The sequence below is a fragment of the Pleurodeles waltl genome, chromosome 7 (assembly GCF_031143425.1).
Source record: "Pleurodeles waltl isolate 20211129_DDA chromosome 7, aPleWal1.hap1.20221129, whole genome shotgun sequence".
In the NCBI taxonomy this organism is placed as follows: domain Eukaryota; kingdom Metazoa; phylum Chordata; class Amphibia; order Caudata; family Salamandridae; genus Pleurodeles; species Pleurodeles waltl.
Genome location: NC_090446.1, coordinates 61677024 through 61749112, shown reverse-complemented (window position 1 = coordinate 61749112; position 72089 = coordinate 61677024). Strand labels below are relative to the sequence as shown.

General features: G+C 45.9%; 1 long non-coding RNA gene across 3 annotated transcripts; it reads right to left on the bottom strand.

Moving 5' to 3' along the window:
- Window positions 1-39961: 39961 nt before the first annotated feature.
- Window positions 39962-71480, bottom strand: LOC138303634 (uncharacterized). 3 transcript variants are annotated; one of them, XR_011205433.1, is made up of 3 exons: window positions 71354-71480; window positions 56220-56326; window positions 39962-42280 (listed from the first exon to the last, which is right to left on the bottom strand). It is a non-coding gene; the product is annotated as an uncharacterized lncRNA (long non-coding RNA). The 3 variants fall into 3 exon arrangements; XR_011205434.1 differs by having other exon boundaries at window positions 71361-71480; XR_011205432.1 differs by lacking the exon at window positions 71354-71480 and adding an exon at window positions 70881-71294.
- Between the last annotated feature and the right edge of the window lie 609 nt (window positions 71481-72089).

Sequence of the window (72089 nt, the reverse complement as noted above, 5' to 3'; positions counted from 1 at the left end):
AGGTTGAATTGTTCCGTCGTCAAGTAGCAACTGCAATGGCAGGACTTGGATGATTGGCTTCATAATGGAAACAGAAGTACAAAAGGGAAAAAGCTAACGTGCCAATTTAAGAGCTCGTAGCACCTCCTTGTGCACATTAGCATATTTTTTTTTAACGCTAATGTGGCCCAACGATGCTAAAAATCTGCGCCAAATTTACAAAGTGGCACAATGCATGTATTGAGGTTATCAAAGATATCATGAGTGTTGCAATATGTGGGGTAATTAGCAGCGCATGGCGAGGGTGTGCGTTATACTGTTTAAGGGCGAATGAGGGGGTGTGTGTGTCTGTCTGATCCTCAATGTGACAGTGGGTGTGAATGACTCTGGCTGTGAGTATGGGTGTGAGAGTGACTGTGAAAGTGTGTGTCTGCCTGTTTGAGTGGTTGTGTGATTATATATGTATTTTATTTTGACATTCACCAAAATCTGCCAATACGCTCCTCGATTTACACTGGGAGCAATGTTGAGCCTTGCAGTTGGATCTGCGGATTTCGAAAAATGTCAATAAATTAAGTGGGCAATTACTGCCCACTGCTTAGGGCCTCATTACGACCGCCAGGGTCACAGTGGCGGTCTGACTGCCACATTATGATTGTAGCGGTTGTGCCACGATTGGACCGCCAGCGGTTGCCCCACGGTCGGACCGTCAGCACCGCCAGTTTCCCTCCACTGGCAGGATTTGCGGTACTGGCAGTCCTATTCTGCTAGGGCAGCGCTGCATGTAGCGCCACCCTGGGGATTACGACCCACCTCTCTGCCAGCTTTGTAACTGCCATATAAAAGCTGGCAGAGACAGGGTGCAGGGGACCCATAGGAGCCCCTGCACTGCCCATGCACTTGGCATTGGCAGTGCCAGGGCCCCCAAGGACAGTCTCATCGCGCTTGCATTGCAGACAGTGAAAAGCGCGATGGGTGATATTTTACAGCTGCTGGGTCTTTCTCATTGAGATGCTACAGTGCTCTTTGACATGCGGGGGTGGTGCATGTGCAGCAGGACCATATTTCTTATAGTGTTGCTTCTTACAACAAAAGAATAAGTCACATAGTTTTTCAGCTTCATTCTCTGACATTTTTTTTCCATAAAAACGGTTTGCAGAAACCAACCTGTTTTGGTCCTTCCTGGACCTTGGTCACGGATAATTACAGCAATCCTCTTTTCATGTTTAAAAAGCCCCAACAGTTGAAAACTGTACGTTCTTATGGAATAAATTAGACAGAGAACCGTGCAACTCATTCTTTCAATGTAAGGAGCAATGTTATGAGTTATATATATATATATATATATATATATATATATATATATATATATATATACATACATATATATTTACATACACATACATATATATTCAACCTCATTTCTTTACAAGTTGTGGTTGATTTTACAAACCTTTTTCCTTTGCAGCGTGTTAGTATGCAGTACATTGTACTGCCTCCGTTCTTTCTCACTCTCCTGGGAACCTCCCATAAAATGGTCCAAATTGAAAAAAACATTTGCAAATTTTGCCAAAGTATGTGGATCCAACCTAACTCCTGAGAAAACAAATCTCTTGTAATGCATTGCTTGGAATGAGAAATTTCTGGAGAGAATGCCGAAGAAGAAGAAGATTTGAAAGAGTTTGACGTGTAAAAATAAAAAGTAGGATTTGCATTTCCAAACTTAAGTTAATACAGTGTTAGAGAGGTAGCACTTTAGTATGAAAGAGCAGAGATGTGGGGAGAGTGTTGAAGAGTATATAACTATCTTGAACTACCTTGAAGAAATTAGCCTCAACTTCTAAATTGAGTTTGAAGTAATGAATAAGGGATTGCTTCATACTTTGTTGTCGCTCTAATAAAATGAGACAAGAACTATGGCTGAAGAATGTTACCACGTTGATTTAAGTGACTTCCATTGCTAAATGTGTGGAGCATTCTTTAGATTGGGTGGAACAACTAGAAAGAAACAACAAAATTGGTGTCTGTAAGGTAAATCTGTCTTCAGACAAAGACAGCAAAAGCAGAACATCTCAAATTACACTGGTGAAACTTAAAAGGGTGTGTTATAGATGTAGTTCTCTTGGACATGTTGCATTTGTAAAAAAAAAATGCCCAGCTTTGAATGTAGCTTGGAAACTGTATTCCAAGAAAGGACATTTTGCTAAATGTTGTCACTCACTGAAAAGTTTGAGTAAATTTAATGGAATTTCTTCTGAGCCCATTAAAGCTGTAGGATATTGCATCTTGTCTCTATCTACTGATGGAGAAAAGAAATAAAAAACACCCTAAAGCTATCATTTTCATTGATGGGTTATTTATGGAAGCTCCTGTGGACTTGGGTGCATGGTTCTGTTTGATGTCCAATGAGGTGTTTGACAAATAAAGTCAGATAAAGTGGTTTTAAAAGATCCTGATGTCATACCTGGTATATATGGTGGACAGACTATAGCTTTGTTTGGTTTTTTTTTAGAGCAGCAAGATATGTGGGAAAGTGTATGTTCCTGTTAAAGGGCACTCTGTTTTGAGTTGGCCTCATCAGGGACATCTGGGAATTTTTATTAAAGAATTTTCTGAAGTGTTTGATAAAAATGTAGGGTGTCTGAAGGGTTATATACATCAGATAAAACTGAAAGAGGGTTCAGTACTCACATTGCATGATGTCAGATCTGTGCCTATGTCAATGAGGAATTAGGTGGAGATGGAATTGAAGAGGTTGTGCGGAGAGTGAATAATAGAATGAGTCGAAAGTTAAGACTGGGTGGCTCCTATTGTCATTGCTTGTAAACAATCAGGTGATATTAGACTATGGGCCTCATTACAAGTGAGGCAGAGGGATTACTCCATCACAAATCTGACGGCAGATGAGATATCTGTCACGTTTATGATGGAGTAATCCCCTTCACCAAACTCATAATGAGGCCCTTAGAGTGGATCTAAGAACTTTAAATAGATGTGTGGTGACTGATCATTTTCCGTTTCCGTATATAACTGGTGCATGATTCTTCACCACCCTCCATTACACAGCTGCGTAACACCAGATCAAACTATATCCTGTTTAAAGGATCTTACTCTATTCATATCTCATTGTTGGACAATTTGATTTGTGGGTATGCCATTAGGCCTTATGTCTGTGGGGGTTGTGTGTCAGAGGGTCATGTATGAATTGTTTGGAATTAAGGAGGGGGTGAAGTGGTTCTGAGATTATATTTTGATATTTGGAGAAAATATACAGGTGCATGACTCAGGGATGAGACAAGAGTTGGATGTGCTTAAGAGGAGTGGATTAACCCTTAAACTCAGTAAGTGCATCCAACATTTGTCTCACCCTTGAGTCATGCACCTGAATATTTTCTCAGGTGAGGAGATAGTGTGTTCGGTAGGAACAGCAATGAGGAAGACCTAAATAGAAATGTTTTACCACAGATAACTAGCACCAAACAGGAGTTGTACCTTTCTTCACTATAAGCAAATGAACAGTGAGTTCCATAAGTAACATTAAATTCAGTGTGATGAGATTAATTCAACATCTAGATCCTCCTTGTTCGTACTTTGTGGCTTCTAATAATAGTCCAAGGCCCTGCGTGTCATCACTCAGGATCATGAATAAATAAATACTACAAATTATATGTGACACAAAATGCAGAACAATTCCATTACATCATGGGGAAAATACGGATCTCTGCACTGTAAAGCACTCAAAAATGAAACACCAAAAAACAAACTAAAAAACAAAATGATAGACAAAGGCTTTAAGGTGCCCAGGAATGAATTCCTTTTCACCCGTAGAAGGGATGGAGTTCAAAATCCTGCAGGAAAAGGAAATCAAGAGATGCAGCCAACAACACCGTAACCCAGAAGGCCCATCCAGTCTTTTGTAAGGTAGTAAGTCTCAAAGCGTTGGGATGCACAGGGTGTTACCTCTGATGCAGGAAATAGAGTGAGGCTTCCATGATACAGGACTCAGTTGAGCTCTGCTTCTGCGCAGCAGGGTTGCCAGGATAGGTCACCCAGAAGACAACACAGGATCCAGTCTTGATCCGATCATCAAGCATAGTAAGCGTGCACGTAGGGGTGTGGCCAGATTTTATAGTCATCACCCAAGAAGCCCCCCACTGGGGCATCTTCGAAATGTAGTCCAGCAGCATACTGATAAGCAAAGAGACAAGGCTAGCAAAAAGTGCCATCAGTGCAGCCAACAACATGTGGATCCCCGAGGAAGCCAATGGACCTTCCCACGAGGGGCACCCCCAGACCTGAGGTCAGAACATGAAAGGGGCAAAGACACAGCAGCGGAGGAAGCTGGGGCAGGTACTGACAGTCTCTCACTCTTCTCTATGACAAGTTAGGCTTATCCAGGTTCAGAGTGTTATGAGTCAGACAACTCTGCCACACAAAGCCCAATTCAAATGGGTGCTATATAGAAACATGAACCCCTAGCCCAGCCCCTGGAAATAGTAGACATATACGGTTGTTGGTATTTAATAATGAAAGGTTGTTTACTATTGGTAGGTGAACTTTATTAATCAGAATATTGGTAATTATTTTGGTAATCTCAACAGTCATTTTTGAGAATAAGACGAAAAATAGAAACACAGAGAGCATTTTACATCACATGTCCGACATAGTGCTAATAAATTAGTCTAATCCATACCTCATACCTAAGTATTTAGCTGCTATCAGCCTCCTGCTAATTATATTAGTTGAACAATTATCAAATAATACTTTCCACAACTATTTTATGCCAAGCCATGCAAGTATTCTCAGATACCGTGGATAGCTGAGTGGCCTGCAGTTTGATCATGGCACTCTAGCATATTCGCTCAAGCATGCAATCAGTCTTCATGTATGCCCCTCTCAATTTTCCAGATCTCTGAAAAAAATTCTTCTCCTCTGATGATTCTCTATAAGAGGGGAGAGGACAGTTGTGCAGCCTCTTGCATTTGCACTGAAATCCACAAACAATGTCACAGTCCGAGATACATTAAAAAATCAAGCAACTTTAGACAATGCTGCTTCCTTCCAAGGAAATAGCCTTGCACTGTGATTCACTTTCCAAACAGCAGAACAGAAGATGCCTTTCCACTGTGATTTTGTTTGTTAAATGACGAATGTCATCCTGCTACTAAGATAATATGGCAGTTTCACACAAACTCTTAGTTAGCATTGAGAGAGTGTAGTTTAAAACGTTACCTAATTAGACGTTAAATGTTCATATTACTGACGATTGAATTAACAATATTATTCATAGAATCGTGACTAATACATAAATAAATATATGCATAAACTAATAATGATAACTGTTTGAATTACAAATTTGAATTAATTAGCACATACGAAGCTTCCATTATTAGGATTCATAAGTCTTAAGTTAGCGTGAGTTGGAAAACTGACTGTGTAACTCTCATATTAAGGCATATTTTTCTGTTTCTTCAGAGTGCTGATTTGTAAAGGCCATGACCCAACATTTGTTCCTTCTTCTTCGCTAAATGTATCTTTAACTAGCTCTGTCTCATCCGCATGTAGTTGCTTTTGCTATAAAAACGTAGGTTTGTAACAAGAATGCAGATACTTTCAAGGACATTGAAACGCGGTAAAGAGAACTCTTGACCCGAAGATCGTGCAGAAAATGAAGTAACCCCGGACATGCCACCTACGAAAACGTCAATTATGAAGACCAATCAACGTTTAAAGAATTATCGTATTATGACAAGTGCATTACTTAATGTATAATTTTATAGGTTACAGATAGTGGGGTCAAGTGGTCATCCAACAGAAATTTGGGGGTATGGATTATGAAAAAGGGATAAAAACCCATTACACAGACGCTTAGGAAATCTAGGTAGGGAATGATATTGATTGCATCCAGAAACTCTGTCACTCTATTTGGTGATTTGAGACTTAGACAAAACCATCCTCACCCATAGACCATCCCCATACGCTTTCTTCCTTATGAGGGAAGTGCCCCTGCTCTTATATTAGATAGTTTGACGACGAACTAACTGATGTCCTGAAGACGAGGACTGATCCTGTATGCTGACCTGTCCTGAGGAGGGTAATTATTAGTTACTATTGAAATGCATTCATTTGCTTTTTCTTTCTAGGTACCAACTGCTGTGTATTCAACTAGAAACCTTAGCTAGATGTTTTTTCCAAATTTATGTTCTAAATTGTTTTGCATGAAGCCCAACATGCCGATGCTAATTAGTGGGTAGATGAGGCATTCATTTTGACTGACAATAAACTGACGAGACTGACGTAGTGCTATGCTGAACTAAATACCTATGAAGTTTTCCGTGTTATAATTGTTAATCTTCGTGCTAATATTCTATGTTTGAGATCTTTGCATTGTTATTTCATTGTGATTATGTTCATTGCCTTTTGAGTTTCGAGATTATTATGTTTGCAATTAGATTGTAATCAATAGGGAATAAATTCACAAAACTTCTATAAGGTGTGGTTATTCATGACTGAAAGGTCATGGTTGCGCCGAAAGTTTAACCAATGTCTAAAGTGAATTACGTTGTGGTAATATATGTTGACAATATTATTGATGTATTGCTTGACATATTGATCAGTTACCTCGTCTTACGGTGTCTCACCACTGGGTCCAAAGATTCATCGGCCTAAAACGAGTCCTAATGTGTATAAATTAACATAGAGGGACGCGTTATCAGTTCTGGTAGCCCTTGGGGGCCCTAAGACGGAGTTTAGTTGTTTAATCTGTTTTTCTGTAAAAATGCAATTTGGAGATATGATGGGTTGCTAAGTTCGCCATGGCTTTCCCGGGATCTCGGAGCCTGCCTATATGAGTTGGGAATGTTCTCGGCGCCATAGTATGTATGGTTATGGATCTTTTGCGCTTGCTTTAGCTTATGCATTTTGCAGGTGTTTGAAAATTTTGTGTGTATTATGCCAAATCATATGTTGTTTAGCAGGAGTGGGCGTACTCCACAGTATGAGAGTAGGGAAGTCGGCGTACTTCATGTGAATGTGGCGCTTGTTGCTCAAAATTATCCACGTGGTTGGTTATTGCGTACGGATCTATTGAGGTCTGAAACTCCGGAGTATGATGATAAATGTGGTTTATGTTGTAATCTGTGCGGTTTCATAGGTCAATCGGCGTGGTTGACAAGTCAAGTTTGAGTCATTGTATATGTGAGAACCTTCGATGGAGATTTGACAAATTCTAAAGTGCACTAGAAGGAGTCATTGACAAGTCGAGAGTAGAATTTGCGGGTCGAATTCTGCTTGCGTATGCGGGAACTGATAAGGAAAGAGTAGCGGCCGAGGCTTCAAGTGAAATCTTTGTAAAGTTCTGAAGCAAATGTGTTACCCTTCCTGTAGTAAACCGACAGATTTGTATTGTCATTTTAAGATGCTCGCAATAATTTGCATTAGTTTGTGTGAATTATAAAGATTGGTGAGGAGCGGACGAGCTGCAAGACTTTGTCAGCTGGTGTGTGTGTGTAAGTGTGACGTCAGTGGTGCCGCGCTGAGATAGGTCGGATGTCGAGAGGGGTCGCGCACGGATTGGCTGCCGTCCGTGAGAGACAATAGGTTGAGAAAGGGCAGGTGAAGAGTGTCCTGGGAACCAAGCCATTTCTACGAAAAAAGAGAATCGCAAAAATGAATTTTATCAAAGCATTCAAAAGCGCTCTAAAGGGAGATGTGTATATTGTAGCAACCGATGGGGAACCTACACCACCTGAGGGTACTCCAGCTTATACAGTAATGGAAGAAAAAGGTGTCGCGCCTTGCTTATGGATGAAACAGTGGCGCAAATTAACTGAGAAAGAGGGATGTTTAACGTTTCCAGAACATGGGACGTTTAATCCAAAAGTACTAGAAAATTTGAGGTGGATGTTAAGTACCCAACAACCACCCCCAAGACCGGCACAATATGAGGCTTTAGCGATTTGGGACCTAATGGCTCTTAAACATAGGCAGGAAAGGTTTCAGAGAAGACTGAAAAGGGTTATGCAGAGGCTAGATGGGACAATGAGAGCAAAATGTGGAGAAGAGGAATTGTAGATGGGTTGAAGTTATTCCCAGCAATAACTCAGGGAGAGGAGACACAGGGAAAGAAAGCTTCTTGCAAAACTGACAAAGATGCAGGCAATTCCAAAGAGAATAAAAGCTCCTGGGAAGAAGACGATGATTCAGACGACGAAGAGTTTATGGACAGATTGTTACATGATCGCCCACCACCGTATGCGGTGAGCGATAGCGCTCCAAGTACTAGCTTGGATCCTGGGAACCAGACACAAGAGAAGGGAGTTACTAATACAGTACAGACTAGTGATACAGCTTTGACACAAAACGGTGTCAGTGTACCCACTGCACCCGAGACACCGATACAGTTGCAGCCTCCTCCACAGATAAAGAGAATCTATCCTGATGTTCCTGTGCTTGAGACTACTACAAACTTGATAGTGCCGCCAGAACCGATATACACGAAGTCGAAGTTAGTACAAATTGAATTGACTCCAAAATTAATATCACAACCCCCACAGTTAATACCAGGGTACAATCCTGTAGCAGGACTGCCACTAGAACCTGTTCCGGGAACGTTGGAACAGACCTATGGTGTTGCTGCTCCAAGAAGTCTAGGTCCAGGTCAGACACCTGCTGCTATATCGTTGCCAATTACGGTTGATCCCCCAGTGCCGCTATATGCACAGGATAAAACACAGATGTGTGATCAAGGGGTTATGACACAGGAGGCGATAAGAGGAGGGCCTATGAGAATACCGCAGATAATGGCCCCGGGAGAACAAGTAAATGAACAAACGAGACCCTTGATGGACTTCAGTCCAATAGGGGCACCTCTTGAAGCAATGAGACAAGCAGGATTGGGAGTTTTAACTCCCCAAACCATGAGCGCAAATACCTCACTCACACCAATGACACATGCAGGGAATATTTCACTGCAAGGTTTTACTGTACAGCAGTTAAATGAATAGTTAGAGAAAACTTACACATCACCTAAGAGTACAATGACTACTACAGTTGAACCTGAAAAAGAGAAACAAGATGAATGCTTGAATCTTGTACGATTAGGAGCAGAAGCTGCTGAGTTAGTAGAAGGAACAATGGGAGTAAATAGATTGGAATCATATACAGAAGCAGAATTAAGATACCTGTGTCCTAAGATTACTAAAGAGGTAGGCAAAATACATCAGAGATTAGCAAATTTCGCAGACAAATATAATATCGATATTGGAAATACTAAACATTTGAAAAGAAGTTACAGACTAGATTTTGATTCTAAGGATTTTGAGCACATGAGGTCTGCAGGAATGAAGACACATTTGAAAGAACTGTTGCAGAGTGCACAGATTTGGGGTGCGTTAGAAAAGTGGGAAGGTCGATGGGCAAAGAAGAGAGATAAAGGAAATGGAAAGAGTCCTGTGTCTAATGAAATTAATACCTCACCTAACCTGGATTCAGTAAATATCTTACCTATGCGGACGCGTGGGACATTGGAAACAGGATTGTCCAAATATGGTGCAGGATGGTGCAGTTCAGCAGAGTATTAACTTTGGTCCATTACCAAATTCACGAGGTTTAAAAATAAGACATCAGAACCCAAATTTTCAGAATAATTCAGTACAAATGCAAGGGATACCGCCTGTGCAGCAGATGCAAATGCCGCGGTTCCAGTCAGTACAAATGCAACCAGTACAACAGCAGATTCCTATGGTGCCTAGACAGCAAATGCAATTACCAATGGCTCCAATGGGACAGCAACAGGTGATGCTTCCTCAGCAGGTCACAGGTCAAGTAACGAGTCAAAATAACACTGTGCAACAATTCCCTTTGCGAGGTGAAAGTGGTATGATTGAAGAATGGCCAGATGATAGTTCAGATAGTGATGAGTGCAGGCTTGCAGCATCCTTAGAGGTGGATCAAAGAGGCCCATATGACGAGGGTAAAGTAATGGGCTATAAGGTTTCATTTTTGGTTGACACAGGAGCAACACAATCTACAGTTCGAAGTGCAGAAGTCCAGAGATTACCTCTGTCAGGGCGCACTATACGAGTAGTTGGGGTAGCAAACCAATACCTGACCAATCCAATTACTGATCCGGTACAGGTTGAAATCGGCAACTTCCAAGGCCTGCATAGGTTTGTTGTATGCGATTCAAGTCCAGTATCCTTACTAGGAAGGGACTTACTATGCAAGATAAAATGCTCAATCACCTGTTCAAATGATGGAATAGAGGTGCAGACAAACAGTGATGATGAGGGAGATGAGAGTCAGTTTACAGTGGATGAAGCAGAAATCAATGAGGATTACCCTTTGATTACCTTATTCCCAATGCATATTCTGATTGATATACCTATCGATCTACGAGGGACTGTAACAGAGAAAGTGTGGGATTTGAAGGGAAAAGAAGTAGGGTTGATCAAAGGAGTGGAACCAGTCAAAGTACAGATAAAGCCAAATGCGGTGTTTCCACAAATACCGCAATATCACATGACCCAGGATGTCCTCATTGAAGTATCACAAATAATTGCAGACTTTTTAAGGCAGGGAGTCTTAAAAGAAGTCCTGAGCAGTCTGTGCAATTCTCCCATAATGGGTTTAAAGAAGCCCTGTGGAAAAGTCCGAATTGTACAGGATTTAGGAAAAATAAATGAGATTGTGATAAAATGTTGTCCAGCAGTGCCTAATCCAGCAGTGATAATGTTTCAAGTTCCTTGTGACGCTGAATGGTTTACTGTGGTAGACCTGTCGCAGGCATTCTTTTCAGTACCCCTTCATGAAGACAGCCAATTTTTGTTCAGTTTCAAATTCCTGGATAAGGTGTACAGTTGGTGCAGAATTCCCCAAGGGTTTTCGGAGTCACCATCCATCTTTAACCAAATTTTGAAAAAGGATTTGGAACCTCTTGAACTGCCTTTTAATTCAACTCTTGTGCAGTACATTGATGACTTACTGATCGCATCCAAAACCAGAGACAGTTGTAAATATGATACCATTGCATTGCTGAATCATCTGGGAAAGAATGGACATAAAGGTGGTCATTCTGACCTCGGCGGTAAAAGGCGCCTACCGCCGGTCAGAAATCCTCCATAATCCCGCCGCGGTCGCGGAAACCCGCCACGGTCATTCTGACCCGCAGAAGGCAAACCTCCGAAAATCCGACCGCCACAACAGACCGCCAGACCAGCGGTCGGCGGAAAAGTGGAGGTGACAAAACCTCCACCGTCACGCCAACAGAAATACGCCCATGCCATTACGACCCACGAATCCACGCGGCGGTCATTCAAACGCGGTATTCCATTGGCGGGACACACCGCCGCGGTCAGAATACACACAAACGAACAAAACTCAGCCACATTGGACGATTTGAATCCCACACACCTGATACACATACACACACCACTCCCACACACACAATACAATATAAAACACCCACCCACATCACCCACAAACCCCTACGCTAAAAAATTCGTAAAGAAGGCAAGAGCGAGACACCAGCATCCAAAAAATAACAGCCACAGCCACTCAACACCATCACCCACACACTACCCACACACAAAACAACACACACCACCACACTCAACTCACTTAAATACACATACTCCACCCCACACATCATACACACCACCCCATGGCACCCCAAAGACAAACCCGCTTCACAGACGAAGAACTCAGGGTCATGGTGGAGGAAATCGTTCGGGTAGAGCCCCAGCTCTTCGGCACACAGGTCCAATACACCAGCATTGCCCGGAGGACGGAGCTATGGCAGAGGATTGTCGACAGGGTGAACGCAGTGGGACAGCACCCCAGAAATCGGGAAGACATCAGGAAGCGATGGAACGACCTACGGGGGAAGGTGCGTTCCATGGTATCCAGGCACAACATCGCCGTGCAGAAGACTGGCGGAGGACCCCCACCTCAACCCCCACAATTCACATCATGGGAGGAGGAAGTCTTGAACATCCTGCATCCTGACGGCCTCGCAGGAGTCGGCGGAGGAATGGATACTGGTAAGTTGAAGCTTCAATACTGCTTCCCCCCCACCTGCATGCCAAATCATACCCCAACCCTCACCCCCATCCTCGAACCCCACCCTCACCCCCATCCTCGAACCCCACCCTCACCCCCACCCCCACCACCATCCTCACCCCCACCCCCAGCACACCTATTCCCCGCCAATGTCTCACCATCACAACCCACACATCCCAAAACCTAGGCCTGCATGCGTCCACTAAGCATGGACACCCATCACCAAAGCATGCCCAATGCATATACACATCCCCCCCACAAGCCACCCTCACCAAAGCCCCCACACACGAATGCCAGCACTTGGGGACACGAGAACCCACAGATACACCCATATGCCACACATTGAAACTATAACCATACCTCTATACCCCTGCAGGACCCGACCGTCAACACACCGCGGTGGAGGGGCCAGAATTCTCCACACCCCCCACCCAAGAGGCCGTCAGCGATGACAGCAGCTCTGTCGACCTGGACACCGATGACCAGCCCGGACCATCGCGGACCTCTGGACAGTCGGTTCCCCTCACACAGGCCCAGGCCACTACAGACCCAAACCCCTCTGGGAACACCAGCACAGCTCCCACCCAGCGGGCCCATGCCTCTGTCTCCAGGGCGCGTCAATCTGCGGTGTGTCTACCACTACAGGGCACCCAGGATAACCCACCACCCCAACAACAACAGGGACCTGGGGGCAGTGGTAGTGGGCACACCGGCCAGGGGGCAGAGGCCCAGGGAAACAGGGGAACTCGGAGGGCAGCTGTGCGACAGGGGGGGAGGAGAGGCCCAGGGAACCCACTCTCCACGAGGTCCTCACCACCATCATGGGAGCATACAACCGCTCCCAGGAGACGATGGCGACGGTACTGGCCCGGTTCCAGGAGATCCAGGTACTGCAGGAGGAACACTATCGGGGGTACAGGGAGGACATCAGAGCCATCAACACCACCCTGGTTACCATGGTAGGGCTGCTGCAGGACCTCGTCAACAACAGGGCGGACACTGAACAACACCCAAGGGCCCCTGCCACTAGCCTGGACCAAGAACAGCCAACCACCTCCGCCGGCGCTAGTGGACAGGAGGCCCCCGCACAGCAGCAGCCCACCAGACCCCCACCTCCTGCAGGAGAAGAACCACCCCGCAAGAGGGCCCTGAGATCTCGCAAGAAGACAGAGTAGGATGTCAAGACCCCCGCCAGCAATGGATACCACCTGATGTCATCCCACTGTCCCACATTGTCACCCTGTCCATCCTTGAACTGCCCATGCTCCATCTCTCCACAGGCCTCTGGACAATGCACCTGTGTGACTGTTACTCTGGACTCTGCCATGGACATTCCTTCACCATAGCCCCCACCCACTTGAAACCACCCATCCCATTTTGAGCACTTAAACACCTATTTTGCACCAAAATATCTGGAGTCTGGCTGTGATTTCAATATATTGTAATTGACATGACAGTGCAAATATGTCCTTGTACATGGTGAAGTCAACAAACAGCTGCCACAAAGCTGTAGTCCATGGGGAAACGAAGCACAGGACTCGTAGTGGGGACCCCAGATCTGAAATAGGGAGGGAAAAGCCAAAACTCAGTCATCATACACTGGGGCAAATAGACAGGCAGCAGAGATGCTGGAGAGTAGTTCACATTTACTAAATTATCTTTGAAATGTTACCTGTGTCCTATTGGAAGTACTGTTCAATGATTCTGTCCCTGTTGTCTGTTTCAGCCCCGTCGTCTTCCTCCTCGTCACTCTCCTCAGGTTCCACCGCTGCCACAACACCACCGTCTCGACCATCCTCCTGCAGGAAAGGCACCTGGCGGCGCAAAGCCAGGTTGTGAAGCATGCAGCAGGCCACGATGATGTGACACACCTTCTTAGGTGAGTACATTAGGGATCCACCTGTCATATGCAGGCACCGAAACCTGGCCTTTAGGAGGCCAAAGGTGCGTTCGATCACCCTCCTAGTACGCCCATGGGCCTCATTGTACCGTTCCTCTGCCCTGGTCCGGGGATTCCTTACTGGGGTCAGTAGCCACGACAGGTTGGGGTACCCAGAGTCCCCCACTAGCCATACACGGTGTCTCTGTAGCTGTTCCATCACGTAAGGGATGCTGCTATTCCTGAGGATGTAGGCGTCATGCACTGACCCTGGGAATTTGGCATTTACATGCGAGATGTACTGGTCAGCCAAACACACCACCTGGATGTTCATTGAATGGTAATTTTTTCTGTTCCTGTACACCTGCTCCCTGTCTCTTGGGGGAACCAAAGCCACATGGGTCCCATCAATGGCACCAATTACGTTGGGAATATGTCCAAGGGCGTAGAAATCACCCTTCACTGTAGCCAATTCGCCCACCTCAGGGAAAATGATGTAGCTCCTCACGGATTTCATCAGGGCAGACAACACTCTGGATAACACCTTCGAAAACATGGGCTGAGACATCCCAGAAGCAATTCCCACGGTTGTCTGAAATGACCCACTTGCCAAGAAATGGAGTACTGACATGACCTGCACCAGAGGGGGAATCCCTGTGGGTTGGCGGATGGGGGACATCAGGTCGGGCTCCAGCTGGGCACACAGTTCATGGATAGTGGCACGGTTAAGACGGTAGGTCAGGATAATGTGGCGTTCTTCCATTGTCGACAGGTCCACCAGCGGTCGGTACACGGGAGGATTCATCCGTCTCCTCGCCCAACCCAGCGGACGGTGCCTAGGAAGGACAACATGGAGCACACAGTCAAGCAACCCACAGGTACGTACTCACAGCTAGCACAGTATACGATTCTCTATGCAGTGAATGGCGTGTCTGAGTGGCTATGCAAGGCCTAGGCCTGTGTGACGCAGTTGAAATTGAGCCATGTGGGCCCTGGAAATGGCGGCTGCCTGACCTGTGAAGTGTGACAATGGGATGTGAGGTCAATGCGCTGGCGTGGCACACCGCGGCGGGCGGCGGGCGAAGACCGCGGCGCAAAGCCGCATTGGTTAACATTGAAGCCTATGGGTTTCAGGAGCCAATGGCGAAGGGCGCCAGCGGTGGCGGGACGCACCGCCGCGGTACGCACCGCCGCGGTACGCACCGCCGCGGACGTCACCGCCATTTTCTATCTACTTATCCACTTGCGACTTGAACTTTCACAGGAGAGGACCTATACTGCAAGTGTTGCTGTGACCTCGGTCTGGAAGGGACAATGGCTGCTGCGCCTGGGGAAAGGGCCCCTGCCTTCACTGGAGAGGAGTTGGAGAAACTTGTGGATGGGGTCCTCCCCCAGTATGCGCTACTCTACGGTCCTCCAGACCAACAAGTGAGTTTAATTCAATACGGATTTGGGGCCACTGGCTGGCTTGGGGGCCTAGCGGGGGGCCTGGCGGGGATGGGGGGCATGTTGGGCCTGGCGGGGGGCCTGGCGGGGATGGGGGGCATGTTGGGCCTGGCGGGGGGCATGGCGGGGGGCCTGGCGGGGATGGGGGGCATGTTGGGCCTGGCGGGGGGCCTGGTGGGGTTGGGGGGCATGTTGGGCCTGGCGGGGGGCATGGCGGGGGGCCTGGCGGGGATGGGGTGCGTTGGGCCACTGGAAAGGAAAATGCTGAGAAACTTGAACGTGGTATTTCTCCCTCCCTGTACGTGTCACATAGGTCCGCGCCCATGAGAAGATCGGGATTTGGCGTGCCATCGCCAAGGAAGTCCGGACCCTGGGGGTCCACCATCGACGGGGCACCCACTGCCGCAAGAGGTGGGAGGACATCCGCCGCGGGACCAAGAAGACCGCTGAGTCTCTGCTGGGGATGGCCTCCCAACGTAGGCGGGGTGCCTGCCGTCAACTGAGCCCCCTGATGTTCCGGATCCTGGCGGTGGCCTACCCTGAATTGGATGGGCGCGTGAGGGCAGCACAGCAGACACAAGGGGGTGAGTACAAGCATTATCTACTCTGTTGTCGCGCAGTGGAGGTGTCTGGGTGGGGGAGGAGGGCTGGGGGTCCCCCTAGGCCAGGGCGATATCTGTAGGCTGGGCACCCCCGTAAGCCCCTGTGTCCCCAGCCACCACCCTCAGTAGTTTGTCAGTACAGCCATCCCTGGGCCGTGTCATCCATGGGTGCAGTTGTCAACTCTAGGCGTGTAGGGCATGTTCCACGGAATGCGTAGCGGACCCCAAGTGCGCAACTTAGTGCAGGGGGCATCTGTGTCTGTCATGTCCGCTAACTGTACCGGAGATCCATGTACTCAATATCCCTTTATTTCTCTCTCCCCCCCCCTTTTTGTTTGTCTTTCTGTGCTTGTGTGCATCAGCATCATCAGGCGGAGGAGAAGTGGCATCGGGGCAGGAGGGAGCTGCATCTCACATGGCCCAGGAGGGCCATGCCACAGAGTCAGACTGGACCAGTGAGACGGAGGGCGAGGGGAGCTCCACGACGGGGACGACTGGACCCTGCAGCGACACGGACACGTCCTCGGAAGGGGGCTCCCTTGCGGGGGTGGCACCATCCGTGCCCCCCGCCATTACAGGTACAGCCGCCACCCAGCGCACCATCTCCGCCCTCCCAGCAGCCCCTCAGCGTTCGCCCCGTGCCCGCTCTGCCAGGAAGCCGGGCATCTCCTTCGCCCCAGGCACCTCAGGCCCTGCCCCTGTTACCCCCGCTGCCCTCAGTGAGGAGGTCATTGACCTCCTCCGAACGCTCATTGTTGGGCAGACTACCCTTTTGAATGCCATCCAGGGGGTGGAGAGGGAGGTTCATCGCAGCAATGCGTACCTGGAGGGCATTCATTCGGGTCAGGCTGCCCATCAGCGATCGTTCCAGGCTCTGGCCTCAGCACTGACGGCAGCCATTGTCCCTGTCTCCTGCCTGCCTCTACTAACTCCCTCCTCCCAGTCTCCTGTTCCTCTGCCTGTCCCACCCACACCATCAGACCAGCCTGCACACACCTCAACACCCAAGAGAAGCTCATCCAAACATAAGCACCACAGATCACGCAGACATTCACACACGCAACATTCCGATGCAGACATGCCAACAGTCACTACCACCTCTGTGACCCCCACCTCCTCGTCTCCCTCCTCCCTCCCTGTGACGTCTACACTCACACCTCCATTCACCTCACCATCAGCCAGTGTTTCCATCACCAGCACACCCTCCACTCCAGTCCGCACACGTGCAGTCACCACCCCCACTGCCATTTACACGTCCCCTGTGTCCTCTCCCACTGTGTCTGTCACCCCCTCTTCCACACCACACAAACGCAGCCACCCACCCACCCAACAGCCATCCACCTCACGACAGCCTATCCCTCCTGCACCTGCACCCAAAGACAGCAAATGTGACTCACCTACAACCACATCCTCTCCCTCCACTCCCATTCCCACTGTACCTACCACTCTCCATTGTCCCAAGAAGCTCTTCCTCGCCACTACTAACTTCTTTCCTGACCCTGAGCCCCCCCCTCCTTCTCGTCGGGGTAAGAAGAGCACCTCAGCCACCACCAGCCCTGCAGCCCCCTTGACAAGGGTGCAGGGGTATTGGAGCCCGCCAGCCCGCATGTCTGGATCTTCGCCCAGCAGCAAGGGGACAGCCAGCCCACCCCCTGGGAAGAGGAGCAGAAGGCGGAAGGGGCGCCGCAGGAGCCCGCCTTCTACATCCCCCCCGGACACCACCCAGAGACAGTCACCAGCCACAGCTCCAAAGGGAGGAAAGGGCCACAGGCCCACGACTAAGGAGGGCAAGGGCAGCAAGTCGGAGAGGTCAGGCAGCAGGCCTGCTGCCCAGGAGGAGCCCACAACCCCCATAGCCGCTGCCCCGGGAGGAACCGGCACAGCTGCCCCGGGAGAGCCCACCACCCCCATAGCCGCTGCCCAGGGAGGACCCAGCCCAGCTGGCCAGGAGGGCCCCACCACCCACAGCCCAGGTGGGCAGTGAAGGAGCACCATCCCCGCTGCGCAGGAGGGCACCACCAGGCAATTAGCAGTTGGCCATAGACCGGCCGCCGTCTCAAGAACCGCTGAACTGGGCCCTTCAAGGCAAGGACCGCTGAACTGGGCCCCGCCGTCTCAAGAACCGCTGAACTGGGCCCTTCAAGGCAAGGAGCGCTGAACTGGGCCCCGCCGTCTCAAGAACCGCTGAACTGGGCCCTTCAGGGCAAGGACCGCTGAACTGGGCCCCGCCGTCTCAAGAACCGCTGAACTGGGCCCTTCAAGGCAAGGACCGCTGAACTGGGCCCCGCCGTCTCAAGAACCGCTGAACTGGGCCCTTCAAGGCAAGGAGCGCTGAACTGGGCCCCGCCGTCTCAAGAACCGCTGAACTGGGCCCTTCAGGGCAAGGACCGCTGAACTGGGCCCCGCCGTCTCAAGAACCGCTGAACTGGGCCCCGCCGTCTCACGCACCGCTCCGCTGGGCCCCGCCGTCTCAAGAACCGCTGAACTGGGCCCCGCCGTCTCAAGAACCGCTGAACTGGGCCCTTCAGGGCAAGGACCGCTGAACTGGGCCCCGCCGTCTCAAGCACCGCTCCGCTGGGCCCCGCCGTCTCAAGAACCGCTGAACTGGGCCCCGCCGTCTCAAGAACCGCTGAACTGGGCCCTTCAGGGCAAGGACCGCTGACCTGGGCCCCGCCGTCTCAAGAACCGCTGAACTGGGCCCCGGCGTCTCACGCACCGCTCCGCTGGGCCCCGCCGTCTCAAGAACCGCTGAACTGGGCCCTTCAGGGCAAGGACCGCTGAACTGGGCCCCGCCGACTCAAGCACCGCTCCCCTGGGCCCCGCCGTCTCAAGAACCTCTGAACTGTGCCCCGCCGTCTCAAGAACCGCTGAACTGGGCCCTTCAGGGCAAGGACCGCTGACCTGGGCCCCGCCGTCTCAAGAACCGCTGAACTGGGCCCCGCCGTCTCACGCACCGCTCCTCCGGGCCCCGCCGTCTCAAGAACGGCTGAACTGGGCCCTTCAGGGCAAGGACCGCTGAACTGGGCCCCGCCGTCTCAAGCACCGCTCCGCTGGGCCCCGCCGTCTCAAGAACCGCTGAACTGGGCCCCGCCGTCTCAAGAACCGCTGAACTGGGCCCTTTAGGGCAAGGACCGCTGAACTGGGCCCCGCCGTCTCAAGCACCGCTCCGCTGGGCCCCGCCGTCTCAAGAACCGCTCCGCTGGGCCCCGCCGTCTCACGCACCGCTCCGCTGGGCCCTGCCGTCTCAAGAACCGCTGAACTGGGCCCCGCCGTCTCAGGAACCGCTGAACTGGGCCCTTCAAGGCAAGAACCGCTGGCCCTTTGGCAGACGTGGCAGGGCAGGATCTATCTCGGGAAGGGCTGCAGGATTTCCTCTGGCCAACTTGCCTCCTCCAGTGGCAGTGGGGTCTGTTATGGACTGTATGGACTGTGGCTTTGCTCTCCCCAGGATGTCCCAGTGGGCAGGCCACCCACTGTATGGACTGTATGGACTGTGGCTTTGCTCTCCCCAGGATGGCCCAGTGGGCAGGCCACCCACTGTATGGACTGTATGGACTGTGGCTTTGCTCTCCCCAGGATGGCCCAGTGGGCAGGCCACCCACTGTATGGACTGTATGGACTGTGGCTTTGCTCTCCCCAGGATGGCCCAGTGGGCAGGCCACCCACTGTATGGACTGTATGGACTGTGGCTTTGCTCTCCCCAGGATGGCCCAGTGGGCAGGCCACCCACTGTATGGACTGTATGGACTGTGGCTTTGCTCTCCCCAGGATGGCCCAGTGGGCAGGCCACCCACTGTATGGACTGTTTGGACTGTGGCTTTGCTCTCCCCAGGATGGCCCAGTGGGCAGGCCACCCACTGTATGGACTGTATGGACTGTGGCTTTGCTCTCCCCAGGATGGCCCAGTGGGCAGGCCACCCACTGTATGGACTGTATGGACTGTGGCTTTGCTCTCCCCAGGATGGCCCAGTGGGCAGGCCACCCACTGTATGGACTGTATGGACTGTGGCTTTGCTCTCCCCAGGATGGCCCAGTGGGCAGGCCACCCACTGTATGGACTGTTTGGACTGTGGCTTTGCTCTCCCCAGGATGGGCCAGTGGTCATGGAGTCCCCTCGTGGATCTGGCGTCGTGTACTCAAGTGGCTGAGGTGCCCCCCCTTCCCTTCCCCCTGAGGTGCCTGTCCTATTTTCTTTCTGATGCCCCTGCAGTGTTCTCTCCGTGGAGTTCTTGTCGTGGGACTGGGCCTTGCCCCTTTGCACAGGACCCCTGTGATCCACGGACAGTGGTTGGACTACATTTAGTAGCTGTATATATTTTGTACATAGTTTATTTATTTATTGGGATTACTGGTGTACATATTTCAATATATCTGCCCGTTTATGATCTCTTCTTTTGGTCTTTGCATTATTTCGGAGGGGGGTGGTTTGTGGGTTGTGACAGTGATCTGTGGGAATGCATTGATGTGTGTGTTGTAGTGGGTGTGGGTGGGTGGGTGTGTGCCGGTAATCTTTTCCCTCCCCTGTGTCGTAGGTGCAGTACTCACCGATGTCTTCCGCGCCGCCGGGCGTGCTCCTGGTATATGAGCAGGAATAGGAGTGCGGGGATGACCTGCAACTCTGGTTCCATACTGCCGGAATCTCGCGTGGAGTGCGTAGAGGTGAGCGTTTTCCCGTTCGTAGTCTGTTTCCGCTGTGTTCTTATCGGCGGTGCTCCCGCCCCGGAAAAGGTGGCAGATTGGTGGGTCGTAATAGGGTGGGCGGTACATTGTCTGCCGCCTGGCTGTTGGCGGGAACCGCCGCGCTGTTTGTTTGTACCGCCGTGGCGGGCGGAGTGTTAAGTTGGCGGGCTGTGTTGGCGGTTCCCGCCAGGGTCAGAATTGCATATTTTAGACCGCCGGCCTGTTGGCGGCTTGGCCGCCGCTTTATCACCGACCGCCAGGGTCAGAATGAGGGCCAAAGTGTCACCCAGAAAATTACAATACTGTCAAAAAGTGGTAAAATACCTAGGTCATTTGATTGAGAAAGGATCCCGAAGAATATCAAAGGAAAGAATAACAGCTGTTTTGCAGATGAACCCTCCCACAACAAAGAGAGACGTTAGAATGTTTTTGGGAATGGTAGGTTACTGTCGACAGTGGATACCCAACTTCTCAATCATTGCAAAGCCTTTAATAAAGGAAAAGAAGTAAAAGACGAGCCATACACAATAACATTGAAAAAGGATGAGCTTGAATCATTTGTGGAGCTGAAGGAATGCATGTGCAGGGCACCAGCTTTAGGAATGCCTGATTATGAGAAACCCTTTCTGTTGTTTTGTCATGAACATGATGCTTGTTCTTTGTCTGTTTTGACACAGGTCCACGGAGATGCATATCGCCCTGTAGCATATTTTTCAGCTACTTTGGACCCTCTCTCAGCAGCCTTACCGGGTTGTTTGCGAGCAGTCGCGGCAGTTGGTCAAAGCCTTTCACAATGTGAAGGCATAGTCATGGGATACCCTCTGACAGTAATGGTTCCACATTCAGTCGAAATATTATTGACCCGAACTAAGACACAACACATGACAAATGCACGACTCACTAAATATGAAACGATTATACTGGGGTCGGCAAATGTCACATTAAAGAGATGTACAGTACTGAACCCGGCAACCTTACTCCCCAATGAAAATGCTGAGATTAAAGATGGGGAAGAGCTTAAGCATTATTGCCTTGAAGTGATTGAACTCTGTACCAAACCTCGTCCAGATATACAGGATACCCAGCGGAAAGAAAATGATTGCATTATGTTCGTTGATGGATCCTGTTTAAGAGATTCAGCTGGAACATTGAGAGCTGGTTATGCTGTATGTACTATAACTGGCATTGTCGAAGCCTCCTGGCTCGATAAAGTGGCAGAATTAGTGGCTATTACAAAGGCCTGCCACACAGCTGTAAATCTGAGAGTTACTATCTATACTGACAGCAGATATGGATTTGGAATTGTACATGAATTTGACCAACTTTGGTCACAGAGAGGTTTCTTGACTTCTACTGGGTCTCCTGTGAAAAATGGTGAACAAATAAGAGATTTGTTACATGCGATTCAGTTACCTCAAGAAATTGCCGTGGTGAAATGCAGTGCTCACACCAGATCACAAGATTTTGTATCAATGGGAAATAGCTATGCCGATCAAGTTGCAAGATTTTGTGCATTGAACTGTATATCATTCAAGGAACAGTGGGAATTGTTACCACAACCTGAAAATGACATAAATCTAACTCTAGCATTGCGAGTGGTTGATACCTTAGACGAGCTGAAAGCATTACAGGGACGTGCTAGCAAGGAAGAAAAACGCTCATGGCAGAGAATGCAGTGTGTACCAAGAGCAGATGATATATGGGTTTCTGACGATGGGAAACTGGTTTTGCCAAACAGTCTTTTATCTCAATTTGCCCGATTATATCATGGACAAGCACATCTGGGAAGAGATGCTATGATCAGATCTTTTAAGATTGATTGGTTTAATCCAAAATTCAGACATGCCGCAGAAATTACCTGTCACAGATGCGTCATCTGTCAACAGATCAACGCTGGAAAAGGAACAGTGGTGACATTGAGCCACATTGGAAGAGCTGGAGGTCCATTCAACAAAATGCAAATGGATTTTATTGAAATGCCTGTGTGTGGAGGTCTGAAGTATGTGTTGGTGATTGTGTGTGTTTTCAGTCATTGGATTGAGGCATATCCCACACGTAGAAATGACAGTCTTACAGATGCCAAATTATTATTGAGGGAACTGATACCAAGATTCGGGTTTCCGGTTTCTATAGAATCAGACAGGGGAAGACACTTCGACAATGAGGTGATTAAACTTCTGTGCACTGCACTCAACATTGAACAAAAGCTGCATTGTAGCTATCGCCCTGAAGCATCAGGACTAGTTGAACAAATGAATGGTACCTTAAAATCAAGAATAGCAAAGATGTGTGCTGCAACAAACATGAAGTGGCCAGATGCCTTGCCTCTAGTGCTGATGTCAATGAGAAATACCCCAGATAAGAAAACAGGACTATCTCCCCATGAAATCCTGATGGGCAGAGCAATGAGATTACCCGCTGTACCTGCAAATGCACTAGTGAATATTACAGATGATATGGTGTTGGATTACTGCAAAAGCTTGGCTGACGTAGTTCGCTCTTTCTCTAACCAGGTGGAAGCTAACTCGTTGCCACCAATCGGTGAACCGGGTCACTCTCTGCAAGCTGGAGACTGGGTGGTTGTCAAGAAGCACATAAGAAAATCGTGTCTTGAGCCACGTTGGAAGGGGCCGTACCAAGTAATATTGACGACCACCACTGCTGTGAAGTGTGCCGGAGTTCCCAACTGGATACATGCCAGTCACACGAAAAAGGTAACGTGTCCTGTTGAAGAGGAACTTGAAGTTTCCGGTACAGTAACTTCAGGAAAAGAAGTCACAGACTCAGAAATTAGTCAAAACGAGAGTGAAACTACTGAAGAGCCCACTGAGAACAGCCTTGTCCCTCAAGCTGTCAATGAGTCCGAGAGAGGTGACAGAGTGCCTATCTCAGTCGAGGCAGCAGGAGAACTAAGTCAAGGAGAAGTTCTCCCAGAAGTAGACGAATACGGAATAGAGTCTGAGCTTAACACAGAACCAGAAGACGAAAGAGAAGAAGAAACTGTAGATACAAGTAGAAGTGCATTAGAATCTTACAAACCAGCTGTAGGTCCTTCACGAGAAAACACCATATCACAAGAGGAGGGCGCTGTCCAACGTCCTGAAGAAAATCGCAGAACAAGATCACGTAAAGGCGATAATTGGCCAGATAAGTCACATCTTAAATTGAGAGAAATATCAAATGACACAATTATAGAAGAAAGCAATACCTCACAGGTTGATCTGAGTGAAGGAGAGCAGCAAGGAGAACGAAGATTAAAAAGAAAAAGAACAGCAAACTGAAGATATACAGGTCCTGAATGGGCATATGCTACCACCTCTGAATGGCAACAAGAATTCTTAGCATTTTGCTTTGATCGAGAAATACCAGGCCAGTATTACGGAACCTGAACGAAACTTAAAGAAGATTTGACTAAATTGAAAATTTTTAAAGAAAGAGACTATGTAAAACTACCGAAAGCGACATTAAACTCGGATTTGACTTAAAAGAACCTAATATCGACAAGGTGCTAACCTGAATTGACAAGAAGGGTCCTGAAAGTGATTGAAAACATTGTGAAATACGCTGAAGTTTATTTTATTTTTCTCTTTTCTTTTTTTTCTTCTCCTCAAATCGATTGTTAAATCAACTGTTCTGATTCTATACAAACATGGCTTATAGTAGCAAAGCAAGTAAAGTGTGTGGTTGGTTAGGATTAATAATAGGTGTTTATGTGCAGTAATGGTTGTAGGAGTGATTGTGGGAATGCCATGGAAAGAAAAAGAGATCATTAATACAACTACAAAACCTGAGACTACCACTACTAATAAACTATCACCTTGGGAAAAATTTTAGCAAGATGCAAGATATATGCATGAGGAAACTAATGCGAAGGGAGAACTTTCTACTAATGTTTTCTATCGCTTATTAAATGAGTATGTGGAAACTATGGATGCAAAGGATTGTTATGTGTGCACTAAAATTCCTTCATCTGTGCAGGAAGGAGTTACTTATCATAGCCTCCCTCTTACTTATGGAATCAGTTGTAGTCTGCTATTAACAAGATTCTATAATCAAGAGCATGTGCAATACTTTTACTCAAATCTAGATGTAGTGTTTTCTTTTGTGCCTGTAATTGAGTTCCTGAATAAGTTAGCTAAGGAACATGAAATAAAGATAGTTAGAGGATTTTTTGAGCCTACACTTACATTCGGAACTGCTTATGCCCATCGCAATAATCTGACTTGCTTATTATCCCCTGTAGAGAAAAGCTTCTTAGATCATACAGATGATAGATGTAAAGCACTGAAAGAAAGATTAGAAAAAGGACTAGAAAAGCACACTTATGCAAATGATTATGCTTATACTGCAATTAAAACACAAGGTAAATTAGCTATAGATGCATTACATGTAGGAAGGCTTTGTATATATAGGCCAAAGTCTGATCAAGACAATTTGTTTGTGGGCACGAGTGAATGTCGACATGTGTTTTTGTTTCAGAGTAAATGGACCTTTTTGTTAAATGGACAAGACCCGGCGATTCCTGGAATCTATTACATTTGTGGATTAAATGCATATTACCGTTTCCCTAAGGGATGGTATGGAACATGTTATTTGGGAATAGTGTTCCCAAAGATATACCAGATTGATGACTTAAAACAAATACCGAAAACGTCTGAGTTACAACATCCTAGACAAAAACGAGAATCAGTGGCGGTTGTCATTGGTGATATATTTGGAGCTATAATCCCATCAGTAGGGGTTATTTTAAATTCTATGAAGATTCAAAAGTTGTCTACTATAGTGGATAACATGTTGACAAATTTTACAGGAGCCATACTCCTAATGGATACTGAACTTGCTGCAGAAAGCGCTATGACTCTTCAAAATAGGCTTGCTTTAGACATACTTTTAGCAAAGAGTGGAGGTGTTTGCAAAATGCTTAATGAACGCCATTGTTGTTCATGTATACCTGATAACAGTAAGAAAATTAGAAGTATGCTTACTAACCTTACTAAAGATAGTACAGACTTGAAGAACCTAAAAGAACCTGGTGTTTGGGAGAAATTTGGAAAAGGAATTGCCCGAGTGGGAAGCTGGTTTACTAATATTTGGAATGGGGTATTAGCAAAAATAATGATGGGTTTATTAATTGTTTTAATTTGTCTATTAAGATTATGAGGGGTATGCAAAATTAATGACAAAGTGAAAAGAAATTGGTCCAAAAGAACAAGAAGAAATGAAGAAAGTGAAAAAGAGAAAATGTTCAATGAAATTTGGGAAAGCTCACATAAAGGGCAAGATGTTGAAATGCGCATTATGCGAAAAGTTAAGAATTAAAATAGAAAATGGTGTGATGACTTGCGTCATCAGAGGAGGGACTGAGAGAGTGTAGTTTAAAACGTTACCTAATTAGACGTTAAATGTTCATATTACTGACGATTGAATTAACAATATTATTCGTAGAATCATGACTAATACATAAATAAATATATGCATAAACTAATAATGATAACTGTTTGAATTACGAATTTGAATTAATTAGCACATACGAAGCTTCCATTATTAGGATTCATAAGTCTTAAGTTAGCATGAGTTGGAAAACTGACTGTGTAACTCTCATATTAAAGCATATTTTTCTGTTTCTTCAGAGTGCTGATTTGTAAAGGCCATGACCCAACATTTGTTCCTTCTTCTTCGCTAAATGTATCTTTAACTAGCTCTGTCTCATCCGCATGTAGTTGCTTTTGGTATAAAAACGTAGGTTTGTAACAAGAATGCAGATACTTTCAAGGACATTGAAACGCAGTAAGGAGAACGCTTGACCCGAAGATCGTGCCAGAAAATGAAGTAACCCCGGACATGCCACCTACGAAAACGTCAATTATGAAGACCAATCAACGTTTAAAGAATTATAAGTGCATTACTTAATGTATAATTTGATAGGTTACAGATAGTGGGGTCAAGTGGTCATCCAATAGAAATTTGGGGGTATGGATTTTGAAAAAGGGATAAAAACCCATGACACAGACGCTTAGGAAAACTAGGTAGGGAATGATATCGATTGCATCCAGAAACTCTGTCACTCTATTTGGTGATTTGTGACTTAGACAAAACCATCCTCACCCATAGACCATCCCCATACGCTTTCGTCCTTATGAGGGAAGTGCCCCTGCTCTTATATTAGATAGTTTGTCGACGAACTAACTGATGTCCTGAAGACGAAGACTGATCCTGTATGCTGACCTGTCCTGAGGAGGGTAATTATTAGTTACTATTGAAATGCATTCATTTGCTTTTTCTTTCTAGGTACCAACTGCTGTGTATTCAACTAGAAACCTTAGCTAGATGTTTTTTCCAAATTTATGTTCTAAATTGTTTTGCATGAAGCCCAACATGCCGATGCTAATTAGTGGGTAGATGAGGCATTCATTTTGACTGACAATAAACTGACGAGACTGACGTAGTCCTATGCTGAACTAAATACCTATGAAGTTTTACGTGTTATAATTGTTAATCTTCCTGCTAATATTCTATGTTTGAGATCTTTGCATTGTTATTGCATTGTGATTATGTTCATTGCCTTTTGAGTTTCGAGATTATTATGTTTGCAATTAGATTGTAATCAATAGGGAATAAATTCACAAAACTCCTATAAGGTGTGGTTATTCATGACTGAAAGGTCACGGTTGCGTCGAAAGTTTAACCAATGTCTAAAGTGAATTACGTTGTGGTAATATATGTTGACAATATTATTGATGTATTGCTTGATGTATTGATCAGTTACCTCGTCTTACGGTGTCTCACCACTGGGTCCAAAGATTCATCGGCCTAAAACGAGTTCTAATGTGTATAAATTAACATAGAGGGATGCGTTATCAGCATCACCATCCAGAATAATAGTTTCCTGAGCATTATGCACACATACTCATGTCTGGCCTTCAATTAGTTCTGGTTTGTACGCAACATAAAGGAAACCCCTGACACATGTTAACATGGCCACCATGTAGAACTGCACCAAGCAGGATGGAGAGAGTCCTGGATCCTTTGTCAGGGGGTCCTATTTATCTTGAGGTAGTTAGGCCAAGCATAGCACCATCTTGGTAGCCAACCATATAGCGGGATCCTTGAGGCCAGAACAAATGAGCTGAGCAGATGCTGGCTTACAGACCTTGAGTTGCATCTCCATCCCGAGGTGGTGATGGACATCTTCAATCAATGCAGCATGCCCTGGCTAGATCTGCTTGCCACTGTTGAGAATGTGCAGTGTGAAGACCTCTGTGCAATGGAGTTTCATCTAGGAGACTTCAAAGGAAACACATTCTGTATGCAATTGGACACAAGGTCCTAGAGCACTATCCCACCACCACCTCTCTTGCCTACAGTTCTGACGAAAATCAGGGCATACATGCCCAAGTCATCCTATTGTCCTCTGACTGGGCCACGAGGAATGGCATACAGAGCTCCCAAGCCAGAAAAGTGGCCAGTCGAAGTTCTATGCACCTGAGGGCACGGAAGGAGGAAGATAATATAAAAATAAAAATAAAAAACACAGACATCTGCATGCAGAGATGGCACTTATATTTTGCACCGCCTATCAGCGCGCAGTAGCATTACTGAAGAATTTTCTGGATCTAGTTTGGCTCCAGGGGGTATTCCAAAAGTGAGAACCATGCATTCAGAGTATCAACCAGAAAGAAAGTTACTGAAGGTAAGTAACTTGTTTGTTATAAGTGCATGAGCAGATAACTCACTGCATTTAGTAATAAACATGACATAGACAGGTTATCAATAAACAGACACATCCTGTTCCCTCACAATAGACATCAAACATCTCTGCTCTCCTCAAAAAATGCACAGCTTTGGTAGCCATTGCATTGATAAGTGAAGTTCTGCATTGGTGAGGGATAATCCCTTTCTTACACCTCACCTACAAGAATTTCTTTGCAACATGTTCTCTCAACCCCCAACCGTTAATCAGCACCCACTCAAAGACCACCAGTTCTCTTTATATCAAGTGTACTGCAACCTATTCATTATGTGGCTGGATGCTTCCTATTTCTGCCTGCCAGCAAAGACTAACTGTAGTTCCAGCTGAGCTTTACACTCTGTTCCACACCACGAATGGATGCCTGATCAATTATGTGCTCCCTTTCGACCTCTGAGCACCAGCATGCTGCACACATGGAAGCTGAGCCAGTAACATCTACACATATAGAGAAAACCTCTTCATGTATGGGATGCTGGGGGTATGTAAGGCCGGGGAAGAGGTTGAATGGGTGTACATTACATCTCAGATAATGAAGTGCAGGTTAACAAGTGCACATATATTTTGACGTGATGCATTTGGAACTCCATGACACAAGTTTATGTGAAGCATTATGGAATTCAATCGGCAGCCAGTTTCTTCAGCTGCAGTTGGCCCACTTGCGACAGGACTGTTTTCATCTCTTTCAACAGAAGTCCTCTAATCATCACCTGAAGCAGTTCAGCATTCATCAGTCTTCAATTTGCCGACAGGAAAGCCCTTCTATACTTGCAAATCAGTCAGTTAGTAAGGACTGCTATTCATTATGCCACCCATAACGCAAATTTATACAGCAGGGGCCAGGGAAGGCCTTTTGGTTGTTGCTTGTCTGGGAATCAGACTTCGTGTAGAGGCTGCTCAGGTTTTCAGGGTATTGTGTTTTAGGTCAAAAAAATCTCAAGGACATGCAATAAGCTTACCAGGAAAGCATTAAGCCCATTGCTTACCGCTGGACTTGTCTGTCACATTTTCTTGCTTTCTATTTGCTGGTTTTGTTTATGGTGGTGTGCGTCCTTCCCATGGAGCACAGCTTCCTTGCCATCTGACTGGCCTCTTCTATGATTCCACCAGTGTCTGCTTTTTTTGGAACATTTTTTTTTTCTTTTTGTGAAGCATGCCATGATAAGTGTCTTCAAAAAATGATCATCCTTTGCATGGTATTTCCCAGGATTTTTGTCTTTGCTACTCCAGAATCTCTTTTTGTCAGCTTTAGGACTCTGCGTTCTTTATGCCTGTTAACCAGTGGTAAAGGTCTTGTACTCTCCCTTTCAAACAAGTTGAAAGTTGAAAAGTGTTTATTGACACGGGTAATTAAAACCATCGCAATTCCAAAATCATAGTGACAGAAAACTTTGCCTTCTCATTATGTAAAAGGAGACCCATAAAAACATAAAAGCTTAAAACTAAAACATGGGATGATAAAGAATTGTGCATAACTAAAAATGTTCTCCACTGATTCCAAAACTTGATCTTAAACTTAACTTTAGGACTTCTTGCTCCCTTGCGAACACTATAATAATAGCTGAGTGAAGCTGAGCGAGCATCTTAAATAGTACCTAGGGCTATTTCCTGGCTGGAACAAAACTTTCGGAGCTTTACTAATCATGAAATGGTGGCCCTTGCACACTCGGCTTCAACTTGTTCACTAATTCTTTCTGGGCCTGTACCATGAATTTGGTCCCTAAGCAAGAAAACGGGATTGAAAGTCCACTGAGCCAGCTAATAATGGCCGGTCTACATGAGCGTAAGTTCAATGTCTTAAAAACATTTTCAGATAAAATGTCCTGTGGTTTTGCAGAGCTGGGCACACACAAAAAATGTGTTCTATTGACTCTTTACTGTACCCACACAGTCGACAGGAGTGTGTCAGGTCCTGCTCTTTCCATGGAGGGACCATATCCTTTGTTTCCATAAACCCAAAGCGGAAAAGCATGAACCGATGTCTCAGCGACTGGTTGAAGGTTGCTGCTAGAAATTCCTGTGCCCGTAAAGTTTTATATGATGTTATTATAGTCCAGGCGTGCTGTCTACTTGCCAGTTTGTGTTTGTCAGAATTTAAAGACTTCTTCTTAGTGACAACGTTTGCCTTTTGAAAAAACTCCTTTTTGTCCGAGTTCAGGTCCCAGGCTTCTAGCAAACCTAGTGCTTTAATGCAATTATTTAAGTGATGACCCCAGGTGCTTTTATCATTATGACGCTGTTGCTCCCCAATTTCCGTCCAATATAAGTTGTTTAATGTACCAGTCTCAGCTGTGCGCGCATCCTCCAGCATAGTTTATTGAAGGCACATCTACGCTGAAATTCATAGTTTTTCAGACCCAATTCCAAATGAACCTGAGCTGGAGATACTGGTCATGGTATCCGAAAGACTGTTTTGTAAGCCTTCGTCTGGACTCGATTGATGAAAGCTGCCTCCTTCCCCAGCATGATTTCGGCACCCTAAGTGATGGTGGCCATTAGCCGCGCTTCCATGACAGAAAGCAGGTGAGTGTATGAGTGGCAGCTCAGTTTTGGTTTTAGAACTTAGCCATAGGTGAATGAGAGAGCTTTTGCTTGAGTGACAGCTAGCTGCGGCTTGAAAGACAAGAGACAGTCCATGGTGAATCCCAAGTACTTGTATCTGGGTGCAACCTCCACCCGGGATCCATTTATGAACCATGAAGCGGATTTAAACTTCTTGTCAACTATGCGGACAACCTTAGTTTTACTCAAATTCAATTCTAGGCCTTGTATTGTTATGTAAGTATAAAATGCATCAATGCTATGCTGTAGCCCAACAAGTGTTTGGCTGAGTAGAACTGTCATCTGCGTACTGTAGCCATGCGATTCCTTTCTTGGCCAACACTGGCGGATGGCTATTTACGGGAGCTAGAGCCTCGGCTAGGTCAGCAAGATATAAATTGAACAGCGTGGGAGCCAATACACACCCCTGTTTAAGTCCTTTTGCTGTTAATGTTCTGTTGGTGAGGTGGCTGCCCTCTCCGATTTTTACTTGCGCCCAAGTGCATGTATACAAGTCCATCATTGCGCCAAGAAGGCTGTATGGTAGGCCCCAACCTTTCAATTCCTACCATAGGAGGGTTATTGGAACGCAATTAAAAGCTGCCTTTAAATCAATAAAGCATGCAAGTAACCTTTTTTTCTTGAGCCTGGCTTTGTTTCCCAGCAAAGCCAGGGTTGCCAGGTTGGTGGAAGCACCCATACCAGCTCTGAAACCTGTCTGGCATTGTGGGATTAGTTGTCTGTCATGAATCCATTCTGCTAGTTCTTGCAGTAGACAGGATGTGTAGAGTTTTGCTTCCACATCTATCAATGCAATTAGCCTGTAGTTTGAAGGAACTGCTGGGTTACCTGCTTTGTATATAGGGTGGATAATGCTGCCTTTCCATGCATCTGGAAGACCCGTTGAGCCTCGGAGATCGTTAAAGAGCAACGCCAATTAGTGCGCCCAGAATTAAGGGTCTCCTCTAAACAAGGCGTTCGGAATACCGTTCTGATCAGCTGCCCCTTCCATTTTTAGTTTCTTGATAAGGTTTATCAGGGTTTCTATATCAATGGTCATTAATGCGTGCTTTCCTTCGTTTCCATTTGGGGATGAGTCTGGTTGTGTTGTTACGCTGAAGCCAAAATTAATCTTACTTACGTCGTTGGCTGTCTGTGTGGCCTCCTCCTTCACTTGGTGCTCTGGAAGTGAGAACATTGTCTGTACGTGGGCTTCTCATGTGGCTGCATCAATACCTGCATTCGTGTGTCAATATTTCCCCTTAGTAAGTCCGTTTATTAGTTCCCAGAACTTTTTGTTATTTTTCTGTTTGTTGGATATAAGCAGCTTGGTCCACAGCTCCTCGTGATAACTCTGTTTTGCCATCCAGCAGTTTTTCTTATATTTGGCTTTTAGTTCAACAAGCCTTGTGTCATTAGATTTCCTCCCCCAGTGTTTTTTTGATTCTCTAGAGACTTGATTTTTCTGATTGCGCAATGTCCTGTTGAACCATGGCTTTTCTTCTGTGCGACTCTTGACTTTATTTCTTGACTCTATGACCGAAATTGGGAGACGTTTTTGATGGAAAATGTAATTATTAATGAGTCACACAAGTGCGTCCAAGCGATCACTCGTTCTCCATGGGGGGTGGACTTCTAGTTCCTGCACTCTTAGCAACTCTTTGAGCTCTTTAGTTGTGCCTGCACAGCGGTACACTTTTTCCATTACTTTATCGAGTCCCGGCCCCTTCCATTTCAGTTTTTTTGTATCATAAGTCACTAGGGCAGAAATTATGATGTTGGCAGTGGGGCGCCGATTCCATTCATTCCGGATCTTAATTAGTTGTGGAAAGTGATCGCTCTCTGTGCATTGTTGGATCCTATATGCTGAGACCAGTGGTATTGCAATTTTGTTTATTAATGTAAAGTCAATGTTGGATTTGTTTGTGCCGCTTGAAAAGGTTACTTGTGCGGATGAGGCATCCTCAGGGAGAGGCGTCAGGCAACGCAAGCCCAGAGCTTCAAACTTTGTATATGTGCACATTCTGTTGGGGTATTTTGTGCTGCCTTTTCTCAAATCTATATTGAAGTCACCAGTCAAAAAAAGGATTGCGTCCTTGATTTGTTTCTGCAGCATTTTTAAAATACTGATCAATGTTTCAATGTTTCCACTGTTTTGAGTTTTGTTAGGGTGTATGTATAGGTTAATCAATAGCAAAGTTCTGTTGTTGCCTAGTGGTGCCCGGTGTTCCAATTTTTTGGGTAGCAACCAGTCGATTCCCAGGTTGATCTGTTTGATCACCCAGTTGATTTTTGTGGAGCAATACGTCGTGAGGCCCCCCTTGAGGTGTCCATGTTTTTTAGGTTGTTTGGCAGAGACGTCTATCCCAGAAATGCTCAATGAAACTCAGAGCCACCCTGTCGGTGACCAAATTTTTTAAACCATGAGTGTTCCAGAGGCAAATATGGAGATATTCTGGGCTTTCGTCAGGAGCATTTATGATTGTTGTTTTTTGGATTTTGCCTTCAAGCCTGTTTGACTGTTGAGGAAATATCAACGAAGATCTGTTGGTGCATTCTAGGATGGAGCATGCTTTGGTGCTTTACGATTGTTATGTGGTCCCAACTGCTTGGGGAGGTTTCTACTCCCACGGCCTCTTTTAAGATTGAGCCGCCCTTCTTTTGTTGCGGTACCAAAAGGTTAGGGTATCTGGGCGGTTTTAGTTTTTGCAGGACGATGCCCCATGCACTAAACGTAATTTGATGTACTAGAATTTGATCAATAATGGCGGACGTGGCCCAGGATGTCAGCGTTGCCTCTTTGTCTTAATTGTTTGGATGTGGAGTGAACTCCACAGTCATCAATTCTGTTGTTGAGATGTGAGCCTGGGGCAAAATCACATTTATTAACTTCAATATGGTGCCTCTATTTAGAATGTCAAAAGCCCCCTTCGAATTATAGCAAGGAATGAAAATAATTTATTTTCCTCTGAGGCCGCGTCGTCCTGTGTTATCTGGTATACTGGGATACTTTTTTGTGCCGCGCTGTTTGGGCAGTCATCTGCCAAAGATGGTAGCCATGATCTAAAGTGTGTTTGTTGTTACCTGCAGGTTGGTTAGTTACAGTCATGTTATGTGCAGAGCTTATGCGTTGAGGGATATGTGCCCTAGGTTTGCCAGTTTCCTGTCTATCTGTAGACCGCTGTATTGCCTGTTTTGCGTACTGCCTGGTGATTGTTCTGTTTCCCTGGAATTCTTTTATTGCAAAATACTGCTACCCTGCTTACTGCTGGAACAGGGGTTTTTCGGAGATTGTTGCTGTGATGTTGATTGATTAACTGAAGCACTTGGTTCGCCCGTAAAATTATCCTCGCTGCCTGGCCGTTCCAACCTGTTCTGTCTTGGTTGGCGGCTCTTGGTTCTGTTTTCAGTGCGTTCTGGCTCCTTAGACTGCGTACCATTTAAGTTAGCAAATTATTTCCATATGCAGCTTTGCTGGATCCCCTTTGTTTTTTTCCGTGCCTTCCTGTTTCGTTTCTTTTCCCGTTTTGTGAGGGATGTCTCCTCCACTATCGAGTTTGTTGAAAGTTAAGACATTCAATCCGCCAGTGGGGGAACCAGTTTCTTGTGTACTAAGGCATGATCTGCCCTCTGTGTTGCTCTGAGGCGTTCCCTGTATAAGTGAATATCCTTGATATTATTGCTTTCCTCATAGGATTTCTTTGCGTTTTGTGGGTTTTCCTTATTCAGTAGGTTTTTGGGGGTCTTCTCACCGCTACTTTCTAAAATGCTCTTCAGTTCTAAGGGTCTGGATTTTTACCTCTTTCAAGATGTCGTTTAAGATGTCCAGGGATCTTTGTGAGTTCTCGCCTGTGATGGAGCACTGACATGTCACCTGCTGGGTGTATGAGTGGGTGTGAGCCCTCTTTATCGGATCATTCAAGGATTGTAGCTTGTTGTCGATGCTCACAATGTGGATGGCCAGGATGTTGAGTAAATCTACCTGAGTGTCTTGCTTGTCTGCTTGAAATTGGATGGCTGCTGATATGGTGTCCATTGTTGCTAACAAGGCCTTCCATGAGTCTCCTGATGTTGATGGTACTACATTTGCTTTAGCCCCCGTTGTGTGGTCTAGTGAGTCTTCAAGTTCCTCTAATTGCTCTGGTTGCTCCATTGCCATACAACCTGAGGATACATGCTTGTCGAGCGTTGTTCTAGTTGTTATATTACAAGGTGAGAGATATTTTCGTTGTGAGCTTGTACTACAGGTCGATCTCATTTGTGTATTGTTATTTGCAGTATGAGTGCCCTGAGGTGCATCTGATCAGGTGTCTGAAAGGTCTATCAGCGGAAATCCCTCAATTATGATGCAGTCTGTCATTCTCTGCCTGGGAGGGTTGTTTGGAAAAAGGGGTGGGGCTCTCACCCCAATTGTTCCAGTTACTAAGGTTTAAAGTAGAAAAAGTGTCATCTTGGTAACATCTGTGGATTTCTGCGCTGATCGTTAAGCCGGTTTTATTTGGTTGGGGAGTCGGCGTGGTGATTTTGCCCGAGTCCACATGGGACCTTTCAGTGTCCTGCGCAGTGTTTACATTGGCTATGCATATTGTCTCGGAGTCGGTGGCAGGAATTATTCCCTTTAGGATGCTGGAGGAATTAGATTCCTTTTTGGTGAGCAAGAAGTCTGATTTTGTATCCTGCTTTTTTAGGGTTGAGCCTGCGTCGCATGCGCTTGCGCATGCGTTTCGCTAAGAGAGACACTTTAGTAATTAAAAAGGGCTCGGAGCCCTGTCCACATCACGTCAGTGTCTGTCATTGGCTTGTGTACTTGCCTGTTAGAATCTGCTTGATTTCATTAGTGGAAGGCATGCACATGTCATGCCTTTTCCGGTGGATAGCCCTCCTCGAGCGCATCGACCAAGTATAGAAAACATGGGAGGCTCGCTGTTTTCTGTCCGGCTCGTGGATTACTTTTTCTCTATTTTCCCAGCGCGATCTCGCTTCGCAGAAGTCGAGCGCTTTACACAGTTAATTGCACTTTTTCGGGTTACGTTCATAAATGCACTTTGCCGATAGGTGAAAAGTCGGGTTAGGAGTTTACAAAGCTATGAGCTCTAAGACGAGCAAACTTGAGACCCGTTGCATTGCAAATGCTTGTTTCCCTTGCTTGGAGATTTGCAAGGCGGTTTCTTTGTTTGTGACGGATTTGGGGGTACTCTCCTTTCTGTTGATTCATTTTTTGGCTCGTGCTGGCCTTCCCCTGGGGAGCCTTGCCTTTGCCTCTTTACTGCTTTTTTCCTTCCATCTGTTAATGTCATCCTTGCTGCTGCCTCTGGGGTGACAGGCAATATCTAAGTGCTTTCGACTGGTAGTTGGTTTAAAATTGCGTGTGTGCTGATCACAAGGAACTGTTCCTGGCTGGTTCAGCGCTGGAAGGGTGGTGTGCTGCCAAGTCCTTTAGGTGATTTGTGGTCACTGGCTTGCTGCGAGGTAGAGAGCCGAGAGGAGTCGGGTAGCTCCAATCTGGCGGGGAAGGCCAGAGAAGAAAGGGACCTTCTGCTCCTCGCTGGCAGCAGTTTGTGGATTCCTTCACTAGTGCACCTGTGCTTCGTGCCCCCCCGGCAGAAGGGTGCAACAAGGCCGGAGGGTCCCCACAACCCTGCTCCTCTGCGATCCTTCTCGCGTAGTTGTGCCCTGCGGCGGTGTGAACCTCCGGTTCGCGGTGTCCCTCTCTTCACTGTCACTTGCTGCCACTTGATGCTCTGTATTTACCCCTGACACACTGAGAGTAAGACGAGTGCCCCCGCGACAGCTCCTCTGTCCACTGGTCCTCCGGAGCTCCTGCAGCCCCCCCGCTGCCACTGCTGTGAGGCTCTGCTTCTCCTGCCCACACCTCACTCCTGCGCCCGCCTGCCAAGAGCTCACTAGGCCGGGCAGCTCAGCTGTTCCAAGCTGTTCCCAGCTGTTCCCGGTCCTAGCCCGGTCCTCTTGCCACTTCCCTTGGGCACTTAGACTCCTTGGGCTCAGGTGCTCAGGCGCTCAGAGTGCTACCAGCCTGCCCGGCTGGTCGACACTGTCTCCGCTCCCGCCTTGAAGCCTCGGTCCGCTCCGACCAGGCTTGGACCGCTCCGACGCTGGCTCCTGGCCCTCAGATTGCCAGATCTGCCGGGCTGCCTGGTTGCCGCTGGCCCCCGGATAGAGATGGAGAAATGCTGTGCGGACACGGACACTTTGTAGACGCTGACACTGACTGCCGCTGACCACCGCCCGCTCCGATTCCAATTGCGATTCTGCTTCCACTTCCGGCACCAAAACATTGTGTTGATAGACAAGAAATGAAAAGAAAGGCAACCATGAAAATACTGACCTCAAACAAACAAGGTAATATTGGTATACACTGGATTGCATTGTTTAATTTACTTGTGGGTTCCTAATATAAGGTACTACATGTGCCCAGAACCTGTAAATTGTATGTTACAAGAGGGCTGCAGCACTCATTTGGTGACCCATTAAAGTATCACTGTGAAACAACCCTGTAGTGCAGTTTTAGAAACTGCCATTTTGATCTGTCAGAACACTTTTTGTCAGGCCTAAACCATCCTTAAAAATGCATATGTGACCCCTAAGGTAGGCCAAAACAGCTATATAGGCAGCCTGCATAGTATTTAAAAATCAGGACATGTATATTTCATATCTTACAGTTCTTGGAGGTGAAACTCCCCAAACTTGTTGTTCACTGAAGCAAGATTAGCTCTCCTGTAGACGAACACTGGGATATTTTATTACATTTAATAAGTGATAACTTTATTTGGGAGCAGCTAGAGAAATACTTATTCCACTCATGTAATAGGAAAGTCAAATGTGAAGTTACTATTTTGAAAATTCTACTTTTAGAGAGTTGTCATGTTCCTCCCTACACCATGTGTGCCTTTCTGCCAGTGTCCAAGATCACATGACTATTAATGGCACTCCTATGTTTTGTTGTCCCCTCACCACACTCCACATGGTCTCCCATCCGAGACCTTCTGAGATGTGTGTTTTTACATCCACTAGCCAGCTTCCCACCCATGTCATTCTATATGACGTGCTGCATTCACCGCTGTCGCCAGTGTGGCTTTCTCTTTCCTTGAGGCTTTTATCTTCTCCTTTCCTGCTTTACTCTACCCAATCCCATTTGTTTGTTTTTTTGGCTGCTGACCTTTCTTTGTTGCTGCTGTTGCTTAGTGTCTACCCAGCATAGCGGTTATTGTTTTTTCCCCTCATCCATCCTCCCTCCTTTGCTGTTCTTGCTTAGTGTCCGCCCACCTGCCTTACAATGACACTCTTGCCTTTTCCCTGCCCATCCTCCCTCCGTTGCAGATTAGTGCCCGCCCATCTGCCCTCCCCCTGTTGCTTTCCCCACTCACCCTCCATCCTTTGTCACTTTTGCTTAGTGTCCATCCACCCTCCGCTGTCCTGATTGCTTTACCCTTGAATTACCCACCGTCCATTGCTGCTTTCTCTCCTGACCCCCCTAACCTCCCAACTGTTGAATAGGTCTAAATAACAAGACCTGGTGACATTTCAAATGTTTTTTTTAAGCTTTTGTGTAAATTAGAAGCTAAGTTTGCTTTTTTTAGTTGCAGGTCTCTGATTGAGGATGTGACATTGCACCACTTACATCAACCTGCTTGCTTGACCCTTCACTCCCAGATCATGGTTGGTGTCACAAGTGGCCTTGGATCCTAAAAAGTGGGGGTGACTACAGAGAGAATGTGAGCCGGTTGAAGCAAGTGGTGCAAGGTCATGGTCTGAGCATTTGGTGCAACTTGTACGGATACAATGATTTTTTTCTTGGGCTTGAACTTGTAACCTAGCAGCATTATTGGATCTATTATCTCTTCCGTGATGCAGCACACAAAACATTGAGGTGGTAGGAGTGGTAAAGAGAAAAGACTCACAAATTTTAAAGCTCAATTTCTTAGGGTTGGAATTCTATCTCAGCAAGTGCTGCAGTGAGTAGAGAACAGGGAATCCCCAATGATAATTGCACAGGAGTGAACTTCTCAGATGAAGGAATCTACTGCGGTAGCAGATATGCCTGAAAAAGGAAAGTAATGAAATAAAATCAGGGAATGGTGAGGCTCAACAACACACATGCTTCAATGCACATTAATATGTTTCTGCTCTGTAATCATCTATTAAACAGGAGATAACAGGAACAGAACTGTCTGGGACATAAGAGTGAGGCATGACGAGCCGACTTCATAGTTCTCAAACTAACTGTCATAAACCTGTTTGGACAGAGCTTTGTGGCACACGCAGGACTATACATTTTTTGGCTTCCCAACTTTAGTGTGTTATTGTTGGATAGCTTACTAACTCTTGTAACCAAACATTTTAAAGCACCATAAGAGATATCTCCTATTCAGTAAACCTGAGCAATCTGGCATCTACCCTGTGGTCCATCCTGATGGGAAATGGGGAGAGGGGTGGGCGCAATAGCACCTAACTTTCCAAGTGCCCAGCAAGGAGCTGGGTGCAAATGGGATTATTTTTACAATGGGTTGGCAGGATATACAGCTTGTGTGCTTCACCCTGGATGGTTGTTAGGATACAGATGGTTAATTCCTGATGTACGATTTTGGTGTGGCGGAAACCTCACAGTGAATTAAGAATATCTCTAGAACCTTGCTAGTGTGATACACCTGTGCACCAATTTTTAGGGGATTTATGAAGCACTGTCAGCCCAGTCCACCGGGACACTTGTGGCTCACGGGTAGTCAGGAAATCCTTGTGATAAGTATTGTCACTGTCCTTTGCAGCAGAGGAAGCGGGTACTGCTGAGAGCTCCCTGCACTGCAGAATACCTGTTCCCAAGGCCTTGACTTTCAGTGGGTGATGGGGTTAAGAGCAGAGACTTACTATTAGGGAGTACTCTGTCTGTGTGTGTGTGTGGTGGGGAGAGAGGGGGAGGGAGGGTAGCTCAGCCTGAACATGTATCACAGAACACAGAAATTCCAAATCATTGGTGATTTTTTTGAAAAAGAAAAATATGTGATTCAAATAAACTGTTTTGTAAAAAGCTTTATTGCATAAAACGGTTTACAATTATCTGTGTTAAACACACTTAAGAGAATACAATGGCACAATTAACCTCAACACCACAGCCAAGTTCAGGCCGCGCTTGTTTACATGCAGGTCTAGTGTCTTGAAAAATGTACTCTACTGAACTGTTACGTATGACCCGGAAAATGGTGTCAAGTTGTGTTATCTTACACAATAATTTATTTTACAGTCACCTTTTATTTCATTATCACAAGAGAGCACCTTGAGATAGGTGAGCTCAGCATTTCTGCTGTACAAATTCTTTTTTTGATTTAATAGCTACATATTTGTTCCAGGTATAATACGAATCTAGCCCTCATATAGAATCTTGCCCTTGACTTGCCTCTTAGTTCACTAATGATCGTCTTCAGGACGGGGAAAGGAATGTTACTCAGTTGATTTTTAAAAACCCAGGCCCATATCTACAAGCAGCCTGTGCTACCGGTGCGTCACTTTTTGTGACGCACCAGCAGCACAGACTGGAGACCCATATCTACCAGGCCACACACACCCACTTTGCGTGGCTTTACATGGCCTTGTAGATATGGAGTAAGGCAACGCAGTGCAAGCCGCTGTGTTACCTTACTTTGCGTCACTGAGACGTTCCATGGGTGTTGCAGTGGGTGTTACCATGAACATCCATCGATTCTGACGCATTCCCACATTTACAATCTTTTCTAAATCTGGGAATGAGTCAAAAGCCTACGCCTCCCCAGGGGTGGTGTAAGAGTGGCCCAACGTGGAAAAATACAATTATTTCTCCCTATTTTTTTCTCGTTTCATGTCTGCTGCATTCAGCTGCACAGATAGGAGCGAATTGCTTCCATTTATTGTTTTTGTTTAGGAAGGTGTCCCTTCCTGCACAGAACAGTCATCCCTGCAATGCAGGCATCCTTGCACCATGTTGCAAGGGTGCCTGCATTGGTGCACTGCAGCAATTTGTGTGCATTCCTGCCCTTTTGTTTTGACGCAGGGTGGCACAGCAAAATTGCTTGCTCCGATACCCTGTGCCAAAGCTTTGTAAATATGGCCCTTCTTTTTAATCAATATATAAATAAATCGTGAGCACACAGTCATTTACAGATATTACATTTTTCCCTGAAATGGCCACAGATTTCCCACTAACATGGAGTGTTACCAGTAAAACGATATAGTGCATAAACAATCTGTGGAAAATGGGTTTCAGCTAAAATATTTATCACTTGCACATCACCAAGTAAAGTGTTCTGATTTGTTTTCATCCCATTAAAATATGTGTCAATAACACAGAATTATTTTTAAAGAAAGTGTTTTCATCTTTACTAAAAATAAAGATTTTGGAATATTTGTAGAGTTCATTTACAAGCTATTTAAATGCTGCGTGTTAGAAAAAGAACCCGACATCCTACAGCCTCCAATTCTACATCCTTTGTACACCAGTCCGGCCGGTCCCTTGCCTCCTCGCCAGAACGGGTCAGGGAACCCTAAATAGCTCGAACTGATAAAATCTGAGTCACAATAGGGAGTAGATTTCTGGAGGACTGAGCCCCTGGTTCAATTGTGTGTTCTTCATGCAGATGGATTCTCACAACCCCCTGTGCCACTGGTGCAGCTCCACAGTCTGTCAATCACCAGCTGCAGGGGATAAACAGCAGTCAGAGTTTGAGAAGATTTGGGTCCATTCAGAATCAGGGTCACGTCCGCCAGAACAGAGGCTCTGTCTGGACACGCCTGGTTGTCTGGTCTCTGTCACATTCCAGGAGCTGTTGTTCATCTGGTCATCTACTCAGAGCCTGTGAGCGAAGAAACGACAATGGACTGAAACAAAAAAAGTTTTGGGAAGTCGCTGCTCGATCCTGCAGCTAATCATTCTGAAAACTTCACTGTTCTGACACCTGTGTTTTACTTCGTTTAAATCCACTCCAAGCACGCAGTGTGATAAGATGTTTCCATCTAGAAAGGCAGAACATAAAGTTAAGAATGCAGTGAGTAATTCCACACTCATTTCAACCTTTGAGTCTCATCAGTCACTGCAACTTGTGAGAGAAGCGCCCGGTCTCAGGAGGTGTCTGGGGAAGGGAGGGCGCGTAATAGGAGTTCCATCAGTCACTGTGGATAAGATGCTCAAGACATTCTCTCACTGTCACCCACGAAAGTGATGATGATGTATTACATTTTCTGTCCTTTCATTCCTATGTGATCACTTTGGTGCAGATCCACTTGTTTATGAAGTCACATTCCAAACTTTTGGCTTTGATATAACTTAGGTAAGCACATTCCGAGGAATCTCTTACTGTGAACCTGCAACAAGAAAAAAACAGTTTCAGGGCCTTTCTAGAAGTTTTCTTTAAGAAATTAATAAATGTTACCAAAGTCTTATACATCAGTAATGCTGTACAAAGGGAAAACCATTCTACAAGTTCACCAGTCTGGGAAGGGAAGCCTGGCAGGACAGACACTGGCTCGGGGATGGTGGACTCGGTGAACTGCTGCAACTGCAAGTGGCGCGTGGGCTTCTGGGAACCAGGTCTCAGGCTAGTGGTCCTCTGGTTACACATTTAACACTGTGCAGCAGGGGGCAGGTAGTAAAGACTTATTTGCAAAGCAAGACATCATAAAGGGATCCGTTCAATGGAGGAAGTAGGAAAAGTAATGTGAGTCTCTTTAGGGTAAACAATACCCTAGGTCAGCCTAGTAAGCCGCACATTCACAACTAAGGAACACTCAGCAGGCAAACGAGGGCTTTTTACAAACAGAAAGTGAAGATATGTTTTCTGAATAATCTGAAGATCTGGGGTGTATCCAACCTTTAGGGGGGTAAACAATGTGGCAAGACTGTGTGAAAGGTGAGAGAATGGAGGAGAATGGAGGAATGCTGGGATGTATCGATCCCTCAAGGGGCTAAAGAATATGACAAGTCCACAGAGAGGGCAGGAAGGACATATGGGATGCAGATGCACATCAGAAGGAAAAGGGAGCTTGTCTTTTCCATCCAAACGTCACTGACAAGGATGCATGAAAGGCCGCATCACAGTACACATCACAGGACCACACTGCATAGTTGGCAGATGCATTTAGATTAGTACATCTGGTACACCTGAGTCGATGGTGTGTGCTCCGAATGGAGGTTTTCCCTGGCAGCAGAGGAGGCCACTCAGCTCCACCTTTGGAAGTAATCACATTTGCAAAGGGCAATTTCAGCCCCATCTCAGCACCAAATGTCAGTAAGCAAGAACACTTCGATATAGCCCATTCCTTGCTAATATAAATGTGGGTATTTTTCAGTGGCAGGCTTGGAAAGCAGGTAAGGATGGAGGGGAGCTTGTAGTGGAACCTCAATTTCCCCATCTTGTCCACTACCCAGTGATACAGTGTACTGTCATAAGGGCTTGCATGTGTGCGCCTATTTCTGGAAGTCACATTTACAGAACAATATCAAGAGAGACTTCGCAATGTGGGTGACAGTGAATTATATAAATCATAAGTTTTAAGAATTAATGGTTACATGTATGCACTGGAGGGAAGGAGGGACGGGGTTCATGCTAGCACAGCTCATCTTTTATCCCAGAAATGAACAAGCACAACCAGTAAGAGATTGTCATCTGATCTGCCTGTGAGAATCCAACAGAGCAGGACAGAGAAGGCAGATCAAAATATACAAGCATTGCAATAACCTCATCTGGGTGACTCTGGCCTCAGTGCTCAGATGAGGAGCTCCTGGGTCACCTAGGCGGAGTGTGGTGTCCAGTGGTGTCTGAGGAGCTGCACCCTGCCCAGCTGCTGTTTGGAGGGTGTTTTAACTCCTCCAGGCTTCTGGGGCGGGTGATGTGGTCCAGTGACCACAGAAGGGGGAGGGACAACCAATGGTAAGTAGACTAGAGGGGCGAGGTCAGGAACATTAAAGAAGAGGGTAGTTAAGACTGAACCCTCCTTTGTTCTAGATACTCGGCATGTCAGTCATCAGGGACAGTGCAAGATTTGGCAGGTTTTTGTACTGCCTTCCTGCTAAAGGTGGACATAGTGCTGGCACGAGAACACAGTAAGCCTTACTTGCCTTAGAGGGGAGCCCATCATAGTAAGCCTGGAGGCGTTAGGCTGGGGAGTAGGGACTGCTATTTTGGCCTGTTCTCCCCAAAAAGCATATTAAAGCTGGTGGTCGTAGAGCCGGGTGCAGTGGAAGGAGCAGATGAGGTGCCCCCAATGGGCCGGCCCTCCAAGGCTGAGCTGCCCCATGGGCAGCTGTGATAAAGGGAAAATGCATTGGGAAGGTGGCAGCCCCTCTAAGATGAGTGATGGAGAGGAGGACCGGCCCATCACAGGAGGAATGTGAGCGGAGGCAGTGCCTGGGAAGCAGGGTAAGCCAGAAGGGGCACTGGAGGCCGAGAACAAGGCATGTAGGTTGCAGAGGACAGGCCCAATACCACTTCAGAGAAGGAACCCCAGCGCTCTGATTCCTCTGCAATCACAAAGCTTTCAGTTCCTCTGGAGGTGGCACCAGCAGTGGAGGAGTTGGATGGGGCATTGTGTGACACAGACCTGCATCTAGATTTATCTCATATTCGAGGGCAGGCCCGGTCAACAGAAATAAAAATAGGACTGCTGCAGCCTCACGCCATGAATATACATGGTGGGTTGCAAGGTTAGATGAACTTGGTGTCCTGCTCGGTGATAATACAAGCTTTGATGTATGATGATAGTGGGGGGCATTGGGAAGGCGAATGAGGCTAGTTTGGCGTTGTGGATTTAGCAGATTGTTATGGAGAGGCTGTTCCTTAGGCATTTAGTGGCCCAGTGGAATCAGCTGTCTTTATGAAAAGGGCTTTCATTAAGCATGACAAAGTGGTATTTGTTTCAAGTGCAGGAAGAAATTACCAAGCCCAGTATGGGCCACCTTCAGTGGGGCTGGGGCCAGGAGGAAGGACAGAGGGTTTTCGTCAGTCTAAGGGCAGCTAGGAGTGGCTGGAAAAGAACAGCCAAGTGGAGAGGGACATCCATGTAAAGGGTGGGTTTTCAGCTGCTCAGGTGGGAAAGGTAGGCTTGGTCAGTGTCAGTGACAGAGGAGCACAGCAGGGACAGTCTAGTGCGGCTTAAATACCCAGCACCAAAAGCAGAGCTTGCGCCAGTAAGGCCAGTTCTGGAACTTCATGGCACCTTGGTAGACAGGCAGGAGAATGGCCATATGTGGCCTCCCCTCTGAAACAGGATTCCTATAAAGAATTGTATGAAGAACAGTTATGTGATGGCACTGCAGGTGTCTGAAATGAGTAATGAGTACAAGTGGTGGAGGGGGTGTAGGAGGCTGGCCTGGCTTGTAGTGGGTACCAGAGGTACTTACACCTTGTGCCAGGTCCAGTTATCCTTTATTAGTGTAGAAGAGGTGCTTCTAGCAGCTTAGGCTGATAGAAGGTAGCTATGGCAAAGCAGCTTAGGCTGAACTAGGAGACATGCAAAGCTCCTACTATACCACTGGTGTCATATGCACAATATCATAAGAAAACACAATACACAGAAGTACTAAAAATAAAGGTACTTTATTTTTATGACAATATGCCAAAAGTATCTCAGTGAGTACCCTCAGAATGAGGATAAGTTATATATACACACGATCTATGTACACAAACCAAAATTATGCAGGTAAATAGCAATAAAAGTAATGCAAGCAGTGTAGAATTACAGTAGATTGCAATAGGAGCACATAAGTGTAGGGGCTACATAAACCATATACTCCAAAAGTGGAATGTGAACCACAAATGGACCCCAAACCTATGTGAGCTTGTAGAGGGTCGCTGGGTCTGTAAGAAAACAGTGAGGGTTAGAAAAATAGCCCACCCCAAGACCCTGAAAGGTAGGTGTAAAGTGCACCTACTACCCCCAGAGAGCACAGAAGTCGTGATAGGGGGATTCTGCAGGAAGAACAAACACCAGCAATGCAACAACAGTGGATTTCCGGACCTGAGTACCTGTAAGGCAAGAGGACCAAGTCCAATGGTCGCGACAGTGTCGAGAGTGGGCAGGAGCCCAGGAAATGCCAGCTGAGGGTGCAAGGAAGCTGCCACCGGATGGATGAAGCTTGGAGTTCTGCAAGAAAGAAGAGGACTAGGAACTTCCCCTTTGGAGGATGGATGTCCCATGTCCCAATGAAGCTTGCACAGGTGTTCCCATGCAGAAAGACCGCAAACAAGCCTTGCTAGCTGCAAGGGTAGAGGTAGCAGGTTTTGCGTGCTGCTGTGGCCCATGAGGGACCAGGATGTCACCACTTGGAGGAGGAGACAGAGGGGGCGCCCAGCAACTCAGGGAGCCCTCACAGAAGCAGGGAGCACCTGCAGAAGTACCTGAACAGGCACCTGGAAGAAAAGTGAACCGGAGTCCACCTGAAGTCACAAAAGGGAGTCCCACGACGCCGGAAGACAACTCAGAAGGTTGTGCACTGCAGGAAGGAGTGTCGGGGACCCAGACTTGGATGTGCACAAAGGAAATCCTGGAAGAGTGCATAGGAGCCAGAGCAGCTGCAAATCACGCAGTACCCAGCAATGCAGTCTAGCGTGGGGAGGCAAGGACTTACCTTCACCAAACTTGGACTGAAGAGTCACTGGACTGTGGGAGTCACTTGGACAGAGTTGCTGAGTTCCAGGGACCTCGCTCGTCGTGCTGAGAGGAGACCCAGAGGACCGGTGATGCAGTCTTGTGGTGCCTGCAGTTGCAGGGGGAAGATTCCGTTGACCCACGGGAGATTTCTTCAGAGCTCCTGGTGCAGAGAGGAGGCATGCTACCCCCAGAGCATGCACCACCTGGAAACAGTCGAGAAAGCCAGCAGGATGAAGCGATACAAGGTTGCTAGTAGTCGGCTTTCTACTTTGTTGCAGTTTTGCAGGCGTCCATCAGTCAGCGGTCAATCCTTTGGTAGAAGGTGTAGAAGGTGAAGAGGGAGATGCAGAGGAACCATGATGAGCTCTTGCATTCGTTATCTGGTGAGATCCCCAAAGCAGAGACCCTAAATAGCCAGAAAAGGAGGTTTGGCTACCTAGGAAGGAGGACTGGCTACCAAGAGAGGTAAGAGCCTATCAGAAGGAGCCTCTGAAGTCACCTGCTGGCACTGGACACTCAGAGCAGTCCAGTGTGCCACAGACACCTCTGTTTCCAAGATGACAGAGGTCTGGGACACACTGGAGGAGCTCTGGGCACCTCCCCTGGGAGGTGCTGGTCGGGGGAGTGGTCACTCCCCTTTCCTTTGTCCAGTTTTGCACCAGAGCAGGGCTGGGGGATCCCTGAACCAGTGTAGACTGGCTTATGCAGAGATGGGCCCCATCTGTGTCCATCAAAGCATTTCCAGGGGCTAGGGGAGGCTACTCCTCCCCAGCCTTAACACCTATTTCCAAAGGGAGAGGGTGTTACACCCTCTCTCAGAGGAAGTCCTTTGTTCTGCCTTCCTGGGCCAGGGCTGCCTGGACACCAGGAGGGCAGAAACCTGTATGAGGGGTTGGCTGCAGTGGAGACCCGGGAAAGGCAGTTTGGCAGTACACGGGTTCTGTGCTAGAGAACCGGGGGATCATGGAATTGTCCCCCCAGTGCCATGATCTTAGACGCTACATGGCCATATTCGGAGTTACCATTGTGACGCTGTACATAAGTAGTGACCTATGTACAGTGCATGCGTGTAATGGTGTCCCCGCACTCACAAAGTCCGGGGAATTTGCCTTGAACGATGTGGGGGCACCTTGGCTAGTGTCAGGGTGCCCACACACTAAGTAACTTTGCACCCAACCTTCACCAGGTGAAGGTTAGACATATAGATGACTTATAAGTTACTTAAGTGCAGTGGTAAATGGCTGTGAAATAACGTGGACGTTATTTCACGCATGCTGCAGTGGCAGGCCTGTGTAAGAATTGTCAGAGCTCCTTATGGGTGGCAAAAGAAATGCTGCAGCACATAGGGATCTCCTGGGACCCCAATACCCTGGGTACCTCAGTAGCATATACTAGGGAATATGTTATATGCATATGTTTAAACAAGGGCCTTGCTGCCCGTGTGATTGCAGGGCAGGCCATCATCAGTACACATACATGTGTAATGACGATGGCCTGCCCTGCCTAATGACAGGCAGCAATGTCCTTGTTTAAACGTAGGCTGAATGACACAAATAATGCCACTCATTGAAATTACCTGTCCAGTCAGGCTGTTCCTTTAAAATTATCTAAGTCTCTACTTACAGCAGTACACTGCAGGAGAATAACAGTGATGATACACACAAAATAAAAAAAGAAGTAACAAAAGATCAAAAGAGTATTTGGAGCTGAAATAGTTTTATACAACTTAGGCAGAAAAGAACAATGTTACTAAATGGGGAGAAATGCATGTTCTTCACTGTACTGACAGTCCTGGGGTCAGATTTACAAGGCCTTTGCGCCACATTAGCGTAATTCATTTTTACACTAATGTGGCGTTAAGTAGGCCATTTCTCCGCACCATATTTACAAAGTGGCGCAATGCTAGCATTGTCCCACTTTGTAACCCCTTGCGCCACATTATACCTGCACCAGGTATAATGTATGCAAGGGGGGAGTTCCCACGCAGGGAGGCCTAAAAAAAATGGTGTAGTGAAATCCACAAGATTACACTGCACCATTTTTTCCGTTATTTTTAATGCCTGCTCGGGGCAGGCTATTAAGTGACAGGCCTATTGTAACCTACGGGACTTCCTAGTGCTTTGCTGCACTAGCGCCATAATTTATGGCGCTAATCTAGCAATGCGCAACAATACCACCATAAATTATGACGCTATTGTAGAAACGAGCGCCATGGTGTGCCGTATTGTAAGTACGGCGCAACCATGGTGTGGTTAGGAGGAGCAGGGGTGGCGCAAGAAAAGTAGTGCATCAGGACCGATGAGCCACTTTCTTGTCGATCTAGCCCTTGGTCTTTAAAGTGATCTGGGATTCCCACCTACAGAAACATTATGGTTGTAGACGTCCAAATAATGGGTTCAAGGCAAAGCTGCAGTGCCATTTTTGAGGGAAATCAAGACAGGAGTGAATCGTGGAGGCTAGCTAAAACTCTCTAAGGTCTCTGCAGCCAAAGAAATCAAATGCCAGGTACTAACCCTGCTGGAAATGTGCTAAAAAAAACAACAACTCTTGTCACTGAGATATCAAACTCTAGGAGCCCATATTACAAGGCAACTGGCTGTGGCTAAGACTGTCAGATTTAACTAGAGAACGGGGGTTTGAGGTCAAAGTCAGCTTCATCTTTTTCGATTTGAGATCCACAGAACTGTAGCCCATACAAAGATGGTTTAAACGGTTCTGGAATGTGGACCACCAGCCCCATATATCAATAAAATATGACAAGGCTGAGGTTGAAAGAAAAGTGCTTGTGTTCCTTTCTGAATGGTAACATGCTGATACAGCCTCACATGTATTTGAATTTTTGTTATGGTAACATGAATGGTATATTTGAATCCCATTTAGGTAAGTTTGTCCTTTTCCAAAGCCCACATCCCTGTTCCTAGTGTACATCTTTTCTTGGTTTGTAGGTCTACTGTGCAGCCAGTGTAGCACCAGACTCAGTGCGTTCACAACTTGGCAGGAAATCACTACGAACCATAGCAGCATAAAGCTTCAGTGCAGCAGGCTGCCTCAGCCCCTTGTTCTCAGAGAGTTTGGAAAACTGTCTCTAGATTTATTGGAGTCTCCTATGTGAAAGGCATGTTGCAACTGGCTCTACATTTCTGGACTGTGAGTATAAAACTGAATCAAGTAGTCTCAGACTAGATCACTTTGTCCTGTTGACAGCAAATATGTCTCAGCAAAGTCTTTTCAACTTTGGATTCAAAAGAAGTAAAGACACTGATAAAGAAAAGACAGGAGAAGGAAACCAAAAAGAACCAACTGAGGTTCCGTCTTGTACCACCCCACATAATCCTAACCTAAACAAGAACAAAAAGTATGATGGTGAAAAAAGAAAACAAGTTTTTCAGTCTCACTGGATGGAATCCTGGCCATGGCTAGCCCTGAAGGAAAGCCAGAAAGGAGAAGGACCAAAAATGTACTGCACTATTTGCCAAACATATCCTACTGTAGCAGTCAGCTATTCAGGTTCAGGTAGAAATGCATTCTTAAGTGGATGTCACCAGTTGCACATTGAACCAATTAGAGCTCATGAAACTAGCAAGGCACATATGACGTGTTTCATGGCACCGCCAAGAAATGAAAGAAACGGTGTTGCAGTCTCAGACTCTTAGAGCGAGTACCTCAAATTCCAGTCCCTCTACAGAGCAGCCCCTCATCATGCAAGCACTGCAAAAGCTGAAGGAGAGAGAAAGAAAGAAACTGACCATCTTGTTTAACAATGCTTATCTAATTGCAAAACAAGGTAAGCCACCCTCAGACATGGAAACCATATGTAGGGCTTTGAAGAAAGCTGGTGTGGATATAGGAGAAAATTATACAAACCATGAAAAGGCCTCAGAGTTCATTTGTTGTGAGGCAGATATACTTCGACAGGACATAAAAAAAAATAGTTTCAAATTCTCGCTTCATTTGCATTATTGCGACGGAAGCACAGATAGTGCCATAATTGAACAGGAAACTGTGCTGGTGAAAGTAGTCAGTGATGGGAAACCTTGCACTCTATTTGCAGATCTTGTTCAACTTGAACATGCACATGCTCATGGTGTCCTGGATGGTATAGCTAAAGGAATCCAAAGGTTATCTTTGGATTTAGTAGGTATGTGGTCAACAGAATATCCAGGCCCATCACTAATAGCTGTCAATTTTGATGGTGCTGCAGTTATGATGGGATCTAAGGGAGGAGTTGCAGCACTTCTAAAGAAAGACATTCCTTTTCTTCTACCGCTCCACTGTGTAGCTCACAAACTTCAGCTTGGGATTCTAGACACTGTAAAATCCAAACCCTATATTTGTCAGTTTGAAGAAACTTTGAAATGGATTTTCAAATTTTACTGGTATAGTCCTAAGAGGCGACGAGATGCCAAAGAAATTTCAAGAATAATTGATGAAAACTTTGCACATTTCACTGATATTAAACAGGTTAGATGGGTATCCAGCAAAACCCGAGCTTTGGCAGCCATGCAACAAAACCTGCTGCCAGTGGTTCTACACATGGGACAGATTGCTGCAGGGAGTGATGATTCTGCTGCTAAGGCAAAAAAGTACCTCTCAATTGTAACTAGCTTTAGATTTAGAAAAAGAACCTTTACAGCCTGAGAGATGTTCTGAAGCCAGTGTCTCAGCTCTCAGAATTCTTTCAGTCTAATGAACTGCTTTTATTGCATGTTCCACCTGCTGTAGAGAAGTGTGCATTGACCTTAGTAGGCCTTAAGAGTGAGTTGGGCGAATACATGCAGCAGTTTGAAAAACTGTACCAACCTGAAGAAAAAAAGTTTGGAAACATTTCTACTGATGGCTGGGAAATAAAGTTATCAGGCTGCTGTCCACCAGCAGCAACAATCCAAAGTGACAGTGAGCTCATTGACAGTGTAGTTAAGTACATTGATGAGAGGTTTGCACATTTTAATTCCATGCCAGTTCAAGGATTTCAGGCATTTGACTATATACTATGGCCAGAGAGTAGAGAGGAACTGTATAAATATGGGCTCTCTGATATTGAGGCAATTGTTCAACATTTGGAAGTACTTTTCACCACAGACGAGCGGTTGGCAATTGTAGAGGAGTTTTGTGGACTTAAAACCCATATGAAAAGCTTTCAGAGCAAAGGCATTCCGGTATTGCCTGCATACTCCACCCTGCTAGCAACAAAACCTTCTACATTTACTAATATATTAAAGCTTGTGGAGAGGATGTTCACATTTAGGGGGTCATTCTGACCCTGGCGGTAAAAACCGCCAGGGCGAATGACCGCCGTTGCACCGCCAACAGGCTGGCGGTGCACCGCCGGGCATTCTGACCGCGGCGGTACAGCCGCGGCCAGAAGCGGAAAGTCGGCGGGCTCCCGCCGACTTACCGCTGCCCGGGAGAATCCTCCATGGCGGCGGAGCGCGCTCCGCTGCCATGGGGATTTTGACACCACCTACCGCCATCCAGTTCCTGGCGGGTCTCCCGCCAGGAACAGGATGGCGGTAGGGGGTGCCGCGGGGCCCCTGGGGGCCCCTGCAGTGCCCATGCCAATGGCATGGGCAATGCAGGGGCCCCCGTAAGAGGGCCCCACGAAGTATTTCAGTGTCTGCTCAGCAGACACTGAAATACGCGACGGGTGCAACTGCACCCGTCGCACCCTCCCACTCCGCCGGCTCAATTCTGAGCCGGCGTCCTCGTGGGAAGGGTGTTTCCCACGGGGCTGGCGGGAGGCCTTTTGGCGGTCGCCCGACAGCCCCGTGGGAAACCCAGAATGACCGCCGCGGTCTTTTGACCGCGGTACGGTCTTCTGGCGGTTCCCGCTTGGCGGGCACCCCCATAGTGTGTCTACAGCAGAAGCTGAACGTATGTTTTCTGCAATGAATGTCATTAAGAACCCACTAAGAACACGGTTAAATCAAGATGTTCTCCAAGATCTAATGCTTCTTAAAATAGAAGGGCCAAACTTTGAAGAATATGACCCCAGCAGAGCTATTGATCTCTGGCTTACAACAGGAGGCACAAAGCATGTGTGCGGACATAAGAGGCCACATTTATCATAACTACTGAAGTATTGTCAATGATGAGTCTTAGAGCAGCTTGCCATGCAAGATCATTTACAGCTGTATTCCTATACAATTTCTATACTTTTGGATAATAGGGATAATGTAGCTGATTTTCAAGTTCTTCTTTAGCATGATTACGAAGCACTGAATAATTATTGGTTTAATAAAACAAAATAAAAACACATTACATGTTTCTGTGTCAGCCCTTATAATTGATGTAGGACGTAGGTGGGACAAGTGGATTTTTCAGGTCATGTAGATCTCATTAGCATTTTGTCCCTTGGCCAAGTAGATTATTTTAAAAATTCCACACCCCTGTATGGGATTTCCTAATGCATTGAGGCAGAATTTGATAGCGTTGACCAAGGAGCATATCTGTAAGAGGGAGTATAATGAAATATGCAGGCTCTTACATAGGGACTTGAGGACAAAAGAGGGCTCAAAAGAAGAATACAAGCGTTCCATGATGCCCAGGGTGCTGGTTTCAGTAGAGAATTGGACAGCTGCCTTTTTTATCTATTCTAGCATATATTAAGAAACATTTACTAATCACTGTGTGGTCTTAATTAAATATATTTCAAGGAGGAAGGTGTAACTATCTTGGTAGCTGGGCATCGGTTAGGTGTGACAAGGAGGTCATGGCATACTTAGGGAAGAGGAAGATGGGGTTTGGGGACAGCTGGACGATGAATTATTTTTATATTCTAGAATGCTGGCACTGACGATATATACTGCGTAAAAGGTGACTAGTGATATATAGACCCTTTCAGGGCACCGGGGCAATAGGGGGTCAAGGGGGAGAATTGACAGCAATGACTGCGGTGAGGGTGGGGGAGGTGAGTACACCCTGGGAAAGGCTTGTATGTCAGTTAAGAACAATAGACTGCAGCACTAGATTTCATTTTATGGAGAGACTTCACTGCTGTCGGAAGGTTTTGAACTTTAATACGAGAGCCCAAGGAACATCGATGGGCAGAGAACAAACATTCTGCAACTGAACATTTGATTTGGACAAAACTAATGAAAGAGGAATGGGAGGGAGAATGCAAGGCCTTTTTCAGATTGGCCATTGAATTTATCATTTTACCCTTGGGGTGGTACCAAGAAGGAGAAAGGGGAATTTAGGCTTATACATACCCTACCCTGTCCGGAAGGGCAGTCAGTATATGATTCCCTACCAGAAGAGAAGAGGAGGGTCCACTATACTTTGGTAGTTTCTTACATTCACTTGGTTAACAAGTTTGGGAGAGAAGCAGCTATGGTGAAGTGTGATATTAGGTCAGCTTTTCGACTACAGCTAGTGCATCCTGTGGATTCTGAATTACGTGGGATTCAGTATACAGGTTTCTTTTTTGTGAACAAGGCGTTGCCTTTGGGCTTTTCCATTTTTTCTTCATTGTTGGAGGCTTTGAGTTCTTTCCATCGGAGTTTGTTTAGGTTTGTGCTAGAACAGGGAAAATGACGCGTTATTTAGATTATTCATAGTTGGTACTCCACTATCAGCAGAATGTACTGTTTTGTTGGGCAAGTTTTAAGATTTGATGTAGGTTATGGGGGTGCTGTTAGCCTCAGATACAAGAGTGCAATTTCTCCGCTAGATCACATTTGAAATTCTAACAGAAAAAACAGAGGTGAGGTTGCCATTGTAAAAGAAAGCAAAATCAATAGATATTTTGGACAAGATTTAGGCAAAAGAAAAGTCCCAAGTCAGAGACTTTCAGGTACATTTTTGGCCATCTGAATTTTGCCTGTAGAGAGGTGAGTGTGGGTTATACTTTTTACCAGAGATTGAGTTTGACCATTTTTTCTGGCTCTTAGATTCCCTAATAGAGGGTGCATTGGAACTCAGGGTTGATGAAGGATTTGTGAGTGTGGAATACCTTTGAGGGATGTCTATCAGGTTTCTATGGCAGGGATGAGGAAGAGGGGGCTTTGGAATTGTTTTCAGATGTGGTGGATGAATCTAGTTTAGGCAAGTGAACTGGTGCACAGGGTCATTGCCAGGAGAATGAAAGTTCAGTGACAGTGAAGTCTTTAGTATTCACCATTGTTGTTGCAGCCAGTGCTGGGTAACTCTAGACGTGTTTCAGGATATTTCCCCTTCTTCAGAATAGAGTAACACCTTGAATTTGGGAGTGCTGGCATTTCTGTCCACAGTCTTCTCAGGTTTCCGTACCACTCTCAGTTCTGAACGTAGCCCTGACTCTTGGAAAAGGCTGTCATTGAACTATCTTATTCAAGGTGATGAGTTACAGTATCAGAACCTTTCTGCTCCAACACACAATAGCCTTATTTCTCAATTACTGAATACACTCATCACTAGCCCTCACTGTTTCCAAAAGAGGTTAATATTGCTGTGGGGCAGCCTTGTTCTCCTGGGCTTTCTGTTGCTTATGGAAAGCATTTGTACACACATACAGTTGCTAGAAGGGCATGGGGCAAGTCATCTTCAAACACGGTCTGTTCAAATGCCATTCTCAGTTTGCTCCCACCATCAAAAGCAACACTTCAGGTACTTAATGTGCTGCCTCCGAGTGACATTTTTCTTTTGTGCATGAGTACATCTGCCTGAAAATGTGTGCTTCAGGGGAGGCGTCCTTCAATTTTATGTTTTTTTTAAATATGTATATCCAATATTTAACTTAGTAAATGCGGATGCCAGACACTGTATGCATGATGTTCGCCTTGTGGAAGTGTATGCCATTACTACAGGCTGGCTAGTGTCAAGCTCATGATACAGGCAAAGTGCCTAACTGATTCAATGGGAGTAGTTGTGTTTGCTGTCTGATCTGTTTAATTGTGAACATTTCTCTGTCTTATTTATTGTGAAACGCATATGCTAAAGACAATACGAACAGAAAGGTGAAATGATATTACAGGCAAAGCATGTAAATTGTTTCTATTACATTATATTCCGTCGTTGGCCAGCGATTTGGTGGTTTGCTTGATATGCCGCGAGGGTTAAAAATCTGCAGCGCGATAATCCTCATTAGGCCATTTTAAGAGGGGTTGCACATTGTTTGCCAACTGTAATTTTGTAAGTATTTTTAAGTATCTGTAATTTCATGTGAAGTATTTAGCTTTGTGGTTGTATTAAAGTGATTGGCCTTATTGGAACAGTAAAGTAAAAATGCACAATCTAATCCCAAGATGGCCGCCGGCTGCTCTGTTAAACTTGTAACTCGTTTTCTCATTGGAAGCACATTATGTCTATAGTTATCTGGCAGCACTTATTACTTTTATTATTTTGGTATATCTTCCATATGCTTGCAAAAAAAAACCCACAATAAACCACCATACCACAAACATTGGCGGTGAAGGCCACACCTACTAGCTTTTCCAATGCTAGTCTTTTTTTATAGTATTTGACATTGCATCAGTGAAGAGCTTTAGACAGAACACTTTACAGGAGAGGAATCTAAAACAAACATAGGTGTTGTAGACAGAACAGCTGTGTCTGCGTGTGAGTTTGTTTTTAACAGAGATATCAGTGTTGAGCTGTATGTTGGTTTGTAGTTAGCTTCACACAGGACTAGTGAGTGAAAGTGTCTGGTAGTGAGTAAAGCAAACAAACGAGCACTTACCAGTTGTTGAATCTGGTGCCGTTGACCCAAGTCCACGGCTGAGTCTTACTGTCCCTCCTCAAGCCAATCCAGTGATGATACTCCCCTTTGTAACGTAGTATGAAGGTCTGTAAATAACATGAAAAAGGGACTTTCTGAAACGTGCTGATTAGGTTTGAGTAACATGGTTCAATGCACAGATCCGCAAAGAGCTTTTTAAAATGAGTTAAGAATACTCTTAAGAACAGTGGCAACGTAGGATGGGAAAATAAGGTGTAATGCGATCATTTTTAAATTTCTTTCCTTGACACATTCATTGGGGTATTTAGATTAATAGACAATATTAGTAAGTTACCGTAAATATCACAAGTAGATGTTGCCGAGAGGGGCAATGGTCTAAGGCTCATGGAGTAGCTCCCAGCGGGGCTCTGCAACCCGGCACAATCCTCACACGATGCATGCTCCCACCCCTCTGAAACAATACTGGGTAAAGTGGGCATTGCAGTCCTTCACTTTATGACCCCCAACTGCTGGAGTGTCCAGGGGGAACCTAAGGCGCAGCCTAGTCTTCCCTGGGGGGCTAGGCAGGCTGAACAGGATTGGCACGTTGTGGGTGGGTTTGGAGTAGGAAGGCTATTTAAAGAAGTCAGGAGACAAGTTGCTGCCTCTTCCTGACTCCTCCCACCACCTGGGGGCTGAGAATGTTTGGGAACATTCAGGTGCTGTGTAGGTCTCCCTTAGCTGCAGCGTGTCAAGGAGAGCAGGTAATGTGCCAAAGATTGCAGTCGCAGGTAGTAACACAGGGGATTGTTGGAGTTTTAACAGAGGCTTCTGCTCTAGGCACCCTTGCAAGTAAGCATGAGTGTTCTAAATGTAGAGACCGATATCCCATCATACAGAGTTTCACATTGGCCAGCCCCTATCAACAGTGGAAGGTGTCTAGAGGTAGAGGACAGCAGGGTCTTGTTGGGCCAAAGGTCCTATGCCAATTAGATTGGGCGGCTTAATGTCCTGGTTAGCACAAAACCCGGGGAAGCGGCCAGCTGTGAGAGTAGAGTGGGGTTTTTTTTGGGGGGGGGATTCAGATTGGTTTCCAGGGTCCCAGAGTTACGGTGTGGGCTGACAATTTGCACTCAGCCAAGGCAGTGCCTGAAGTGGTAACAGCCAAACTATAGAAAGAAAGAGGGAGGGTTACGGGCCCATTTTACAAATGGCCTCTGAATGACTTGATCATATCTCCTCCAGAGTTCGTGCCCAAAAAGGTGGAGAGGGCATACAGGTTGTGTCCTGGCCAGAGAGTACTTTGGTGAATTAATTAATTGCAGTACAGGACACTAGAGTTGTGTATGCCTCAGTGGATGATGCCATCAGGTTGGTCAGGGTCTGTAGCCAGGGGGCAGAATCGGCGAGGTGTGACATCAAGTCAACTTTTCGGCTCTTGCTAATAGACCCAGATACCTTTTCTTTGCTGGGCATGCAATCTGAGGGTGGTATTTACGTTGACAGTCTTGCCCATTACGTTGACATTCGTGCCCATGTCTTCTGCTTTGTTCGAACGGTTCAACTCCTTCTTGCAATGAGTCTCTACAAAGCAGAGTGGATATCAGGAAGTGTCAACCTACTTGGACGATTTCCTCTTTGTTGGGAGGGGAGGTTCAGGACAAAGCCACAGAGCGTTGAGGCATTTTGAGGCTACAGTGGCTGACTTGGGGGTTCCATTGGCCCAGAAAAGGCAGAAGGCCCAAGCATGCTGCTGATTACTTTTTTAGGCATGGGGCTGGACACTGTTAACAATATCTATTTCATATTTAAAATACTTACAGAATGCAACACTCATCCCTTAGGGAATATCATTGTGCTAGATGGCACCCTATCTTTTCGACTGTGAGAACAGAGCTAGCATTATGATCATTTGAAAGGGGAACATTATCTTGAAAAAAGTTACATTTAACTTTTTTCTAAACCAAAAATGGATGTCTGTGAGACGAAGATCAAGAGGTAGAAAATGCCGAAGGGCCACTGGCAAGTGAAACAGGGATCAGCCACCACTGTTCTGACATTTGTTTCTGCTTAGTTTTAACAAGAGAAATATTACAGGGTATCAGATCGTACACTAGTATATAAAAATCCATTCTAGCCTGCAGAGTTCCGGGCCTGATCTTGTGCAGTGCCTTATGAGCATGGCAAACAACTGTTTCACATAGACAACCAATACTGGGAGTCAAGCAAGCAGATGCTGAGCTGAATCTGTCCATGTTGCAGATCAGCTTTGCAGCAGCATTCTGAATCACTTGTAGCCTCATGAAGAGGTAGTCAACCAGTCCCACATACAATGCATTGCATAGTCCAGTCTACTTAATAAAAGGGCCTGAACTATATTTTTTCACTAGGCAGTCGGTTTCCACTTAAACAACCTTCTCAGAAGTTTAAGAATACCAAAACATTTTCAGCAGGTGGCATTAACTTGTACCTGCATGGAAAGAGAAACATCAATGATGACCCCAAGATTTTTGGCTGATTTTATGGGTGTTGGCATATCCACTAGTGTCGGCAGCCTGCAGGAGGGGTCCCAAATCCGATAGGCCCCACCAAATAGCAGGATCGTTTTATCTGTGTTTAGTTTTAGACAATGCTTTGTCAACCATCCTGCTACTTCAGAAGAACATTTGATTACATTTCCTTGGGTTTCATCTTGATTCTCCCCAATTAATATAATCAGCTGGGTATCATCTGCAAAAGGACAGATCTCGAAAACCCATTTTCTTACAACTTCTGCTAATGATGAAACAAAGATTAAAGGTCAAACTCAGTGAAGAGCCCTGAGGGACACCACATTTAGATGTATAAGAGAATGAACTAAAAGTACTCAGCTGGGCTGTTTGCATCTTATTCTTTAGAAAGGAGCCAAACCACTGTAAGGATTTAGAATGTAAGCCAAATTTGTGATGTTTGTTGCTCAGCAGACTATGAGAGATGGTTTAAAAGGCTGCTTACAGCTCAAGTAGGATCAGGGCAACTGCCTTGCCCTGATCAACTACTGACCTGATGTCATCAAATAAAACTAATAGCGTGTTCTCAGTGCTATTTTTTAGCTCGAAACGTGGATGACTGCAAGATTAATAAGAGGAAAGGTTTAGGAGATTAAGAGTTTTCTGGAGGAGGTGATGGGATAAAGAAGATTGAAGAGCAGAAAGATACAGAAGTTGTTAGGGTTTTTAGGTTGGAGCCTACCAGACAGCACACCTGTCTGATTTGCAACAGACACCTTGTGGAGATTCAGAAAGTTGGCCTAGTGATGCATTCTGACGTCACTTGTCATTGAATTTGTAGTTTGAAACTCACATTTCTTGCTTCCCATTTGCTGGCTTTATTTGCTGAAGGCTGTCCAGGTTCTGTTCCTCCTGCCAGATGAGAAAGCCATGTTCTATGAACTCCTTTTCTGTCAACAGGCCTTTAAATCTTGTTCTTATCCGTCACCTTTGCTAGGCATTCAACCACTGAGGTCCAATGATAAGATGTGTTTTAGTAGGAGACTGTTTTTTTTGTTTTGCTATCTGCTGACTTTAAAGTGACAGCTTTTATAGAAAAGAGGAATGCAGCCTTTCCCCATGGAGCCTGATTGTGTCCTTTTTAAAATTTGATATTAGACTAAGCTATCTCAATAGGTACCTTGTTCTCCAGCTGCACATAACATTAGCACTTTTGGGGGGAAAATTAATCTTTTATGAGTCCATTTAATTTGTGAAAATGCCTCTTTAGGTACAAAGTACAAAAATAATGTCAGTCTCAGATTCAGCCTAACATATAGTGATCTTGGGCAATTTACACTGTTTATGGCTTGTTCACTGTCAAGGAGAGGATAAGATCTTTTCACAGAAAAGAGCCAGACACATTACAATGCAACTTAACAAAGCTTGTTTTTTACTTAGATGTGTAAAGCATAACCTTTAATTATGACATCTGTGGCAACTCGTTTTGGAGAATTGGATAGGTTTAAAAGCATTTTTTACATAAGCTTCTGTGTTTAACTACAAAAAAATTACATATTCTGTCTACAACTGTGCTTTTTTCAGAACTCATGCATTATTATTATTAGATATAAACAATTTCCTCATGTTAGTTTGCAGGCACTAGGGCCATGATTTGGATGGTGCAGCAGATGCAGGGGAACAGAGTCCTAAAGGTCTAGGAATCCCACCAAGGACTGACTATTGCTATATGTTACCACTAAGCAAGCGCTGACAAGCGAAGTTACCTTGAAAGCACTAGGGCCATGATTTGGATGGTGCAGCAGCGCAGGGGCCAAAAGCTCCATGAAGTCCACTGAACACTGATTATTGCTATATGTTACCATTAGGCAAGCACTGACAAGTGCAGTTACCTTGCAGGCAGTAGTGCTAAGATTTGGATGGTGTAGCAGTTACAGTGGCACAGGGGCATAAAGCTCTAGGAAACCCACAGAGCACTGATTATTGCTATATGCAACCACAAGGCAAGCGGTCACAAGCACAGTTACCTTGCAAGCACTAGGGTCATGATTTGGATGGTGCGGCAGGGGCCAAAGGCTCTAGGAAACCCACTGAGCACTGATTATTGCTATACGTTACCACTAGGTAAGCGGTCACAAGCAGGTTACCTTGCAGGTTACCTTGCAGGCACTAGGGCCATGATATGGATGATGCAGCAGGAGCAGTGGCACAGGGGCCAAAAGCTCCAGGAAACCCACTGAGCACTGATTATTGCTATAAATTACCACTAGGTAAGCGGTCACAAGCAGGTTACCTTGCAGGCACTAGGGCCATGATATGGATGGTGCAGTAGGTGCAGGAAACCCACTGAGCACTGATTATTGTTATATATTACCACAAGGCAAGAAGTCACAAGTGCACTCATCTTGCAGGCACTTTGGTCATGATTTGGACGGTGCAGTAAGTGCAGTGGCACTGGGGGCAAACGCTCTAGGAAGCCCACTGAGCACAGATATTTGCTATACGTTACCACTAAGCAAGCAGTCACACGCGCAGTTTACCCTGCAGGCAGCAGGGCCATGATGTGGATAGTGCAGCAGGAGACAAAAGCTCTACGAAATCCACTCAAAACTACTTTTTGCTATATTTTACTACTAAACGAGCAGTCAGAAGTGCTTTTGTGATTCCTTTGTAACCATTGCATGGCCATGGCTGGTGCCACTTTGCCCCACCACAGAATATGGACTCACTTGGCAGTAAGAGCGGACCTAGGTGAGTGGCAATTTTTTATGGAGGACTTCAATGGTGTGACTATGATATTTCATGAGGAGAATACAGTGTGGTGGGTGCAATTTTTTTCTGATGTAGGAGGACCTCATGGTTTGACCTATTTTGGGATGGGTGATGGTGTGCGGAGAGTTGGCCAAGGCATTGGTTGTAATGTGATCGGAGCATAGCATTCTTGGAATTCTTCCTTTTGCTGGTTGCTTTGTCGATGTGGGGTGGTGAGTTAGTGAACCGGACAGTGATGTTTCACGTGGTCAACATGACACTGGTGGAGTGGGTTAACAGTCAGAAGGCACGGGATTTGAGGTTTCTGAGCTTGTTACACCATTTTATGCTGCTATGCTTACAGTTGAATACTGTTGCCAAGGTTAATCACGTGCCCAAAGTGAACTACGCTATAGCGGATTCATTGTCTCGTTAACAGTGGCACTTATTTCGCCGTCTGGCACCCAGGTCACAGGATAACAAGATGCCTGTTTCTGCAGAGTACTGGGAATGGTGGGTGTGAGAGTGATTCGGCTAGTGTCTTGAGGTAGAATCTACCAGGTGGAGCTATCAGCTTGTGTGGAACAAATATAAAGTCTTTGAAGAGAGATCAGGGAGGCCTCTGAGCCAGGATCAAAGTGTCTGGGAAGGATGGGTGATACGTTTTTGTTTTGTCCTTACCTGATGAAGGTTTATCGCCCACAACAATGGCGGCCAAGTTGGCGGGTTTGTCTTTTTACGTTAAATTGTACTGGAGATTAGACCCAGTGAGAGATTAGATTTTGGGTAGAATTTTAAAAAGGAATGGCAGGGAGAGGGGTGTGAGGGACAGAGAGCTGCGGGAAGCCATTACTTTTGACTTGCAGTTTGATATTTTACAATGCTTATCTGATTGCTGTTATGACAACTTTGGGGTAGCCAAGCTATGCATGGTTTGGATGTTTTTTGGAGCATTTAAGGTGTCTGAACTGTTGGGCATAGGACGTGAGGCTAGGTGAGGCATGGAGAGATGCATTTGGAGCAGAGTCAATTGGTCATCTGGCAAAGGAAATCCAATGCTGACCAGTTAGGGAGGGGAAAGTGGATACAGTTGCAAGAAGGTGGACGAGAGCAAGCATGTTTCCTGAGTGAACGGTGAAGATTTCGGCTGTGCTCAGGCTGCAGGGAGGAAGCGATATTCTGTCATTAAGGAGGTTATAGAGTCACATATTTTATGCTCCTGGCAGTACTGATTAGGGCCTTGAAGAATCTAGGCCATAATCATGCAGGACTCACCCTTCTCGGATTGGAGCAGCAAACGCGGCTGTGCATTTGGGATTGTGTTAGTCTCAGATTTTCTGAATTGGTAGGTGGAAGTCGAAATTCTGTGAGCCATACATGAGAAAATGAAGGGGAGGAGCACTGGCTGGGGGAATGAAAGGGATTTTATCCATGAAGTTCGCTCAGCTATTCTTTTTCTTGTAGGACATTTGTTTATTCAATGGGCAGCTAAATATGCAGAGCAGCAGATATATGGAAGAAACCTGGGATTGCCCTGCAGCAGACATGAGCTGCTCTGGTGGGGGAAGAGTGAGATGAGATAGGGCAATTTATTGCCATTTTTAGGTACCATGGTACTAAAATGGGGTTGTCCAGACATGCTTGTTCTATACGTGAGAGAAAACTATTTGGTCCAACTATTGGCGCTGATATTACTGCAACACACGCAAAGAAACTTGATTTTACTGGAACAGAAATTGGCGGGGGCTTGCCAGGTATGGACAGAATTTGCACCTTGTGGGAACTAGAGGGGAGCTACCAAACATGCAAGCTCAATCGGGCTATAAGGGTGTTCTGGCAAGGGACATTAATGTGCTGGCAGATGGGAGCATTAAGGAAGAAGAAATTCAATGTTTTAGTCCTGACGGGGTCCATCTTTCTGACCTGGGCAATGCATATTACATGATGAAGCTTAGAGATTTGCTTTGAGAACTGTGGAGTGAGTAATGTTTGTGTGAAAGTGGTGAACACTGGATTGCTATGTTGTGTAGTTTCGGGTGGGGCAGTAAAACACCCTCTGGGGTTCTCCTGGGTGGCGGTAGTTGGTGGGTATGGAGAGTAAGATGGGGCGGAGCCACCCCTTGGGGCAGGGAGAGTGGGGGAGAAGGGAGCACAGGCAAAGGAAGACGTTTGTATGGGATGCCTGGGGCAAGACAAAGAGGTTTCATTGGAGGATGTTTGGGAAAAAGAAGTGAGAAAGAGTTTGGAAATGGATGATGCTATTGAGAGAAAGGTGAAAAGAGTGAGTGAAGCAAGGCAACATGAGAAGCGGATCACATTTTCTAGCTGATGATAAACATTGAACTGGTTGCAATCTTGTCCTAATAAAAGGTCTTTTACAAATTCACTGGAGTATGGCGTGTCATTGCCTCACCATGGAGGGTCCCAGTGGAAGCTAAAGCACAGCCTATTCTTCTCCTGGGAAACCTTGTGGGGGTTAGGCAGGCCGGACCAGATTGGAGTGTTGTGGGTGGGGTACGGGTAGATATGTTATTTATGGAGTCAGGAGAGTGGTTGCTGCCCCTTCCTGACTCCTCCCACCACTAGGGGGCTAAGAAGGTTTTGCTACCCACCCATTCTATATTAACTAAGGGGATTGGGGCTGACAAGCTGCCATAGTAGGAAAGGCTGAAGGGTTTTTGGGTGGTAGTTGGGCGATGGAGAGTCAGATGTGGGTGGATGTACACCCCTGGTTGTGGGAGGGAGAGAGCACAGGCGAAGGAAGATGTTTGTGTGGGATACCTGGGCCAAGAGAATGAGGCTTCATTACGAGATGTTTGAAAAAAAAAAAGAAGTGAGAGAGTTTGGGAATGGATTGATTTTATTTCAAGGAAGGTGAAAAGAATGATGGAAGCAAGATGGCTTGAAATTAGTGGGATGGGGAAGGGGAACACTGAGATGTTTATGAGGCTATGATAAACTAGGGAGACATGTGAGTGTGGGGATATGAACCTGTTGTATAAGTATGGAAGGCATCCTTTCCAGCCTGACAGCCTAACTCGGTACATTGACATGGCCGAATGGTAAGTGGTACTGCTGGGGAGTTTGCACACACCTTGAGTATCTCCTCTTCTTAGGTGTGTGGGCATTATCGCCCACCTGAATGTTTCCTTTATTTTGTCACATTAGGATGGAAGGGTGTTACCATTCTGTTCGTGGGCAAGGAAAGAGCGTACTTTTTTTTTTATTGTGATTTTCAGTGCTCCATGCACTGAAATGGGTGGGGAACGGGTGGTTGGACTGGTCGGTGGCGAAGATCGGAGACAGACTGGGCTAAAAACATAATCTAGGTGGCTCAGAAACACGCTATAGAAAGGACTGTGTCCTGTAATCTCAGGGGGCTAAATAATATGAAAAAATGCTACAGGCTCCAGGATTATCTGAAATGAAATAGGATATACATGGTCCTATTGCAAGAAACCCAACTAAAGAGACGGGAAGGAGTAACTTTACAAAAACTGTGGCGAGGCCAAACAATATTTACAGAGTACTCCACATTTCCAAGAGAGTTACTCTTTTGAACGAAACCTGGAGTGCCTTTCCAGATCCTCATCGAGAAGGGTGGCACAGGGGTTTTGCGGGGGAATACACCATTCTTACAGGTTGCAGATATATCTTGATAGTAAACATGTACACACCTAACACTGATCAGGGTGTGTTCCTGCACACAATCTCTTAAACAATAGCACTCTTTAGGCCCAGATCAGTCCATCAGTGGGAGAGACTAACTGTGTAGCTAACACTGTGCTAGAACAGTCACTCCCCCACCCCCTGGGGTATTCTACTGCCACTCTCCTAACGAGGAGATTTCACAACTGGCAAGACCACTGGGGACTCACAGATGCATGTATGTTGACTCACCCAAGAGACCAGGGCTATTCATATTTCTCTGCCCTACATGATCTGCCTGTTCGACTAGACAGTCTTATGCACAACCAACGTATTGGGATCTGTTCTGAGCATAGAACACCTGGTGTGGACTATTTCGGTCCACAACCAGATACTTATAACACTGTCCTGGAACAAGTTGTAATACTAAACAGGAGATAGAAGTTGAAAATAAATAGCCTGGATGACCCTGTCTTTTGTGAGACCATATGGGAGGGGGTGTGGAATGAAGTTACTGACAACGGCACCGCTTCCTTTGCGTTGTCCTAGTGAGAGACGTTTAAGGTGGTAATATGGGGAGCGTGCTCATAAGTATTAGAAAGGAAAGACCTGGGAAATCAAAGTTGTAACTTGATGCAAAAAGGAAATTGGCAGAACACACTGAATGCGTACACTGCTGTGATTAGAAGGCATACGTGACCCGAGCACATGGAGAGCATGACAAGGCCGGAACACTTTTGATGTGGTTTGCTACCCCTACCAAAAGAGGCTTGCAAATCCTGGAAATGAAAACAGACCAGGGTGGCAGCGTTTATCAACAAGAAGAGATAAATGAAGTATTCTTAAGGTATTATATTAAGCTTTATTCTAACAGAGACTGAGTGGGCCCCCTCACAGCTTTTCCTGAGGGAGTTGCCCCTAAATCCCCTCACACCTGAAAAGCAGGAAAAGCATTTGATTTAGAAGCCAATATAACAGTGGAAGAGGTTAGGGTAGAAGTTAAGAAGAAGGCCCATGGGAAAGTCCCAGAAACTGATGGTGTCCCGGTCGAGTTCTATGAAGCATATATTTGAATACTTTCCCCTCAGGTTGCCACCATTTACTGAGAGTTGCAAGAAGGTCATTCTCTCCCACACTCAGCGAAAGAAGCAGAGTCCCAGTACATAAACCCAGGAAATTCCCTACAGACGTCATGGTGTGTAGACCATTATCAATGATAATCATTAATTGTAAGATATGAGAAGCATCTTGCCAAGAGACGCCTGCCACATATACAGAGACTAATTCACTTTGATCAGTTTGGGTATCCTGATCCGTAATATGGCAATGCCTATACAGAGGCTATGAGCTATCTTGATGGATGATCTGAGAAACACTGTGGAGGCCTTGTTGCTGTCAGTAGACACAGAAAATGCTTTTGGTAGTCTAGACTGGGACTTTCTGTGTTCTGTGATGTCCCAAACTGTAGGCACACTCTTCCAAAATAGCAAATCACCACCCTTTGTGGACTTGAGGGAGGAGTATGACATCCAGGCAGGACAATTTCTACTGCATGGCACAGAGGTAGCAGCTGTCAGGAAACATGGGGGCAAGCAGCAGAGGGTGCAGAAACCCTGACGCAACAAGGCTGTCAGTTCCTCTTTTCAACCGTGAGTATACAGAGTAGGATCAGGGTTATATCCAGCACTGAGAGAAGACTTGACTCACCCCTCTGTAAGTCAAATGAGAAACAGACTTGGGGACCCCCATCTCAGATTGAGAACTGGACAAAAAGCATAGCAGCAATCCTGAAGGTATCCTGAAAAGAGCAGTACAATTTGATCAACTATTACATAGTTCAATGTGCATAACTAATGGCCCAGAGACTCAATACTTTTTTCTGCATATTAACCATACATGCCCCACATGTAGCCTGGAGGGGCAAAGATGTTACATATGATATACCGGTCCTCGCTCTCAACTTCCTATTGGGCTGAGGTGCTACAATTCCTGAATTAAGCTATGGATAGCAATATAGGATTTGTCGCCTAGGACCTGTATACCAGGACTCTACTCTTAACGGGCCAAGAAGAGGCTGACATCTAGTTTGATCTGGCCCTGATTTTGGCTGAACGCTGCAGAACAATAAAATGGAAAGGGCCCATGGGCCACCAGGTGGAGTGGTGGAAGCCTGATCTTCTGTGGTGGGTGGACTGTGACATTGGCACTCTCCTAAGAGATGCCAAAAAGGGCAGAGGATCCCTGGACTTTGTCAGAGCTTGGGGAAACCAGAAAGGAGCAATGAGGGAGGAAAATGAATGATCTAAACCTGACCCCCCTCCTCCATGAACACTTACTTATCCACCGGGCAGGAAGATCTCAGCCTTGTCTGCTTGGATGCCCTGTCTTCACAATTTGCAGCTGAGTAACTTGGGCCTGGAGTCGGTCACCGTGAACTCTGATTCTGGCTGCTTAGAAGCCAACTACACTGATACCCTAACCCCTGTTTCGAAACTTCTACCACTACCCTTTCATAGAGCATATGACTCCACTGGGAACAAGGGTTTGGGGGCGGGGAGTATTGGGTCACTTTTGGACCAGGTTAATGGTCTTAAAGTTGTTTGTTAACTATGCGCCTATTTAACTTTCATTTTTACGCACTGCTGTACTGCTCCAACAATTGTATACTGACCGATGGGGATGCCATTGTTCTGAAACAGCTATTCTCACTATGCTGGCCATTACTACTCTTACAGATTGGATGTGGACTGCCCACTGATTTCCATGTTGATTTATTGTACAAGTATCATGACGATCGTTTTACCAGTGGTGGGTGGTGAAGAAAACACTTTATTTCTACTTTGCCATTGAAGCTGCAAACTTTGATCTTCACATTTAGCATCTTCTTGATTAATCAAAGCTTAAAAGTGGAGACTTCCAGTAATAACAAGCATTTGCAATGCAATAGGTCTCGCATTTGCAAGAGTTATAGCTGCTGGTGATGTAAATGCCTAATTTGACTTTTCTTGCCACATAAATTGGTCAACCCTACTGGTTAATTTAGTTCCTTTCATTCAAGAGTTAGCCTTTGTAATCCTAAGGCTATAGCTATAAAAACGAAAAAATGCAAACATCTCCTTGTCAACAGAAATGGCCCTTGGGATACCACAGTATATTACTAAATTATCCTGGAGTTTTTGCATTGATAATGCAATTTAACAGATGGTGCCCATTAACACCTGTCAGTGTGAGAGCAATTACTATGCTACGGGTTTCTAGGTATCTGTAATCAAGTGCACACAAGCTTAGAGAGTGAGGATTTCCTGCCCATGGTCTAGTCAAAGGTGCCAGCAGGAGTTCAACGGCAAAGGCCAATGACTGATGCTTACAACCAATTGTTAGAATAGGCCGACCACAATTCACTCTCATTTCACATAACAAGATATATGTTAAGTCTCTAGCCCGACCTAAAGAGAAACTATGGTCTGAACTTAATAAAACTGGGCTGGACCATCTTCGGCAATGTGTAGAAGCTAAATTGGATGCTTTGTTTCAAATTCATTTATAACTTTGAATCAAGAATGGACAATACTACAAAGTATGTAAATCAAGGCTAAAGAGAATGTTCTGTACTCGACCACGGCCCAATGCCGCCTCAGAGTCCATGCATTCCTCGTAACTTAATCTCTTCATCACAAAAGAGCAAGATAATACCGATCCCTGATAGGCCAGAATAGCAGAGATTAAAATAGCTCATGTTTGGTATCCTTAATTCAGTGCACCATATTTTGTAAATAAGAACCCCCTCACCCCCAAGGAAGGAGGGACCCTGCGCCAGTGACTAGAGGTAAGTTGTGGTAAGTATTTTTTTTTAAAAAAATTCCAAGTGGCATGGGGGGGCCTAACTTGGGCCCCCCTACATGCCACTGTGCCCAATGGCCATGCCCAGGGGACAAAAGTCCCCTGGGCATGGCCATTGGGCAGGGGGGGCATGACTCCTGTCTTTGCTAAGACAGGAGTCATTTCAATGGGGTGCGTCAAAAAAATTGTGCAAGTCAGGTAAGAGTCATTTTTTGACTCTAACCTGACTTGCACCATTTTTTGACGCACAACCCCCATTGTTCCCTACGCCTCCGCTGCCCGGTTAGCGTCATTTATTTTGACGCTAACCAGGCTGCTGCACCGGCTTGCACCATTCCTTAAATATGGCACCCGGCTCGGGAGTTGTGCGTAAAAAAATGGTGCAAGTCAGGTTAGAGTCAAAAAATGACTCTTACCTGACTTGCACCATTTTTTTGACACACCCCATTGAAATGACTCATGTCTTAGCAAAGACAGGAGTCATGCCCCCCTGCCTAAAGGCCATGTCCAAGGGACTTCTGTCCCCTGGGCATGGCCATTAGGCACAGTGGCATGTAGGGGGGGCCAAGTTAGGCCCCCCCATGCCACTTGAAAAAAAAAAAGAAAAATACTTACCACCGCCAGGGGTGTCCCTGGGGGCAGGGAAGGGCACCTGTGGACTGCTCCATTTTTTAAGGCCCTCCCCCTCCAGATGGATAAATATTTCGCAAAGGGTGTCTGAGTCATTTTTTGGACGGGAACGCCTACCTTGCATCTCATTAGCGCAAGGTAGGTTTTCACGTCCAAAAAATGACGCACACAGCATTAATTTGGCACTAGATGGGTCTAGCGCCAAAGTATAAATATGGTGCAAAGTTTACGCCAGATTTGCGTAAAAAAAAAAAGGTGCAAATCCGGCACAAACAGAGTATAAATATGCCCCTAGGTGTTCAATCACAAGTGTGCCATGCAGCTTAAAAATTAAGCGTCTTTCCATTTCTTTTTATGTGTTTTGCAAGCATCATCCAAAAGTATCATCAATGCACCATCAATGCGGCAGCCACAGTGGGAAAATCCCAGAAAAAGCACACTTGAGGCCAACAGTAAAACAAATGCACACACACGGCTAATAAATGGAAAACACCTGATCGAGTTCGCCCTTCAGACCACCATGGTTACCATGGAGCACGAAGGGGAGAGACAAAAGCAACATTTTAAAAATTACTCCGATTCTGTAACAGTGTGAATAATGAGACGTAACTGGTAGTGATGCAAAGCGCTCTAATACCATTATACATGCTGGCTCTGCCCTTCATTGGCTGTGTGCTCATTCTGCCACTTTTCTCACCCCCAGTTTGCGGTCTCCCAAAGTAGGTTTTTCATTTTCATCACTGAATACTAATAAAGCTTTTATCTACTCCTGGCCCTGTCAGCATTCACCATTACTGCCCCCCGAATCCTTTATACACAACGGCTGTAAAGGCCAGCTGGATTGACAAAAATGTGTTTGGGTCCTTGACTTTTGAAATGCACATACAAATTCACTGGATGATGTGCTGTCACAACAGAGATCAACATGTGTTCCCTGCTTCATGGTATGCATTCATATGTGGAGAACGGACCAAAATGCAAAGAAAATTAGAAAGATGCCCTGGGATTGATACGCCTAAAAGTAACACCTTGCGAGCGTTGAAGGGTATGCAACATTTTTTCATGCCTCTATTCCTTTTATTTGTCAAATATATACCCGATAGTGGAGTACAAGCATAGCTGACCCATGCCACGTTTAAAGCTTTCGAAAAGCTTTTGCAAATTTTAACCAACAGCACTTTGGAATATCTGAGCACATACTTAGGACCTTGAAAGTGAAACTACAAAGTCCAGAATGCAACACGCGCTTCATTAAAAAAGCTAGTACTGCATAAAAGGTGTCACAAGACAATTAGAGCCAAAAGTAAAGCTATCATTTGCTTACGTAAATATGTGCATTAAAATAAGCAAACCCAGAACGAAGCCCAAACTGAGTAGTCCCGGCTGCACCGAACAGTGCTAGGAAGATAAGGCGGGGCAGGCTCTTCCTCGGCCGGTGCAGTCATGGTCTTCGTCAAGGGGCATCAACATTTTCCTGGGCTCTCTCTTCGTCTGCCCGGTTCGGGAATGCGCTGGGAGCCCAGAGCAGAGTACGGAAAAACTCAACGATTCTGCTGCCCCGTACACAAGTCGTTGTATTGGAAGATCCCTCACAAGCAATGGAATGATGCTAACCACGTAGCCCCAGCCCCATCCATCTTTAATCATCAAGGAAGGTTGATTTTGGTCAAAGTTCGACTTTCCTTACCGTATAGCTCTTAAGCAGCTCATTCTTGAAAACAAATTGCTGCATGGCGTGCAGATAATTAACCTAACCTTCGGCAATAAAATCAAAATAGACTAAAAAAAACTATTTACACTTAACTGGAAGAAGCCGGTTTGAGAATGTTGTCATTTGGTTTATTTGCTCACACATCTCTCCATCTACTTCTATTGTGTCGTGAATTTATTCCCGGGTTCATCTTCCAAAGGGCTGTTCTCTTTTGGGAGGGAATGATTCTCAGCTGGGTGGGGGCGGGGCGGTAGAAAGAAGGTTTAGGGGCAGCAGGAGATAAGGGGTCATTTAATGACTGCACGTTCTGATTCCAGAAATAGATCCTTCATGTTTTTCTTTAATTGATTAATAATATAAAAGCAGCGATCGTGCTGAAATTTAAAACAGACAAAACGAGCGCGATCACGCTATGTAAACCCCAGCGCGATCGTGCTTCGCGGAAAATAAACAGATAAAGTAGGGCCAGATGTAGCAAAGGTTTTTACCCATTCTGTGTCTATGGGAAAAAGTGTTCGTACATATGGCCCTTAGGCCGGACCCCAGGCTAAAAACATCGAGCCTCGTATGTTTCTCGTAGTTTACCGGTGCTGTGTAGGCGGCTAAACACCGGAAAAGGCATGACATACATGCCTTTCACCAATTAAAGTAACCAGATTTTAAAAGGCAAGCCCACCAACCAATGAAAGTGACTGACTTGACATGGGCGTGGTTTGTAGCCCAAAGAGATTACAGAATAGACAGAGTGCTTTGCGCTCGCCCATAACAATGGAATAAAAGTAGACAGTCCATGTTTGTACTGTGGATCCATATTGGAGCACA